General features: G+C 41.2%; 1 pseudogene across 1 annotated transcript; it reads right to left on the reverse strand.

The window, feature by feature from the left end:
- Positions 1-30,859: 30,859 nt before the first annotated feature.
- LOC147609566 (pentatricopeptide repeat-containing protein At2g27610-like) lies at positions 30,860-34,496 on the reverse strand (annotated as a pseudogene). The gene is made up of 2 exons (XR_015264235.1): positions 34,221-34,496; positions 30,860-34,139 (listed from the first exon to the last, which is right to left on the reverse strand). The product of XR_015264235.1 is annotated as a pentatricopeptide repeat-containing protein At2g27610-like (transcript).
- Positions 34,497-72,089: the final 37,593 nt, after the last annotated feature.

A 72,089-nucleotide genomic window follows, 5' to 3' on the forward strand; every position in this document is an offset into this window, starting at 1 on the left:
ACTTGGAAATAAGAAATGAAAAGATGCCATGAATGAGAAAATGGTAGCATTGGATTTAAATGCAACATGGGAGTAAGTGCCTTTGCCTAAGGAAAAGAAGGAAATTGGATGTAAGTGGGTGTATAAGGTCAAGCATAACGCTAATAGTTCAGTGAGTAGGTATAAGGCAAGATTGGTGGCCAAAGGCTATGTGCAGACTTATGGCATTGACTATGAAGAGACATTCAGCTCGGTTGTTGCAAGAATGGAAACTGTGAGAGGTGTCATTGCTATGGCTGTAGCAAAGGGTTGGTCTTTACATCATCAAATGGATGTAAAGAATGCCTTCTTGCATGGTGATTTGCAAGAAGAAGTTTACATGATGCAGCCACCAGGTTATGAGAGTGAAGCACACCCAAATTTTGTGTGTAGGTTACGCAAAGCCTTGTATGGCTTGAAGCAGGCACCCAGAGCATGGTCAAACAAGAATAGGGAGTATCTTGTTGCCGTTGGATTTTAGATATCCAATGCAGATTGTTCACTTTATGTGAAAAAGACAAATAGAGGGATCATGCTATTAGTCATCTCTATGTGGATGACTTAATTATCACTCGTGATAATGATGTTGACATACATAATGTCATGAGGCTTTTGAAGAAAAAGTTTGAGATGAAGAATTTGGGTGAGCTGTGATATTTTTTGGGCATAGAGGTGGTGAGATCACCTCATGGCATTTTGTTATTGCAGAGGCATTATGGCTTGGACATGTTTTCTAAGTATGGTATGACATGATGTATATCTATTTCAGTTCTATTGAAGTAGAACACAAAGTTTTCCGCCGCAGATACAGGGTGGCTTGATCTATATGACCATTACTAGGCCAGACTTGAGTTATGTTGTTGGACTTGTGAGTTTAGGCAGGCCCCTAGGAAGCCACACTTGGATGCGGCTAGACAGATTCTTAGGTACATAAAGTCCACAGTTGATTATGGACTTTTTCTATGAGGCTGATATAGAGATACATCTATGTGGGTACACATATGTTGATCGGGCTAGTAGCAGGAGATCTACTAGTGGTTTTATGTTCTCATTTGGGAGTGCTGTTGTGAGTTTGAGTAGTAAGAAGCAGCCAAGAGTTACCTTGTCGAGTACAGAGACAGAGTACATGGATACTCTTATGGCAGCTTGGTTTCATAAGCTACTTGGTGATATGGGTGAGCCCATGGATAGGGCAGTTGTCATTTATTGTGAAAACATGAATTGTAGCATACAGTTGGCTAGTAACCCAGTATATCATACTAGAACAAAGCACATTGAGGTGTATTATCACTTTGTGAGGGAGAAGGTTCTAGCAAGTGATGTAGATCTGGTATATGTCAGCATAGAGGATCAGGTGGCTGACATCTTCACAAAGGCAATGGGCACATAGAAGCTGCACAAGTTTAGGAGCTTACTTAGAGTGCAGTAGTGTGTGGAGTTAATCTCAAGGGGGAGTGTTGAGATATCGAGCTCAACTAGTGCTATGAAACGGACATTGATGACCTGCCTGGGTGACAGCTTCCGCACTTATGCCGCTAGCATGGTTGGTGAGATTATGGTTGATATGCCGCTAGTAAATGACAAGTTGTGTGGTGACAGCCACTTTGGAGTACTAGAGTTATGACATAGTTATAGCGCTAGCTCATATAGTCGGGTTCACACTATAGATCAACCATTTTTGTATGCTGTTGTAGGAGAGTACTTTCCCTTTATGTATGTACTCTTATCTTTTAGTTATACGGTTATAGAGAAGAGAAGAAGATAGAAGAAAATTCAGCCATCCATCTCTCTCTTGTTTCTTGCACTCTCTTCTGTTGTGTGTTTGTTTTCTTGCAAACAAGGAACTCAAGCTTTCTCTCTCTCCCCACATTCTCTTTAAGAATGCATGACACCTGTAGATGTATGAAAGGATGCAATTTGATCTTTCACTCTCTTATACTTCTCCTTTGTCAAGATCTAAGTTGTTGTGGATAAAACCACCTTTCCGTTCTCTTGAATGCTTTGCCAAGCGGTTGGAAGATGATCAATCTTGAGTCTTCCTAGACTAGAAGAGAGTCTGTCTTACCGATTTTGTGGTCCCAAATATTCGATGTCACATTTTTTATGATGTGCATTGGATCTGAAAGTGATTGATTTTTAACTTTTTCCAATATGGAAGGTGAAAGAAGATTAAGTACCTTGTCATTCCCAGCGATGGCATTTGGGATGATCCTCTCCACACCACTTTCCCATCACCTATTGTTAAGAGGATGTGGGGGAACTCCTTTGTAGATGAAACAAACTTATCATAATCATCGAGAAGAAATCAATGTGATGGTTTCCATACACAACCTTTCTTGAGATGATGATCCAACCATGATGTAAGAAGTGATAGTCCACAAATTGGACAAGCACTCACTACAACACGTCAGGAGGGGCATAACAACGTTTCAGTGCTTTTTTTTTGTCAGGATGTCGGGGATTCTACTCGCTACTGAGCATCGTTGTTAACAGCAAAATTTTGCTACTCTACAAAAAATTTTGTTGCTGAGCAGTGTCTTTAGTAGTGAAATTTTGCTGCTATACTGTGATTTCATTGCTAAACAGCAAAAATAGCAGCGAAATTACACTGCTATTTTTGCTACATAAAATTCCAGAGAGTTGTTGGATGCTGAATTCTAAAAATACGTCACATACACACAGAAAATGATATATAGTTTAAAAAACACATCCATTAAAACCCTTGGAGCCATGTTTCGAGCAAAAAAAAAAGATAGTTGAAAACTTTTGAGAAGCAAAACAATGTCAAGATCATGAATCTATTCCATCTTATAATAAATCCATATGTGTTGCTTCATCAATGTCTATATCTAATGGAAGCTCAATGAAAAGATGGGGTTCCATATTAATATCAATATCACTATCATGATCCAATGAAGCATTGTCATGATTGATAGGTGACTCATCATCTTCTTCCGATTGATGTTTTTCATGCTCGTCATCGGCCTCATCCAAAATGTTTTCTTTATTGTCTTTTTTCAATGAGCCGATTTGAGGTAGTACTTGCACCTCATCTAGAGATTCGGCCTCCACATCTTGATCTTGAAAGATATGTTTTGGAATAAGGGGAAACTTGTATAACATACCACCACTTTGGATCAATTCGATCGGCATGAAACACAATTCAATCGGCATGAAACACAACCTAATATCACAAAGCAAAGGGGTTACACTTTTATTATACTACATCAAGATTTAATTTGGGATTGGTTGGGTTACTAACCTGTTGACACTGTTGAGGTAGTATGAAGGTATCTTTCTCATCATTCCAAAACTTGGTGGAATCAATTTGAAAGAACCCATTTGGATGTTTCTTCACGGTTGCTTGAGCACCTCTATATATCACCTTGAACCATAATTTTGACATCAAAGATGAATAGACTAAATTCTCTAAATCCAACCTCAAGAATATCTTGAATAGTTCCACAATACTCAAGATTGTCCTCAATGACATTGGTATCATGTCTACTGGCTCGACTTTCTTGCTCAAAAGTTACCATCACACCACAATCAAATGTGTTTCTTTTAGAATCCACATGCTTCATGCAAAAGTGCCTTCCCTCTGACCATATTGCATTATATAGCTTGTACTAACATTAAACAAAATCATGACATTTAGTATAGTGCATTAAACAAGGTATATACGTGAGATACAGATGAAGAATGTACTTACGTGAGGGTCACATCCTCTTGCATACTCATGCTCTTCTCTTGTGATCATCTCTCCATTTCGCGATGTCATAGATATTGCCATGCGAAGGCATTCTATATTGATCACATTTGGTAGAGGTTCCAAAGCTAGGTGGGAATGGCAAGCATCTATTTGCTCTTTTGAAAGCTCTTCTCTCATCCTTTCGTCTATTGATTGCATCCTTATCTCTCCCAATCCACTTCTCCATGATGGGACTATTTAGAATGTAGAATGTATTCACCTTGTGGAATAGTGCTTTATCCATTATTTGTTGCCTTCTTTTTCCCTGAGGCACATTAGTGATTAGTCGGTCATCCTCCTCATTGCTCCACAATCGTGGGATGGAATGATCTATGCGAGATAGATGTTTCGAGATATACACAAGAGACTCTTGCATCAACCATCCCTCTGCCATGCTTGCTTCTTGCCTTGCTCTTTGTCTCACAAAGTCCTTTAAGGTTTTCATGAACCTTTCAAGAAAAAACATCCATCAAACATGAACAACACCATACAACACCACTTTATCAACCAAATGCACCACAAGATGCAATTGGATAGTGAGAATTGCTCTAGGAAAGTTTTCCTCGATCATACACATTGTCTTAATAGCATTGAGATGAGTCATCTCAATGGATGTAGGATCTATCTCCTTTAAGGATATGTACCTACATACATAGCAATTATGTGTACTATTTACCAATACATAACTTATGAGCGCATGAGAATTCTAAATAAGCAATATAACTTAGTGAATTGAAGAGAAGATTCATACCTCACCAAGCTTCCCATTTTGTAAATAGCCTCTCTCACTTTTTGTCTCCACAACCAACTATAGTAATTGGAAGAATAAACTATGCATAGAAAAAAATGGAAGTTAGTATATGAACTTACAAATTATGTACCACAAAGAGAAAATGAATAGGTGAATATTTATAAACCTGAAATATCTTGTGCCAGTCATGTGTCTTGAGGCCATATAATTGTTCCTCTCCTTTATTTTTAGTCTTTGTGAAGGCATCCTTCAATGAATACATTACTCCCGTTGGTGTACGAAAATAGGTAATCGCACTTTTCACCTTATTGTGCTCCCTCTTAGTTAATACCCCTGGTGCCTTTGGTAGGACTATTTTGCCACTCTCATTTTCAATTGGCCATGCACTTTAAAGGCATCCAATGTCTTGTAAGTCATCCCTTGCACCTTTTGTATCTCTTTTACCAATTAATTGGTCCCAAATATTTGTTGCCACATTCTTGAAGATATGCATGGGATCTAAGAGATGATTGATCTTCATGTCACACCAATATGGAAGTAAAAAAAATTGAGTGTCTAGACATCCCATTTGGTGGTGGATTGGGAGTGATTCTCCATGCCTCAAACCAATATCTACCTCCTCATCCACAAGTGGTGAGACATCATGTGGCACATACTTGGAATGTGAAGGAGGGAGAAATCGATAATGTTTGTCATACACCACCTTCTTAAGTGAAGAGGGTCTTTCCGAAAAAAGTGATGGTCCACAAATCGGACATGCATGATGTCTGGAGGTTGCTAAACCTATTTTAAAATTGAGATTATTGAGATAGAGATATAAACTTAAAGTTTAAAGGCTAAAGACTTATGCATATAAGGTTGAAGTAGGTACCTAAGCACTCCGAGAACCTGAGATAGTCATGCATCGTCCAAAGCAAAACTCCTTTCACCTCCACCTCACGCCTATTTATTGGCCTTGAAACATCATGTACTTTGATACCTCACCATAGTGTCTCAAGCTCCTCAATCAAAAGCTTGAGGTACACATCCATGTTTGCCACCTTATATTTGCCTGGTATAAGGAAATCAAGCATGATATGACCTTTCTTGATTGCCACCCATGGAGGGAGGTTGTAATTCACCAATACAATAGGCCAAGTAGACCATGATATGTGGACTTGAAGCCAAATGGGTTAACACCATCCATGCCCAAGCCATGACATAAGTGACACTTGGATCATCTTTAAACTCTAGCCATTAATGCTCCACATGTTGCCATGCCAGTGAATCAGCTATGATCCTCATGATGCCATCGGTCGAGCGATGCCACGTTATGAGTTCTACAATCCCCTTACATTTAAACATGTGTTGGATGCAAGGAATGATAGGGAAGTGTCTCAAAACCTTTTGGGGAATTTTATCTCCTTATTACAAATCATCTCTATAGCGGCTCTCCCCACATTATAGACATTGTGTTGCATCTTTATTAACCCCTCTAAATAGACATTGTGTTGCATCTTTATTAACCTCTCTAAATAGCATGCAATCATTGGCATGTATTTTTGTGTAATACATATCTAGCATAGATAGCATTTTACGACACATATCTCGTGAGTTCGGTAATAGATTTTGAGGGGGAAGAATCTTCTTGAGAAGCCTACAACATAGGGTAAGAAATCATATGTCAAAATATTAGCAAGGAGAGTATATAGAACATGAAATATTTTCTATTTGAGAGAACAAAATGAGGCGGTCTTACCAAAGAAGAATTGTGACACTTCCATCACTTCATCCATAAGTTGTTTGCAAGTTCAATACCTCCAAGTTTGCTTGCAGTGTGGAGTACGAACATCTCTCATACAAAGGGGTGCTTGCCTCTCTATGCAAGGTTTCCTCCTCTTGTGACATTGGAGCTTGCTCACTATCATCTATGACCTCCTGTCCAAAGAAGTCATTCACCATGTCGTCCATAATGAGATTATTTTCCTCTTCATGTGGCAATGGTGGAGGCACCTTATTCATTGATTGGGGAAGATGAGTCTCAGCCATGCTTTCCATATGAAGCCTTTCCACCTTCTGTACTCTACTCGATGTCACTGAATGGTGTGGCATGTTACCTAGAATGCTCCTACGGTTTTCCTCCATGTCATATCCACACTTGGTCATGCCACTACCTCATGAAGACCATATGTCCAAATATGCTCAATTGTTATATGACGTTGTCGTATATACTAGATCTTCCATCGGTCACACACACATTGAATTTTTTCTCTAAACCATGCCTCAGATCCAACTTCCGGCCCTTGATGATTATTATCAGACATCTTTAACCTGGATAAAACTGATTTAGGGTTCATCGGAAACACATAAGAACATCCAGCACTGCAAATAGAAAGTTTCGCTGCTAGACAGCGACCAACAGTAGCATTTTTTCACTGCACAGCAGAGCAAAAATATGCTACTCAGCTGGCAAACTGTGACTCCCGTCTAAATCGCCGTCGACGGGTGTCAATGCCTAGCTACTTCCCCTATCCTGCATATGCACAACCTATGTCTACAGCCCAAGTATTCCTCTCACCACAACTCATCCCTCAAGGGTTTTGCCATCAATCAAGTCTCCCTCTCCAAAGTAAGCCGTTTCTTGCTTTCTTCATGGTTTCATGGTTTTGTTCAATGTTTGACTTCTTCTAAGCTTTCATGGAAATCTTGGACATAGCTTTATGTGAACCTTTTCTCCCTTCCCCTCTCTCCTTTGAAAAGATGCAGGGGGGAAGAGAGCTTGAGCTCTTGCAAGCACACACACACACTCACAAAACCCTAATAGAGAACACACAAGGTGAGAGGCTGAAAATCTTCTTCTTCTCTACTCAACACTCAACACACCATATATAAGATAAGAGTACTCATAATATGAAAGGTACTCAACCAATACATACACGGGTTCTCTATAGTGTGAACCCGACCAAATGAGCTGGCGCTATAACTATGCCAGTCTCTAGAATGGCTGTCACACAGCCTGTCATCCCACTGGCCGCATATCACCCAAGATCTCACCAACCATGCCAGTGGTGTAAGTGTGGGGCCTATCCCCTAGGTGGGTCAGTGGCCACCGCCTCACTAGACGAGCTCGATATCTCAACACTCCCCCTCGAGCTCAACTCCATCTCATGTACACCAAGCGAAGCCCTGAATCTGCGGAGCTTCTCTGTACCCAATGCTTTGGTGAAGATGTCAGCTACCTGATCCTCTGTGCTGACATAAACAAGGTCAAGGTCTCCTGCTAAGACCTTCTCTCTGACGAAGTGGTAGTGGACCTCTATGTGCTTCGTACGAGCATGAAAGACTGGGTTCCTGGCCAACTATATACTGCTAATGTTGTCACAGAAAATGACAACTTGTCTATCCACTGATAGACCCAAATCTGCAAGTAGCTTCCTCAACCAAGATACCTCACATGCTGCCATAGCAGCTCCTCTGTACTCGGCCTCTGTGTGGATAGAGCAACCGTAGGCTGCTTCTTGCTGCTCCAAGTCACAGCAGCACTCCCCAAAGAAAACATGAATCCACTGGTAGATCTTCTATCTGAGATACTACCAGCCCAATCAGCATCTGTGTACCCATGTACACATATCTCTGTCCCAGTCTCATAGAATAGTCCACAATGCAAAGTAGACTTCACATACCTCAGTATGCGTCTCACTGCATCCAAATGCGATTTCCGTGGAACCTGCATAAACTGACTCACCAACCCAACAGCATAGCTCAAATCTGGTCTGGTGATCGTCATGTAGATCAAACCTCCTACTATGCTCCTGTACATAGTAGGATCTTCCAAGATCGCTCTTGAATCTGCACTCAACTTGCCATTCTGATCCAATGGCATAGAAATAGGCTTACACCCTGTCATACCATACTTGGACAATATGTCCAAGCCATACTGTCTCTGCAGTAATCCAATACCATGTGGTGACCTAATCACCTCAATGCCCAAGAAATATCTGAGCTCCCCCAGATCCTTCATCTCGAACTTCTGTCTAAGTAAGATCTTTACATCAAAGATCTCTGCATCATGGTCCCCCGTAATGATCAAGTCATCTACATAGATGACAACAAGCACAACTCCTCTATCACCATGTCTCACATACAGCGAGAAATCTGCATTGGCTACATGAAAGCCAATAGTGACAAGATATTCAGAAATCTTGTCAGACCATGCTCTTGGTGCTTGCTTTAAGCCATACAAGGCTTTCTTCAACCTGCAAACATGCTCAGGGTGACCCACATCCTCATAACCAGGTGGCTGCAACATATACACCTCTTCTTGCAAATCCCCATGCAAGAATGCATTCTTTACATCCATCTGATGTAAAGACCATTGCTTTGACGCAGCCACTGCTATCACAACTCTCACCGTTGCCATCTTGGCAACTGGGCTGAAAGTTTCCTCATAATCAATCCCATATGTCTGCGCATATCCTTTGGCTACCAATCTAGCCTTGTACTTGTTTATGCTTCCATCACTGTTATGTTTAACTTTGTACACCCACTTGCATCCAATGGCTTTCTTGCCTTCAGGCAATTGCACTAAATCCCAAGTTTCATTTCCATATAGTGCATCCATCTCCTCATCCATAGCTTTCTCCCAACACACATTTCCAACAGCCTCATCAATGCATGTGGGCTCAATAACCTGCACAACCTTTGCCATATATGCATAGTGATGTGCCACATAACCATCATAGGCAAATCTCTGCACAGGATTTCTACTCTCCCAGATCTTCGCAGCTTCTCATTCATAGCTTCCATAGCCTTCTTTACACCAGGTGTTCTCATAGCTGGGATCCCAAGCTCCTCATCAAGGCTCATATCTGAGCCACTAGACTCTCCATCAACATGAGAATGCCCTGCAGAAATGTCAGGCATACCAAGGGGCTCAACCACTTTCTCTTTTCCTTTACATGATGTACTAATCACATTTGCAGGACTGGTATTATGACGCAGCCTGCCACTCCATGGTCTGTCAATAGACCCACTAGATGAGGACTCTCCTGGTCCACTCAAAGACTGTGATTGCTGACCTGCATTCTGTGCAACCACACTTCCACTCACATCAGCCCCAACAGCTTCTTTTTCAGCAGCATACCAGCTGCTCATCTCATCAAAAACGACATCTCTGCTTACCCTCAACTCACGTGTAGCAGGGTTATAACATCTGTATCCCTTTTGCTCAAGGGAATATCCAATAAACACACATTTTTCAGCTTTTGGATCCAGCTTAGTTCTCAGCTCATCTGGCACATGCACATATGCAATGCATCCAAAGACTTTCAGATGAGATAAATCTCGTTTTCTGCCAGTAAACCTCTCCTCTGGAGTTACATCATGTATGGCTGCAGTTGGAGTCCTATTCATGATGTATACTGCTGTGTAGAAACAGCCTCAACCCAATAGCAATGCGGCATATTCTTCTCTTCCATCAATGCTCACGCAATCTCAGCAATGTGCCTGTTTTTCCGCTCAACAACTCCGTTTTGTTGCAGAGTGTATTTGCATGTAAACTATCTCCGAATACCATTCTTCTTCAAAAATTCAGAGAAATCATTGGAGAAGTACTCTCCCCCTCCATCTGACCTTAGGCACTTCACATATTTCCCTGTTTGCTTTTCAACCAAAACTCTGAAATTCTGAAAGTGAGTGAACACCTCACTCTTTTCCTTCATGAAATATACCCACACTTTCCTTGTGTGGTCATCAATGAAAGTCACATAGTACCTGCAGCCTCCCATAGATATGGTCTTCATAGGACCCCATACATCTAAATGCACAACATCTAGTGCATTTCTGCTCACATATCTGTTACGTGGAAACACATGCTTTGTTTGCTTCCCAAATTGGCATGCTTCACATATTTTCTGCATACCTTCCACTTTAAATTTTGGCAGCCCTGTCACAATTCCTTTTGTTTGCATAGACTTCAATCTCTGCACATTCACATGACCAATCCTTTTATGCCATATGTCTGTGTCTGCAACAACTCCTGAACCATTTGCAAACATCGCAGCACTCATTTCAGGCATGTCTACATTCAATGTAAACATTCTGCCCACTCTGTTGCCTTTTGCAACCAACCTGCACTTGTCTTTAAAATCTTCAACATAACACCCATCAGGGTTAAACCGAACTTGCAAACCCTGCTCAATCATCTGGCCAACTGAAACCAGATTCTTTGTTATGTTCGGTACATGAAGTACATCTGCAAGGTACTTCACTTTGCCATCCTGCATAGACAATGGCACATCTCCAACGTGGGCAATTGGATGAGCAGTGTCATCCCCTGTTTCCACAAAACCTGGTCTTTTCGGGTTTTTCATCTCCTTGAACCACTCCCCATGACTCGTCATGTGGTTCGAAGCGCCTGAATCCACATACCATACATTATCTTTTTGTGCTGCATTAACATTTTCAGACATGGCATTCACGACATGCTGCATAACAAACAACCTTTCATTATCCTCATTATTTCTGCTTGAGGATGCATAGTTGTTTTGCTACACTTTCCCATTTTGCATGTCAGCTTGCTTCTTATAACATTCTGACTGCACATGTCTAGGCTTACCACAATAATCGCATTCACGTGCATCATTATATTGCCTTTGCCAATTTTCACGGCCTCTTTGACTCCCCCTGCCTCTGAATTTGCCTCTTCCACCTGCGTGTTGTTGCTGTTGTTGATTCTGGGACTGTTGTTGTTGCTGCTGCTGGCCATAATTCTGATTACCTGTTCGGCCACCTCCTTGACCGCGTCCACGGCCTCCTCTACCTCGTCCTCTTTCTGAACTCATGTAGAAGGCCTGTTGCTCTGAACTATTTTTACTTTGTGAAGACTGTTGGTCTTCACCCAAGTTCTTCTCTTTGATAATCAGCATAGACACCAAATCTGTAAAGTTGGGAATGCTTTCTCGAGTCTGAATAGATGTCTTGAATGCCTTGTATTGTGGCCCGAGACCACGTAGACAGACCTCCACCTTATCATCATCATCTACTGACACACCAATAGATGCAAGGGATTCCACAATACCCTTTATCTTCAACGCATAGTCATTCACAAACATGCTCTTTTTCTCCACAGTATGAAGTTCATTCTTCAACTGTATCTTACGTGCCTTGGTATTTGTTTCATAAAGCTTTACCAAGGTGTCCCACGCCTCCTTGGGAGACTTGGCATCCTGAATGTGCCCAATCATGGTGTCCTGTATACTAATGGAGAGCCAATACATAACCTTCCTGGCTCCTTGGTTCCAGTCTCTAAACTCTTTCACATCTGCAGAAGCAGTCGGATTTATATCCGGTATCTCCGGTGCCTCTTCATGCTCACCTTCTATGTAGTCCCAATAGCCTTTTCCCATCAGGAAATTCGTCAACCTGAACCTCCAAGCATGGAAGTTATTCTTGTCAAGCTTCTCAGCCACAATCTGAGTTATCCCATCATTTGACATCTTGCCAAACACACAATTTTACCAGAAACTGCACTCTGGTTTTTTTTGCACAAACTGCTGTATTTTCTGCACAGCAGTACTGTAGTACTCTCAAATGTCACCAACAGTGACTTCAATGTGCATACATACACCCAATGGCAACTATAGACCTCTTTGCAGCACCCACAGTGTCTGCACAGTCAATCTGTCTTCCTGCAGTTCTTAAAACAGAGTTCTGCAGAGAATCGATGACTTACCCGCAGTGCTCGAAATCGCTTGCTTTCTGAAAAACGGAGGTCCAGACGCGCTCAAAACGCGTTTTCGACCCGAAAATTTCAGTCCGATAGGACTCTATAGTTGCCCTAAAGCTTTACTCCCGCGAAGAAAGCTCCTCAATCAGAGACCGTTTGCCAGTGCCTCCCGTAGAGCTCCTGACAAGGGTGTAGTCACCAATACAATAGGGAAGAGTGTTGAAATTTGAGCATAATGATGAGCTATGGTGGATCATACACTAGAATCAACATGATTAACAAAGTGATTAAGAAATGATTAAGATGTAATTAGTGAATAATTAGCAGATAGATTAATGTAGGCATGGATACTCAAAAACCAGCAAATTCTCATTAGGGCTATGCCTCAATTTATAGTGTTTACATCAAGCATCAAATCCCATTGATTTCTCCATGATTCACTCCCTGAATATCTCCACCTCTTGCCTGATTCTCTCCACCTCTTCTCTTTTCCCTGAATATCTCCCAGAATATCTCCACACTCCTAAATTCCCTCATGCTACCCATTATTCTCTCCCAGTAGATTCTTCTAACCTTTTCACAGGTTCTTTCACAATTACATCTCCTCTTTTACAGCCTCTATCCAAGAGCTTGTTCCCACACACACCCTATTCACTTGTATATTTCAACACCTCCCCTCAAGTGAATAATCCTAGAACACCTAGACCCTATACCAAGTTTGCCACCCTTTACTTGGTAGTCCGCGACCAGTGTCTATTCCTCCCCTCAAGTTATCTCAACACACCTGGACCCTGTATCAAGTTTCTCTCTTACTTGACAGTCCGCGACCAGTGCCTCAAGTCCCTAAACTCCATAGTCCTTGACACTCTCTCTCTCTATGTGTCCAAGGCTACTATAAGTGCCCGCGACCTTGACTAAAGTGCTCACACATACATCTACCACTTGGCCTACATCATCGGTGGCTCAGAGGTGGTTTTACTTTATTGGGGCAGGTTACATTGGGTTGTGGGCTCTCTCTCTCTCTCTCCCTCTCTCTCTCTCTCAGAGATTTTCACATGGCTCCTCACTCTTTGGAGCCTCACATCTTCTCTTGTCTTCAGTCTTCTTCTCGTGGCAGCATCTCTCCACGTGTCCGTCTCTTCTTTCAGTCTTCTCGGGGTAGCTTCTCTTCTTGTGGCAGCTTCTCTTCTCGTGTCCATGTCTTCCTTCAGATCTTCTTCTCGGTGTGGATCCTCTTCTTGGAAAGAGATATTCTTCTTCTTTCATGGCTGGGGCCATGAGCTCGTCCGTCAGGTCATTTTGCTCCATGTGAGCAACATGTTTCAATGTTTTGCTGACAGTTCCTTTGGGCTTTTTATGTTTATTTTGTATCATTATGCAATGCAAACCCAAATTTATGCGGGAGGTCTTACCTCTTGCCTTAATCTGGACAAGGGCAGTGTCTGTTCCCATTTTTACACTGATAAAATGTGCCCAATACATAATGCGTATAGCATTCATTCTCATGCACATTCCAAATGCAACTCTGGCTGTGAATAATCTTGTATTTGAGTGAGATTTACAGGCATTAACCAAGGGTTAAATGCAAAATGATGATTTTCACAATTTTATCAGCACAATTTTCCCAGAAATTACACTGAATTAAGGGTAACCAATTTGTACGGGATGGTTGGAGTATCAAACCAACTCCGATTTGAAATCTGAAGTTATAGGGATCTGTATCAGATATCTAATGGTTAATTTGAACCCTCAATTGCACCAAAGTATAGTGATTAGCACTGATTAATCACTGATTAGCAAATTAATGCTCTGGTTTGTGTGCAGAAAACAGAGTATGCGGGGAGCCCAGATCTGATGCCTTCCACTTCAAATGAGCTCAAATGCTTTCAAAGGCATCAATAGCAATGAGTCTAGTAGAGGATTAAGCCAAGAAACACAAGATTTGACCAAATAATGAAAGCTTAATCTCTGTTTTACCAAAGTCACCTGCAGATTTGATGAAGAGCTTTGATCTCCTTGTAGACTTGATGAAATTGATTTCTGTCTTCACCAGCTTGTAGAGCATGCTTGATTACCCTTTGTGCTAAGAGGAATTGAAGACATTTGAACTGAGCAAAGAGAAATCTTAATTCTTCTGCAGAAAAACGACGCCCAGCAATTAGCGAAAATCCGGTGCTTCCGCCGGCGGTTTGCTGCGTGGAGTGGATGGGCTGGTAGCCAAGGAGCTTAGCTAGCTTAAGCTAGAAGCACAAGACCTAATTTTAACTGTGCTAGATGCTAGAGACCCTCCACTGGTTGGGGGTGAAGGGGAAGAGTGAAAACTCACTAAAAACTGATTTTTTTTGCTAATTATCTTACTAATCCTGATTAATTCACTAATGGGCTCATAAATCTAGTTGATTCTAGGCATGGCTCTGATACCATGTTGAAATTTGATCTAATGATGAGCTATGGTGGATCATACACTAGAATCAACATGATTAACAAAGTGATTAAGAAATGATTAAGACGTAATTAGTGAATAATTAGCAGATAGATTAATGTAGGCATGGATACTCAAAAACCAGCAAATTCTCATTAGGGCTATGCCTCAATTTATAGTGTTTACATCAAGCATCAAATCCCATTGATTTCTCCATGATTCACTCCCTGAATATCTCCACCTCTTGCCTGATTCTCTCCACCTCTTCTCTTTTCCCTGAATATCTCCCAGAATATCTCCACACTCCTAAATTCCCTCATGCTACCCATTATTCTCTCCCAGTAGATTCTTCTAACCTTTTCACAGGTTCTTTCACAATTACATCTCCTCTTTTACAGCCTCTATCCAAGAGCTTGTTCCCACACACACCCTATTCACTTGTATATTTCAACAAAGAGTAGTTGAAGCTCTTACCCTCGTACCGCTTCCTGTGGTTCTCTTGCTTGTAGCTCAGCCCTTAGCACGAACCAGGCTCTGATACCATGAAAAGATGCAGGGGGGAAGAGAGCTTGAGCTCTTGCAAGCACACACACACACACTCACAAAACCCTAATAGAGAACACACAAGGTGAGAGGCTGAAAATCTTCTTCTTCTCTACTCAACACTCAACACACCATATACAAGATAAGAGTACTCATAATATGAAAGGTACTCAACCAATACATACACGGGTTCTCTATAGTGTGAACCCGACCAAATGAGCTGACGCTATAACTATGCCAGTCTCTAGAATGGCTGTCACACAGCCTGTTATCCCACTGGCCGCATATCACCCAAGATCTCACCAACCATGCCAGTGGTGTAAGTGTGGGGCCTATCCCCAGGCGGGTCATCAGGCAGTGGCCACCGCCTCACTAGACGAGCTCGATATCTCAACATCCTTTTCTCCCTTCCCCTCTCTTTCCTCTCCCTTTTCTCCCTTCCCCTCTCTTTCCTCTCCCTTTCCCTAACCCTAGCCTAATGGAGAGCTCTAATAGAGAGCTTTGATGGAGAGCTGTCCATCAAAGCTTTCTATTAAGCATTCTATGCATAGAGCTAGGATTTAGGCTTAACACATAAACTAGTTTTTCCATTCACTTATGCATTAAGAGTAGGGTTTAGGATACTCACTCTTTTTTCTCTTGTTCTTCTTGCTTACTAATGTGTTAATGAGGACTAACTTTTTTATTTATTATGTTTCTTTTTTTGTAGGATTATTTAAGTGAGCAAGGTTTTGGGCATCGCCTCTCATATGGTAAGCCCTATTTCTTCATTTTGGTTTATGCTTCTTGTATTTGTGTTTTAGGCTATGCATGGCGTATGCATAGACTATGAATAGCCTATGCATAGGCTATACATAGGCTATGAATAGCCTATGCATAGGCTATACATAGACTTAGGCATAGGCACCTCCTCGTTTACAAGAGAAGTATAGTGAGGATCGAGGGCTCCCCCTCCACTATAACCACCTACTCACGGATAACCACTCCTAACCTGACATAAGCAGCATTCTAGATAGAATATAACAATGCCCCATATCTCTTGACCTAAACCATAGCGTATGCATAGTCTAAACCATACGCCATGCATAGTCTATGCATAGCGTATGCATACCCTATGCATAGGGTATGCATACCCTATGCATAGATGGCATATAACAATGCCCCATATCTCGACCTAAACCATAGCATATGCATAGTCTAAACCATACGCCATGCATAGCCTATGCATACCCTATGCATAGGATATGCATACTCTATGCATAGGCTATGTATAGTCTAAACCATACACCATGCATAGTCTATGCATAGTGTATGCATACCCTATGCATAGGGTATGCATAGGCTATGCATGGCATATGGTTTAGACTATGCATACGCTATGGTTTAGGTCAAGAGATATGGGGCATTATTATATGCCATCTAGAATGCTGCTTATATTAGGTTAGGAGTGGTTATCCGTGTGAGTAGGTGGTTATAGTGGAGGGGGAGCCCTCGATCTTCTCACTATACTTCTCTTGTAAAAGAGGAGGTGTCCTTGGCTTTAATAGTGGGGAGCATGTGGAAAGTCCTCATCAGAAGCTATCATCCAAAAGGGGCACTGTCCACCCTGCTTGTCCAAGCAGTATTATAGGAGGTCGTAACAATGTCGTCCTAATATCACAGGTTGTATTTTTTGTCTAAGCTTGTGTTGTTGTTTTCTCTTGGTTGGCTTGACATTGTCGAGGTAAGTGGCCTTATTCATTCAACCGCATATTTATTGCACCCTTGGGTGCCGGGTTTAGGAAATGGACTTATGCATGGAGATATGGGACATTGTTATATGCCATCTAGAATGCTGCTTATATCAAGTTAGGAGTGGTTATCACACGAGTAGGTGGTCATAGTGGAGGGGGAGCCCTCGATCTTCTCACTATCCTTCTCTTGTAAAAGAGGAGTTTCCTTTGGCTTTAATATGGGGAGCATGTGGAAAGTCCTCAGAAGCTATCATCCGAAAAAAGGGACACTATCCACCCTACTTGTCTAAGCAGCATTGTAGGAGGTCTTAACAATGTTCTAATATCACATGTTGTATTCTTTGTCTAAGCTTTAAGTATGGTTTGGGTTAGAGCAATTGTGTTTTGTTGCCTATGCACGTATGTAGCAGCAATGTCGATCAACTAGTCACAAGACACCGATGTGGCCAATCTTCTATCCATTATAAATGAACAATATGGGGGGCAGCAAGCTTGGTCTCAGTTTACACAGATACAGCTACGGTTCCATCAAACCTTTTCACATACACAAAGTTAATCTTTTATGCATTCTATAAGTCTAATATTTTAATCTTATATGCAAGCGGGCTTACAGTGGACCAGTCGATGCCATTGAGGCAGACTACCCCACTTGGCCAGTTGATGCTGTGGGGAAAATCTACCCCACTTGCTCAATCAGGGCAGGCCATGCCTTTGATAGGCGCGGGGCCGAGTGGTGCAGGCTCATCACGATATGGTTGTGATGAGCCTACACCACCTTCCTCTACTAGACCCACCCCCGCTCCCTCATGTCTATCTTTACCACAACAAAGACAAAGTAGGGAGTCTGGGGGGGTAGTAGATGTGCTAAACGGGGGGGGAGTAGGCTGCTTTTTCTTTGGCAAAACTAGCACTAGGTCTCCCGATGTGTCTCCCCAAAAGGAGGGCTCTTCATCTACACATTATGAGCCAATCCCAAGAGACCCATTCCACCGTTCGATCCATGCCTCTTACCATACAACGTGGATGCAGATGGTGCCCTCGTGAATGGATGCACGAGGAAAGCAAGTCATGAACTGTATGCATGTACTTGTGAACCTGGCGTTTGTGAACTCCTTCAAAAAGTGGAAAGCACAAGATGAACTTTCTAAGCAATACGTTATCGATGTGCTTAAGTCGGAGTTCCCCTTGCCACATGCAGGTCTTTGCTTCTCTGAGGAGTGGATGAAGAGGTGGATCAAGCTATTGCTCTCTAATAGGAGAGAAAATATCAAGAGAGTAGCAAAGAATAATTTGGAGAAGCCTAGCATGTGTACGGTCGAGGAGTGGAGGCATGTACGCAGCTTTGTGAGAAAGCACCCAGCTGCTTCCCGACTACGGAAGTGAGGGGCTTCACACTTTGGCTCCGGCGGGAAATCCTCCTTTCTTGCTCATTTCGTAAGTAATCATTTCTTCTCTTCTTTCATTTTGTTTTGTACTATATTGTTTTCTTGAAATAATTGTATATTTTATTAATTATTTTTTATAGAGGGATGTTGTTGGGCAGCGTGACCAAACAAAGGAGAAGTATGACTATGGGTATAGAGCCCCCCATCCGCAATTGTGGGCGTGGATGCATACGCGAGGTGTACGCTTGGATCAGTTTATTTTGGGGACTCAAGCAGATGAGGTAAGTGAGCCTAAACCATTCTCTTTTCTACGTCCTCTTGTATTTTAATGCTCTTTCTTACCTTACACTTGATGGCATGTATGTAGGATGGAGGGGAAGAAGAAGAGGAGGATCCAGATTATCAATGTGAAGCAAGTGAAGAGGACGAGGAATCGGACGATGAAGATCACTCGGAATTTGATGAGGATTCCAATTAGACACCTCTTCATTGTATATATGGCCAAAAGCCCAACAATTTCTGAAATATAATAACTTTTTGGGCTCAATTGCATTCTCCACAATGTATGTGTTTAATATATTTGTGGTTGTATTATAAATCTGAAACCATGACTTTGTTTTAATTTTAAAAAAAGAGCTAGGGTAGACTAGGGAGTCCTGTGTGCAAACTCCCCAGTCTGCCCCATCTCTTTTTTTGCTATGCAGAGTGTTTTGCTGCTCATCAGCAGTACGAAAATAGAAGTCGTGCGTGCTAAGCAACAAAATGTTGCTGCTGAGATGAGCAGCGAACCCGTTGCAGCAAAAATATCAGTGTTTCTAGTAGAGCAAAAATGGCCCGACACCTACCTACCCTTTTAGTTATAAAAACACTGCTATTTTTGCTGGTAGACCCTCACTCTATTGTAGTGATTATGCCAAAAGTTGTGAGTTCTAATTGTTTTGTAAGAGATAATACTCTAAACATAAGATGTTTAGAGTATATAATTGATATTTGATACATCAAAGTCAAAGTCAAAAACTCTAAGTTGGTTGTTGAGGATAGATAGCGTACTGGAGAACTCTCCATATCCCAAAAAGTCATGTATTGTCCACATTTAAATTACCTTCACCTCTCCAGTACATTGTGAAAGTGGTTAGGACATATCATACACTTGGATGCCATGCCATAATGTCTCAAGCTCCTCTATATAAGGCTCAAGATACACATCTAGTACATTGTGAAAGCAGTCTAGACATATCATGCACTTGGATATGCCATGCCATAGTGTCTCAAGTTCCTTGATTCAAAGGCTCAAGGTACACATCCATGTTCTTGACCTTATACTATCTAGGCACACAAAGCATCACACGACTCTTTTTTATTGACTTCCATGGAGGGAGATTGTAGTTTACTACTACCAGTTGCCTTGAGCTCCATGATGTTGATTTGAGATGAAATGGATTAAATCCATCCATCCATCCATCCATCCATCCTCAATCCAAGTTATAAGTTACGTGGCTTCTCCTTGAATTTCCCAACCACTTCTCTTCTATGTGTTACATGCCTGGTGAATCCATGGGGATCCTCATCATTCCATCAGGGGAGCGATTATGTGTGCCATATCATGAGCTCGATAATATACTTGCTTTAGAACATGTGTTCAATGTAGGGTATGATGGGAAAATGCCTTAGTACCTTTTGATGAACCATCATACTTGCAAATCACTTTGGTAACAAGACGCACCACACTCTATACATTGGGCTGCATCTTTGTGAACACCCGTAAATAGTACACAATCATTGAAACACTCATGTATGCATTTGTAATTCATGCCAAGTGCTGTTTTCATTCTTCTAGCATGCACCATCCTTTCTAGCACCTTGTTATCCGAAGGAGGCATCTTTTTCATAAGTCTACATACACATAAGATAACATAGCTTAATTTTGGAGATTAGCAAACTATATACCTTAATTTTATAGATTAGAAAATAAGCATAGAATATATGGAAAACAAAAAAACATAGACACTTAATTTTGTTTTTAAAAAATTCCCTCCTCCACCTCCAGGTGGAAGGTAAGGGTAGGGAATTTATCCCCCTCCCCCACTTCCAAATGGCAAGCTCGCCACTTAGGGGTTGCAGAGAGGGGAATTCTCTCTCTCTCTCTCTCTCTCTCTCTCTCTCTCTCTCTCTCTCCCCTTGGGGGTGGGGGAGGGAAAAAAAAACTTCCCTCCTCACCCACCCCCTAAGTAGCGAGGATGGGGGAGGAATTTAACATGGTATTAGAGCCTAGCTTAGAATCCATCAAATTTAAGAGCCCATTATCTTGCTAATCATCTAGTTAATTAGGATTAGTAGACAATCAACTCTTTAGTCATTTTTCAAACAAGCCTTCTGTACTCACAGCTGGTGGAGGAGCTTGATCTCCCTCCAGGCCTAACAATAGGCTTCAAGCCTCTAGCCCCACATAGCCACAATCCCTATGTTCCAGCCCATCAACTCGAATCGCCAAACAGCCTTTTGGAGCTATCGATTTTTGCGAAAAAGCCAACGCCATTTTTTTGAAGTAAAATTGAGATTCTCTCTCCACCACATATAATTGGTCTAATTCCTCTTGGCCCCAGAGGTTTTCAAGGGTGCTCTACAAGCTGGTGAAGACAGTTTTTGATTTCATCAAGTCTACAGTGAGATCCAAGCTCCACATCAAATCTGCAAGGTGACTTTGGTAAAACAGGGATTAAGCATTCAATGTTTACTTAAATCTTGTGTTTCTTGGCTTAATCCTCTACTAGACTAGCTGCTATTGATGAATTTGAAAGGAGTTGAGCTCATTTGAACTCTAAGGCCCTAGATCTGGACTCCCCGCATACTTTGTTTTTTGAACTCTAAGGCCCTAGATCTGGACTCCCCGCATACTCTGTTTTTTGCACACAAAATAGAGGATTATTTTGCTAATCTCAGCACTAATCACTATATTTTGGTAAAATTGAGGGTTCAAATTAACCATTGGGTATCTGATACAGATCCCTATAACTTCAGATTGCAATTCGGAGATGGTTTGATACTCCAACCATTCAGTACAGATTTGTTACCCTTGGCTTTATGTAATTTCTAGTGAATTTATGCTGATAAATCTGTTGCAATCATCACCTAAACACGAGATTGAGTTGTAAAAACGTAGACACTGCCCTTGAATCTCGAAATTGGATCGAGGTAAGACCCCCTTCACATCATCAATGAGCACGGCATAAGAGATAGCTAGATTTAATGGGGAGCAGTTTTATACATGGCAAACAAAAACCATGTATTTCCTCATGAGGAAAAATCTGTGGGGGCTAGTTGAGGGAAGAGATGAATACCCAGAGGTGAGTGGGAAAACTGAGTGGAAGAGCAAGTGAGAAAGCATTAGGACTTATCGCACTCAGTTTAAATGATGAAATCATTCATCACATCACAGGGATACAATGGGCAAAAGATGCATGGGAAGAACTCAATAAATTATTTGGCACTCAAGTAAAAATTTCAAAGATAAATCTGTTAATGCAATTCTACAAACTGGATATGAAGGATAGTGAACCTTTAATCACACATTGAACAAATATAAAAGCATCAAGCAACAGCTAGCAGCCCCATTGGCAATAACAAGGTAGAAGATGATGAGGCACTAGCAGTGCTTCTGAAGAGTGTCTTCTAAAGAGTGTGGACAAAGGTGAATATGAAAACATTGTAGCAACCTTAAAGAATGTACCTGAATTGAAGCTGCATGAGATAGAAGGAGCTCTACTAGAGCAAGAGACCAAGGTCAAAGAGAAGAAATGGCTAGACTCAACAGATGGAGAAGAAAAAGCATTCTTCACCCGAGGAGAATTCTCTCGAGGATGAGGACAAGGAAGAGGTAGAGTAGGAGGAAGGACCTTCACTTGCCACAACTGTGGGAAGCTAGGACACATGGCAAGAGACTGCTACAGCAAACCCAGTGGAGAAGGAACGACATCGGCAAACTTCATGGAGGCTCCTAAGGAAGTGGAGTCAGATCATCTTTTCTGAGAGAGAGAGAGAGAGAGAGAGAGAGAGAGAGAGAGAAACCCCACAACCCAATGTAACCTACCCCAACAGAGTAAAACCACCTCTGAGCCACCAATGATGTAGGCCATGTGGTAGATGTATGTGGGAGCACTTTAGTCAAGGTCACGGGTACTTGTAATAGCCTTGGACACATAGAGAGAGAGAGTGTGTCAAGGACTATGAGTTTAGGGACTTGAGGCACTGGTCGTGGACTACCAAGTAAGAGGGAAACTTGGTATAGGGTCCAGGTGTGCTAGGATTATTCACTTGAGGGGAGGTGTTGAAATATACAAGTGAATAGGGTGTGTGTGGGAACAAACCCTTAGCAAGAGGCTGTAAAAGAAAATCTGTAAATGAGTGAGAAGCTGTGAAAAGATGAGAGGTATCTACTGGGAGAGTGAATAAAGGGTAGCATGAGAAGATTTAGGATGTGTGGAGATATTTTGGGAAGAGGTGGAGAGAATCAAGCAAAAGAGGTGGAGTGAATCAAGGAGAGATTAGTGGGATTGGATGCTTGGATGTAAACTCTATAAATTGAGGCATTGGCCTAATGAGAATTTACTAGTTTTTGATTATCCATGCCTAAATCATCATCTAATCTCTTTGTTAATGATGTTGATTCTAGCATTTGATCCACCATAGCTCATCACATTGCTGCAAATTTAATAGTCCTCACGTCATGCCGCCTAATTCTCTCACACGTTATGTTTCTGGGTTTGACTGTGCTACTACATGTTGAGTCATCAGATTTTTAGAGTGCTTTTCACACATCTCACTATTTATACTAAGGTTGTTTACACACTTGGGTGAAGCCCATGAAAAAGGCCCATCTCGCATTTCTTTACAAATTGTGATTACGCCCATGCATCCTCAGCGCGCTGATGTGTTTGCTGACTGGAGCCCAACAACCACCATTCCAGTTTCGGGCGGAATAGCCTGCCCACAGCTCTCAGTTTTGCAGGATGCCTTTTCCGTGGGCATGCCCGCAGTCTGTAAAGGGTATTGTTGCCCCCAGCAATTGTTTATCAAAAAGGTGCCTACCCACAGCTCTCAACCTTTTTCGTGGGAAAGCCCATAGTTTGTAAACACCCTTAAAATGTCGTGTTGTTTCTAGTATACACACATCAAGAACTTCCAATCAACTCATGCCTTCATTAAATCACTGCAGCACATATAGAATAGTCACACTTATTGTTATGCATTAATTAATGCCACTGACGTGGTAGTGGCATTAATTAATGCAAATACATTAAGGTGAATAGTTATGCTTTCCCACACGTTTCTAAAAGGAGCTCACCAAAAATGACAAATGCAAATAATAGAGAGCGTGCATGAGCAATGTATTTTTATTGACTAGAATTATGAAAAAACGACTAAGATTTTTCATTGCCCTTATTTGAAGGATTTGTTTATTGTATATTTTAGTTATAAAACCAACATGTAGTATATATTTTGGAACTAAAATTGGGTAAATTGAGAAGTTGTTCTTATTTTGATTGGTTGAAAAAAATGTTTTTATCAAGCATTTTGCATGTGTGTGTGTGTGTGTGTGTGTGTGTGTGTGTGTGTGTGAGAGAGAGAGAGAGAGAGAGAGAGAGAGAGAGAGAGAGAGAGACCGTGACATGCCAACAAGCTCTAATCCAAGTGGCATTAGCCAAAATTTGGACTAAAAAGGGACCCTCTAAGGAGAGCCATGTCATCACTTTGCTAGAAAAAGGAGGCCGTGGTGAACCTTATGAATCTTACGTTAAAACCCTCACATGTGACATACCCTTGGAGAGCCCTTGGAAAGTAGATTCTAAATCTACTACCTTCAAGAAATCTGGAGTTGATATGGTCAAGTTATGTCTTCCCTACTAAAAGGTAGATTCCAATGATTGGGACATCCATGGCTACGAAAAATTTGGAGTTGATATGGTCAAGTTATGTCTTTCCTACTAAAAGGTAGTTTCCAGTAGTTGTGACATCCAATCCTTCACAATCATCATATGTCTTGATACGAGAATTTTCATAATCATCATTTGTCTCGATGTGAGAATTCATGTGTCTCAAGGTATTAGAAGAGCTGGAACCAAATAAGGATGAAACATATTTCATCTTATAGTTGGACTTACCCTCATTTTGTTTTAAAGTCTTCCAAGAGAAGGAACCGAATAGGTTTTGACCCATTTTGACCTCACAGCTAGATTCCCTCTCATTTTGACCTCACAACTAGATTCCCTCTCATTTTGTTTTGCAATGTAATAATGATGTAGTGTTCAGCTAGAGAACCTCAAATCAATTTGGTAAACAATAGGGTTTCGAACAGGATGGATGTCACAATCCGTTGAAATCTACCTTTTAGTGGAGAAGGCATAACTTGACCATATCAACTTGTTAATCCAATTCTAGGATTAACAAGAGCTACCTCCATTATCTTACATCAAGGAGTCACGATAGATACACCAAAGGGCCATACATTCAAGATATCAAGTAATAGTGTCCAAAGCTACAACTTGGACGCGCGCCCGTAATGGTGTGACAGAGTATTTATGGCAATTCTCGCTTCAAGAGCGTGTGGTTAGCAAGATAGGATGAAGTCCTAATAAGTAATGTACTTCATGGATATATTATGAGAGTATTCAATGTAATAGCATTAGGCCTCTTATGAGCCTAAAGTGCCCGGCCGGCCATAGTTTAAGTGAGTGTGAATACTTATGGCCATGTATATAAGTGAATTTCTCTCATAATACAGCATACTCTCCCATTGTATAATTGAGTCTTGCTCTTGCTACTCCTCTTGCTAATCTCTCTCCCTAATGCATGCTAGTGAGTGTGTGTGAGCGAAGTGAGGTGAGAGGAGGGACGAGGACCCGTAGTGCAACGCAGCGGTGTGACAATGCTCGTGGGAGTCGTGGCGGTGGGATTGCTTCTCAAGGAGTTGTAGAGCTTGGAGACCTCGAGGGTTACGAGCTCAACCATTGGAAAGATCCTCACGAACAGTTGCAGTTCACCAGGTAAGCTCTTTTTGGATGTGTTTCAAGGAGGGTTAGGGTGAGCCTTAACACAACTTCAAATTTTTTGGATGTGTTTCAAGGAGGGTTAGGGTGAGCCTTAACACAACTTCAAATTTTTTGGAGGCATAGATGTCACAATTGTTGGAATCTACCTTTTAGTGGGGAAGACAACACTTGACCATATTAACTCTAAATTTTTCGGGGGTGGATGTCACAATCGTTGGAATCTACCTTTTAGTGGGGAAGGCATAACTTGACCATATCAACTCCAAATTTTTCGGAGGTGATATTTTGCCTAATGTAACACTCTTACCTCCCAATGTGCAGGTCCAAGGTTCTAACCTTGGCATGTACAGTCATTATTCTCTTAACGAAAAATCTCATGCTTTTTTTTCCTCTTTTTTGACAGTCTTCCTTTTTGGTGTTTTACATTACTTTTTGGAGTCTAAACTCATCTGAATCAAGCAAGAATGGAATGAAAAAATCTTCTCTTACATATCTAATTCCATTTCCATGTTGCTAGTACTAATGCACTCATTTTGGGTGAATTAGGCCAAGTCATGTATATTGAGATGGGGACACATGGAGCAAGATCAGGTGGACCAAAGAGCCAGAAATGTGTGCAATCAAGGAGAAGTAGGTTGGGAAAACTTCCTCTTAGGAGTCTTGGCTAAGTTCTTAACGTTCAACAGCTCTGACAGCCAAGTTTGGCACCTCACAAAGGACATCAAAATGGCTAAACAGCACCTAGGCTACTTATGGAGGATGACTACAAAGGTTTTTATTCATTTTTGAACAAATACCTACAACATTGCTCTCTATATATATTTTATATCTATATATAAGAGCAATGTTGTATCTTTCTTTCAGAATCCTTGAGAGGAATTTTAAGGGTTTTTAAAGAAAAAACCATACTCCAGGAAAGGGAAACCATTTAGCTGATGTCATCAACTATCGGGGAGCTCTGCCTATCTTGGAAACCCAACCTCTCATGCAAGGATTGTCCAATATAAAAGCAAAAACGCTATCAAGCTCATTGTATGGTGCGACCCCTTGGGTAGATGTTAGCTATATGCCACCGCCACCACCACCACCTGCAAGTCATGCAAGGTAAATACATCCATCTCTAAGTCCACGTGGTCAAGGTAAATAGAGTTGTGGTGCCTGATAGCTAGGAATCTTTGAGAGAGAGGTATGAATCATGATATCCACTAGGTACAAGGATTTACCATATCCTAGATATTTGTGTATGAGTGACATAAGAAGTGATGTTGAGAGGCAACATTTGTGACCTATAAAGGTACTTGTACTTTCATTGAAATCATCAAGAAATTATCACATCATTTAGTCGTGTAATACATTCTCTCTCTTGAGCATTGTCTTCTCTCTAACTCTCTCTCTCTCTCTCTCTTCGACTGTTTGCTACTCCATAGCCATGGCCTTGCTCACCTTTGAGCCTCCATAGCCTTAGCTAAACCAACATTTGGTATCGAAGCTGCAACACGATCAGGCCTCTCATCTTGGCCATCAGCAACACCATAACTGCACCAACTCTGCACAATTGTTTTGCTTTGTGGAAACCTTGCTCGCATCAGTAGCATTCTCCTTGTCAATTGCACCAACTCCAACACTCTGTCTTCTCCGGTGTGCACTCACTCAGTCTGACCCTACTACCTATTGCCATGCTACGACTGCGCTCCCAACTTTTCCAAGGAAGCTTATGAGATGCTGGACAAGCTCTTCGGAGCTCAAGGGAAGAACTCCAAGGTTTCCTTGTGCAGCTTAAGTTCTATGGACTCATGATGCAATCACATGAGAGCTTCGACGCTCATGTGAATAAAATGAAGTCTCTAATGAATCAACTTTTGCAGCACTTGAAGCAAATGTACAGGAAGATGTACTTATCAAATCCATGCCAGATGATATCCATGATAACCTCATCACCACACTCAAAGAAAATGTGGAGAAAGATGTAGCCATAGTTATAGCTTATCAAATCGATGCCAGATGATATCTATGGTAACCTCGTCACCACACTCAAAAATCTCCCAAACCTCACCCTAGAAGGAGTCATCAACTCTTTCAAAGAAGAAGAGAAGAAGCTCAAGAACAAGGCAATAGGGGGAACAATTCCTTCTTCATCAAAAAGAACAATAAAGCAATAACAGTTCCCTGTGTGGAAGGAACAACCATGCTGAAAAGGACTATTACTCGAAAAAGCTATGCAGACATTATGGTAAAACAACCACAATGAAAAGTATTGCTACCACAAAAAAGCAAATGCCAACATCATTGAGGACAACGAACTTCCCACACAAGAAGCAAATTATTGTAATAATAAATGGGCTTATCAAAGTCTTACCTATGCATGTGAACAACCTCTTAGAGGGGTCACTTATTGTGTTTGTGTTTGTGTTTGTGTGTGTGAACCACCTCTTAGAGAGGTCACAATAAAATCTAGATATTTGTGTATGAATGACATAAGCAATTATGTCAGGAGACAACCTTTGTAACCTATAAAGGTACTTGTACTTTCATTGTATTCATCAAGCAACTATCACATCATTTAGGCTTGCAATACATTCTCTCTCTTAAGCATTGTCTTCTCTCTAACTCTCTCTTTACCATTGTGCTCCATAGCCATGGCCTTGCTCACCTTTGGGCCTCCATAGCTTAGCTAAACCAACAATCCAATCCTGAGAAAAGCCCATGCGACAAAGTGTAACCTCCAAGAAATCCCAATCCACTCTAGCATAGGCTTTCTCAAAATCAAGAAATAGTATGGCCAGGGGCTGATTACTCGCCTTGGCCTAGTCTTCCGCCTCCCAAAAGGAACAAAGTTGTCAAAAATACTCCTCCCTTTGAGAAATCCATTATATGTATCATGAACGGCCATTTGTAACACTGGTTGTAGTCTTATGATCATTGTCTTAGCAAGGATTGTATAAGCAATATTAAGCAATGTGAACGGCTTCCATTGTGCAATGTTAGTCTTATCACCACCTTTCAAGAGAAGAAGAGTGAATATGGCTTCCCATTTTCTAACCAACAATCCGTACCATGAAAAGAAATAATAAATCTTTCCCAGGATGCCCTTTTGAGTGGGTGAATGATGCCTTCATGTCCCCCCTTCTTATCCGCGGGTCGCTCAACCACGTTGAAGTCACCTCCAACAATCCGATGATCTGCCTGATGGAGAGACCATGATGGCATTCCAAAAGAGAATTTTCTCCTCTAAGGTTAGGAGCATACACATTCAACACACCAATTTTCAATCCATCTTGCATAAGCCTAATCTATTGTGCTCTTGCTCGGATAATAGTTCAATGACCAAATATACAATGCATAAATGTGACTATCACTGAAATACATCCTCCACCTCTAGTACCATGTGCAGCAGACCAAAAGGTGTGCCCAGATAAAAGCTTTCCAGTTCTAGTGCATTGGTTGGCATCAAGCTTATGCTCATGTAGAAGCAAAATATCCATGGAATCATCTGTAACTACAGGTGAAGTGGGTTCCTAATGACCTGCTTCTGTGGCAGTGAGGGAAGACACCACCAAGGCCTTGCACATTCCATGAGACAACTCTCATGGTAAAGAGGCAGAAAACTTGGTGCCAAATCTAGTTTAGCACCTCTCATAGGTCTGCATTGCCTCAAGGGATGGAAAGTTCTCAGGCATGATGGCAATCGAGGAGCATAAGACACTGTCAACATGGACATCATCACCAAGATGTTGCAAGGCGTGTATATCTGACTCATCTTCTTGCACACTCTATTGTGCATCACCATGCAATACATCCTCATACAAAAGATTCCCATTTAATACATCCTGTTGTGGAGGTGATGCATCAACATCTGCAGCTGTCCCACGCTATGATGGGATCTCATGTGATCAGGGGGATCAGGAGTGGGTGCATGTCTGTCAACCCGTCTATAAACCCAAACAAGCCGAGGCTTGGGGACAGTGGAGGGTGGAGGGACCGCGAGTTGTGTCGCATGGGGGTGCATTTGCGCCATCTCCTAGTGTGACCCCTGGCTCTAGGACAGTCACTAGCAATGTAGCCCACTTGTCGGCACAACACGGCACTAGTAGTGCCATCCGGTCCTGGCAACATCACATGATCATCTGTAAGGCAGAGGTCACTAACGATTACCATGACTCATGGTAGCCCGTCAATGTTGGTTGTGATAGCCGAGATGGAGGAGCAGACTTCCAAAAGTTGGGTTCCCTTCAAATTCTAGGCCTGATAGGCTGACCCAATGGATGCCAATAACTTCCTATAGATCGGTGGAAGCCCAGGAAACCTCATGAAGATCGGACAAAAGTTGCAGGGGAATGGCAGGCAGAGGAGGAGGATGGCAGGCAGGAGGAGAAGGCGGCGCAGAGGAGGGGAAAGGCGGGCAGGTGCTGTGCAGAAACGGGGCAGGAGGAGAGGTGCAGAAATAGGCAGGAGAAGAAGTTGCGGGCAGCAGTTCCTACTTCGAAATTGAGGGTTTCACCATGCCTTCTGCTGCCCTTTAGGGCTTGTGCACCATCTTTCCTCAGGCAAAACCCTAAAACGGAGAAAAACGAACCTTGCTCCTGCTCTTTGATTAAGGCTTGGGTGGCATTGAGGTCAAACTCCTCCCCCATAATCATATCTTGACAAGTTCTAAAAATGCTTCCCTCCTATGTCACACTAGAATCGTGTGATACTATTTAGTGCTAGTCCAGAGGCCTGTCCTAATCATGATTTTTCTTCTTGACTTCTTCATCCATATTGTACCTTTGCAAATGTACTCTAGATGGTTGCTAAGACCTCTTTGAGGCCATCAAAAAAGCAAATTTTAATGGTCCAGAGCTAATTAAAGCTTGAGAGAGCTATAAAATATAGCGTTGTGTATGTGTGTGGATGGATGGTTGGACAAATCCACTGCGGTTGGAGCTCAAGTGGTTGGTGGGTGAGTGGTCCAAACAACAGCATGGATAGGACGATTATCCGTCGTGCATGCATGCTGCAAGACGCAACTGAACCTTGAGTGCGCACAAACTTCCATGGCAGCAATGGGTGCAGCCATGCAAGCTTGCCCGCCAGGCTGGCCTTCGCATGGCTTCCACGGCGAAGCTTGCATGCACAGGCTTCCATGGCAGGCAATGGGCACCTCGCAATGTGCCAGCCAGGCTGGCCTTTGCGTGGCTTCCACGGCGAAGCTTGCACGCAAAGGCGTTCCCATTTGGCAGGTACACCAGAATTCGAATCCAATTGAAGTGTTGTGATTGTGAGATCGAGCTCTGGGATCTGAAGAGAAAATTCTATTCCTCAAATGATATTCAAAATGGGTGTGAATATTTCATCTCTGCAAAAAAAAGATACCAAACTGGTTTGAGCTGACATGATACCAAACTGGTTTGATCTGACCACCCGAGGAAGTATGGACTTCTACATTGATGATTAAAAGGCTACTTAATTCAAACAAACAATACAGCAAAATAAAGAGGGTCAAAAACAGTTGTTGCACAGCTGTTATCATTTCAAGTGGAATAAAAGTCTATTGCAGTTGCACTAACATCACCAATAGTCCCCACAAGAACACTTCCCATCCTCGAAAATGTGAAAGCAGTTCGCGTCTCTAACCAGAATTTTGCGCTTTTCTATTTTTGATACAAGTGACGTAAAAGAATGACAGTTACTACAAATCTGCATGTTATTCACAACACGTATAAGTGCCCCTTCTGGTGTATTTATGAGGGCACATGCAATGGCCAACTCCTCAGCATGCCCACATAAGCACCTCTTTCTTTGCATCATTAAAAATGTCTTGTGACACCCAAATCAAATCTGGGCAATACCCTTCTTGTGATATTTTATGAGCAATATCTTCTAGCTTTGCATAGATATTTTCGCTTTGTGAATGCCCTTTATTCCCAACACAAAATGAATGGACATTCCCACTAGCGTCAGTCCACCAACGACGTCCTGGCTTTTCCCATACTTCATTTTTCATTCTCATAGCTTCAATCTTGTCCGCATCCTTCTGCATGCCAGCTGCTGCATAAATATTACTCATATAGACATAAGCCACAGCAGACTTTTCATCCGATTGTACTGCATGTTCAAAGGCCAATCTTCCAAGCTTCACATTTCCCCATTTTCGACAAGCACCCAATAGAGCAAACCATGCCGGAAGATAATCAGAAGATGGCATCTTCTTGATCACTGCCATTGCCTTGTCGAAGTGCCCTGCACGGCCAAAAAGATCCACCATGCAAGTGTGATGCTCTAAAGTCGGGATGATTCCATAGCTTGTGCTCATAGTCTTGAAGTACATTCGGCCCTCATCCACTAAACCTGAGTAACTGCATGCATTAAGCACAACAATGAATGTGACCAGATTTGGCTCTGTACCTTCTCCTATCATTTTGTTGAATGAGTCGAAAACAATGTCATGCTTTCCAAGTTGGGCATATCCTGCGATTAGCGCAGTCCAGGAGACTACATCCCGAACAGGAAGCTTGTCAAACACTTGTTGTGCCTTTGCAAGTGCACCACATTTGGCATACATATCCACCAATGCACTCCCAAGCACTCTATCTTTTCCCAGCAACCCCTCTCTGACAATCTCTGCATGAATTTCTTCGCCCTTCTCAGCTGCTCCTATGCTGCCACAAGCTTTCAAGATGCAAGCAAAGGTGACTGCATCCGGAGAGAGGCCCTCGCATTGCATTCGTTGAAAACAGTTGAGTGCTTCCTCACCATGCCCGTGTTGGCAATATCCTGCAATTAGTGCAGTCCAGGAGACTTTATCCCGAACTGGAAGCTCGTCAAACACTTGTTGTGCCTTTGCAAGTGCGCCACATTTTGCATACATATCCACCAATGCAGTGCCAAGCACACTGTCTTTTCCCAGCAACCTCTCTGTGACAATCTCAGCATGCATTTCTTTGCCCTTCTCAACTGCTCCTATGCTGCCACAGGCTTTCAAGATGCAAGCAAAGGTCGTTGCATTGGGAGAGAGGCCCTCGTGTTGCATCCGTTCAAAACAGTTGAGTGCTTCCTCACCGTGACCGTGTTGGCAATATCCTGCGATTAGCGCATTCCAGGAGGCTACATCCCGAACTGGAAGCTCGTCAAACACCAGTTGTGCCTTTGCAAGTGCACCACATTTGGCATACATATCCACCAACGCATTCCCAAGCACAATATCTTTTCCCAACAACCCCTCTCTGATGATCTCAGCATGTATTTCTTGTCCCTTCTCAGCTGCTCCTATGCTGCCGCAGGCTTGCAAGATGCAAAGAAAGGTCACTGTGTCCAGAGACAGACACTCACCTTGCATCCGTTCAAAACAGTTCAGTGCTTCCTCAGCACGCCCGTGTTGGCAATATCCTGAGATTAGCACATTCCAGGAGACTACATTCCGAACTGCTAGCTCATCAAACACTTGTTGTGCCTTTGCAAGTGCACCACATTTGGCATACATATCCACCAATGCATTCCCAAGCACACTATCGCTTCTGAGCAACCCCTCTCTGATGATCTCAGCATGTATTTCTTTGCCCTTCTCAGCTGCCCCTATTCTGCCACAGGCTTTCAAGATGCAAGCAAAGGTCATTGCATTGGGAGAGAGCCCCTCGCGTTGCATCTGTTCAAAACAGTTGAGTGCTTCCTCACCATGCCCGTGTTGGCAATATCCTGTGATTAACGCAGTCCAGGAGACTACATTCCGAACTGGAAGCTTGTCAAACACTTGTTGTGCCTTTGCAAGTGCACCACATTTGGCATACATATCCACCAATGCAGTGCCAAGCACAATATCTTTTCCCAGTAACCCCTCTCTGACGATCTCAGCATGTATTTCCTTGCCCTTCTCAGCTGCTCCTATGCTGCCACAGGCTTGCAAGATGCAAGCAAAGGTTACTGCATTGGGGGAGAGGCCCTCATGCTGCATCCGTTCAAAAGAGTTGAGTGCTTCCTCACCATGCCCGTGTTGAGCATATCCTGCGATTAGCGCAGTCCAGGAGACTACATCCCGAACTGGAAGCTCGTCAAACACTTGTTGTGCCTTTGCAAGTGTACCACATTTGGCATACATATCCACCAATGCAGTGCCAAGCACAATATTTTTTCTCAGAAACCCCCCTCTGACAATCTCAGCATGTATTTCTTTGCCCTTCTCAGCTGCTCCTATGCTGCCACAGGCTTTCAAGATGCAAGCAAAGGTCACTGCATTGGGAGAAAGGCCCTCATGTTGCATCCGTTCAAAACAGTTGAGTGCTTCCTCACCATGCCCATGCTGGGCATATCCTGCAATTAGCGCAGTCCAGGAGACTACATCCCGAATTGCAAGCTTGTCAAACACTTGTTGTGCCTTTGCAAGTGCACCACATTTGGCATACATATTGACTAAGGTGCTGCCTATGAAAACGTTCTTTTGCAACCCCCTTTTGAGAATATCAGCATGTATTCTGCTGCCTTTATACAGATCCTTTTGTTTGGCACAAACCTTCAGTAGGGCCACAAGAGCGGTATCCTCTTGAAATTTTTGGTGGTTGCCATTGCTAACAATTGACGCCTCGGCCTCCTCCTCCTGTTCTTGTTGTAATTTGTGATGGATTCCCTTTGCATTCGACGTCTTCGTTTCCTTTCCCACACAGACCTCTCCATGTTTCACTTCTATCGATCTTACCAGCGGTTGCAGTCCTCTTCTTCTCAGCTCTTCTTGAACCCAAGGTGGATTGTACCAGCCATGAATCCAAAGGGACTCCTTGGTGATTTTGTGCTTAAAGTCTGGGTATCTTGGGTTGGTCTGTGATGTAAAACAATACTCTGTCACAAGGAGGAAAGCCAAATGGGTCTTGCACTCTCAAACTTGTAAAGTAGTACTTACCTTGTTCAGATTGTCCCACCACTGGGAAGGATCCCTGAAGTACTCCTTCCATAAGAGGTCCATGTCTTCTGAGGAGCTCTCTGTGGTGAGGCTGCGGAGTACTACCGTGTGCCTGTGGTGCCGTTGAGGATGAAGCACTGATTTTACCATTTTCAAAGTACTCCTTGCATAAGTCAGAGCCTGAGAGGTGAGGTCTGCAGAGGCCAGAGGTAGAGGGGAGGTGGCGGAAGCTTGAATCAAAAAAATTTGTAGTCATATCGATTTGCAGCAATAGAAAAATTTACGATGTCCTCTCTGCATATACCCCCCCCCCCCCCCCTCCCGTTTTTGTCTCTCCGCCCCACCTGGTCCCTCCTCTCTTCTCTCTTCTCGTTTGCAGGGTTCCTTTCTTCTCGACCATCGCGAACACATAGACATGCACGAACGAAAGAGAGAGAGAGAGCGCCTAGAAATCATGGGAAGTGTTGTGAAGAGTTTTCGCTACGTACATACATAGACACACACACACAGAGAGAGAGAGAGAGAGAGAGAGAGGAGCAGTTGTGCTGGACCATTTGCAATGTGTAAACTAGAGTGGATTTAAAAACATTGCTGCCTAGGCATTGAGTGCTTGGTGGGCCAACTGTTTTTTTGGTATGAGAACAATCAAAGCCAAATAGAAGTGCATGATAAGAATCAAAGCGAAGTAAACCAAAATAGAAGTGCAGTGCATCGTTTTAATCTCTTACTTGGGACTTGCCACATGGCAGGCGGGAGTGCCTTCCACATGGTGGACATTCCAGCCATAAGGTGGCATGCGGAACACATGGCAAGTGAGGCAGAGTCTCTTCTCTCAGTGCATCCATTAGTAGCTCTGGAGGTTTGGACATAAGTTTCAAACACATGTCCAAAACTTGTTGAGTTGAGACACTCTCAATAAGTAATAGTTGACCGCCGATCCTATTGTCGTTATATGCATTTCCCATGGATGATGGCATGGTGATTCTTTATGTCATAGAGGTGGAATTCTGTTTGGCTACTGGCGGTTGTGGTGCCAGGGCATTTGCATCATGTCCCTAGAGCCACGTGCATAATGCGCTTTGACGTAGGAGGAGGCCCAGCGCCAACAAAAGAGCAGGCGACAGTCACGAGTGGTGCTGATGGATCAGTATGATGAGGCAAACAATTCTCAAATTCGTTCCGAAGGATACTCTGGCACAATTAGTGTGCAACTAGCTCGACAAAATCTCTTGATGGTGGAAGTCAATCTTCAAATGATGGGCCAAACAACAACATTCTGCCCATGGATCCTAGTGTTATCGTCGCTGCCAATACGAGGGGCCCCGTGACCACCTCCATCGAATCAAGTTTTGGGATTCTCATGGAACCTCTCCGAATGTTCGAATGGCACAATACAATGAGAAAATGAAGTACCCCATTTTCAAAGGGAAGTATTCAGAGAATCTTGATACTCATGTTAGTACTTTTGAAACACTACCCCATTTTCAAAGGAAAGCATTCAGAGAATCTTGATACTCATGTTAGTACTTTTGAAAGTCAATGGCAATCGAAATCAACTAGATGATTTAAAACAGAATGTTTTCTCATCCACCTTGGAGTCCAAAGCTGGTGGATGAAAAGCACATTATGTTGATATGCAATTTACCAATTAGGCAGCATTACGTTTCTTCAACAGTATCACACTACCAAGATGCTGGATAAGCTTCAATCACTTAGGCAGAATAAGCTATCGATGGAGAAAAATGCAACAAAATTCCGCACTCTCCACAGACTGGTGGATGTGGCCAATCATCCATCCAATGAAATCATCGACGGTTGGTTCATCCAGGGCTAACAACCAAAGCTACGTCAAGCATTGGCTTCGACGAATCTAGCTCACATTGGTTTTGATGTGTTGGTGGATGCAATTGTACGATCAGAAAGGGCACACACACAACAAAGAAACAAAAAAGCAAGAAGAAGGCACAAGAGTCAAATTCCACAACGTCCGACAATGGGGTGGATTCTACATCTAACAACGATTCGGAGGACTCATCAGACGAAGATGAGAAGCACAAGCAACGGAGGAGACGGAAAGCTAGCAAGGTAGAACGGCCGATAGCAGCTTTGACCAAAGTTATCAAGAGCAGTGTGAGAACATTTGGATCTAGAGGTCGACTTGAAGTGTGGTGTGGGAAATGTTCCAACCCCAAACATTTGAAGGAAGACTACACATCAACTCGCTATTGTGCCATCTGTAATCTGACCAATCATTCCACTAAGTAGCGCTATTATAATAGCCGTTATGGATGGCAACCCCCAAACCACATGGACGCTCAAAAATAGAATGTGGTGCCAGTCCAGACTGTTATGCCTCAACCAATTACTCCGGTACAACAGTCCATCCCGTCATGATAGCGGTGGGCCAATAGCCCCAGCTTCCTACCGAGCTTTTGGCCGTGGGTAGGGAAAATCCATTGTCACAAGGATACCAATGTTTTTTGTCATAAGACCTCATATACTTCTTGAAGAATTAATCAAACTCACATACACATCAAGGAACAAAACATAGACTTACATCACATTGACAAGATTTAAGCATAACATAAAAATATGAGAACATCATCATCAACACACTATTGGGTGCAATCTCCCGCCTCATACGTGCAAATCCCTTTCATGACATGAGTATTTTGAGAATTGTATTCAATACATAGCCCAAGGAGCCAATAATAGTTATGTGTACAAAGATAGGGCTTGTTGTTCGACTTTTACAAAAATAACTCAAGTACTAAAGCTTATTCACACTAAGTATAAAATAACCAAAACTTCTCGAACACACGTGCTAGTAATATAGCAACGCCACACACAAGCATGTATAAATAATATGTACAATGATTTGGCACATGGCCAAAAAAATAACTCATACGAAATAATAATAATCCGAGATGATATAGCAACACATGCACTGCTCATCACCTATCTCACAAACGTAAACACATTACTTGTTCCAATTAAATGCTATCATAACAATTAATCCCAATATCAAATGTTGATAGGCACAAACACAACATACACTCACCACTGCGAAGAGTGTCATTATACACATCATCTAGCATACCACTGGTTACACTTCGATGAGCATATCACTATACACATCATCTAGAATGGCATGTCATTTGCATAAACCAATTGTTACACTTCGATCATGGTGCAGATGTCTAGTATAGTCCACTTGTTTCACTTTGACAACACACAATTGTCAAGCATGGTACTACTTGTTACACTTCAACAACATACACCCGTCAAGCATGGTCTCAAGCTATACCAATAACACTAGCTAACTAGTTTTTAATGTGGAGTCATCCATGATAACAATTTACTAGCATGGCACACTGACATTCAGGTGTCCCCATTTAGCCAAAGGGTGGACATTATGGAACATCCCTCCTATTTGGATAAGCAACTGACCTCAGTTACATGTTTGCTTCTTTCAAGCAAAGGAGATAAAGTTCTTACAGTAAAGAAATTATAGTATCTTCTCTAATTATGACAAATAGACATTCTATCAAAGAATTCTATATGTAATAAATTATAGTGTCCCATACCACCAAAAATTATTCCACATAAATCTAGAGATAAGTATGCATTGAGATCCTTCATACAAGATTAATCTTTGTGTCCCATAATAGACGACTAATACGTTACAAGATTAATCTTTGTATCCCATACTAGAAGACGAATAAAAGTAGTGAGAATTCATAAAGCAGAGTTCAAGATGAAAGGGCAAGTTCCTCCAAGAAGTTCTATTTTTGATGCATAAAAACTCTCCTTGAAATTTACAAAAAAACTCTTAAATAAAATTTATTGTACAATTTGTTAAAAGAAATGTGTATGTTACCTTAGAAATCAGAATATTTGTTGTGGTAAGAGTATTCATCTTTGTCATCCATCGATCACATTTATCCCAAGTGAAATATTCTGACTTCCATGGGTAATTGAATACGATATATCCAATCTCGTTGCAACTGAAACACTTTTTTGAATCATCTTTATTAGCTCGTTGTTGAGAATTCATCAATCAATACCTGTGTTATTATCTTTGAGGGGTTTATCGAATGACATTGAAAAGGTTTTAGGCTTCAAGAACTTTGATGTCGAGGTTTGAGGTGTCATGGAATGCCATTTTTATTTTCACAATTCAAGGCTAAGGAAATAGTGGAGCTAAGAGAGTGCGGTCGAAACACATGTTCACTTCTAATCAAATTGTGGGTTTCAAACTTGCTATGAACTTCTTTCTTTGATCGTTGGTGCAAACTTTCTAAATTACCTATATTTTTAACAAGGTTTGCCAAAATCTATTCACATAAGTGAATATATTATCTTTCTCAAGTTGTCTAAAATGGACTATCGTTGTCTAGCCGTATTGTGAGAGTAAGAATTCTTTCTTAATGAACTTCTTAAATCTCTTCCAAGATTTAGGTTTGTGCTTAAGTAATCATCAAGCTGACTAAGCTAGGCAAGTATTGTGCAAGCATCCTTCTTGCCATTAGAATCTTGAAAGATAAAAGCTTTGTGGCTAATTTTCTTCTCCTTTCTAGACTCGTCATCTCTAAGACTAGCTTGCACGATTCTTTGAATTTGGTGACCATCAGAGTTTGAAGATGCATCACTAGTACCTCTATGCCTCTTCTTGCAAGATAAATTATTTTCTAGATCCATTCTTGGCTCCTTCTCAACTAGAATCTAGTTTTAGAGTGACTAAATTTTCTCTTGAATGGTTGGGGGTAGAGGGTTCATGATGATGAAAGAGAGATATGGAAAGATAAAAGGTGTAGATTTAAATGTAGAAATGAAAATTGCTGAAATAATAATAATACTTAGCCTTACATAGTGCGTGGTTGAGTAATAAGATGTGTTTTAAAGAGTATTAGCTTTTATAAACTTTTACTAATAATAAGCTTATAAAGCTTAGTCATTAAGCTTTTGAAAACAAGCTTCTACGCCCATGGCAACCCGACTGTGAGGAAGAAGCCCCGACAGCACAACGTAGAGAGAGAAAAACCTGCCTACGCCATGCCTGGTTTTCGCCACCGTTGCCCCGCTGAATTGTTGGAGAGAGGAGAGAAGAAAAATTTGTGGCTTTAATTCTCTTCTTGAAAACTTGAAATTTTCAATCTTTAATCCAATGATTAATGGACTATGAGAAACAAAAAATGATTTCTCTTTTTTTCACCCTTCATTTGCTTAAGAGCCCACCATAGCCATCCATTATAGAAATCTGTCATAGGCAAGGGTTTAGCAATCCAAAAGTGGAGCCTAATCCTCCTTAGTATGCCGATTTCATATGTACAAACGGATCAACAAGAGGTTAAGAGATGAGAAAAACCATTTTTCATCAAGAAGGATGGTTTTTGGCTTCACAGAAGTGGTTTTGGGAGTAAAGGGGACATGAATTGCTAGCCTTTGATCTAGTTCTTCATCCAAAAATCCAAAAAATTCACATAACCCATTCAACATTTGTCCAAGAATCCTTAAGCTTTTTCTCTCTTTATCCTTTGGATTTTTGTGAGCTTCTCCCTTTTCTTCAAGTGCAAGTACCCATAGCTCTGATACCAGTGTCACGGGACCTCATGTACTTCTTAAAGAATTAATCAAACTCTCATACACATCAAGGAACAAAGCATAGATTTGCATTAAATGGAAAAAATTTAAGCATATCATAAAAATATGTGATAGAGTAAACATCACCATCAACACACTATTCAATGTAATCTCCCCCCTCATGCATGTAACTCCCTTTCACGACATGGGTATTTTGAGAATTGTATTCAAATTGAATAATAGTTATGAGGACAAAAATAGGGCTTTCTTTGCCACTTTTACAAAAATAACTCAAGCACTAAAGCTTATTCACACACTAAGTGTAAAATGACCAAAACGTCTCTAACACACGTGCTAGTAATATAGCAATGCCATGGACAAGCACTAAATCTTATTCACACACTAAGTGTAAAATGACCAAAACTTCTCTAACACACATTGCTAGTAATATAGCAACGCCATGCACAAGCGTGCATAAATAATATGTACAATCATTTGGCACATGGCCAACAAAATAACTCAAATGAAAGAATGATAATCCGAGATGATATAGGTCTACAACACACACATACTCACTGCTCATCACCTATCTCACAAATATAAACACATTAGTTGTTCTAATTAATTGCTATCACAACAATTAATCCCAATATAAAACATTAATAGGCACAAATGCAACATATACTCACCACTTATTACACTTCGATGAGAGTATCATTATACACATCATCTAGCATGGCGTGTCTTACCACTTATTACACTTCGATGAGAGTATCATTATACACATCATCTAGCATGGCGTGTCTTACCACTTGTTACACTTTGATGAGCATATTATTATACACATAATCTAGCATGGCGTGTCTTACCACTCGTTACACTTCGATGAGCATATCATTATACACATCATTTAGCACATGGCATGGCATTTGCATAAACCACTTGTTACATTTCAACTGTGTCACGTGTGCAATTGTCTAGCATAGTGCACTTGTTTCACTTTGACAACACAAAGTCATCAAGAATGGCACTACTTGTTACACTTCAACAACATACACTTATCAAGCATAGTCTCAAGCTATACCAATAACATTAGGTAACTAGTATTTAACGTGGGGTCACCCACGATACCAATTTACTAGCATGGCATACTAGCGTCTAAGCATCCCCATTAGCTAAAGGGTGGACATTATGTAACATTTTTATTGTCGACGGCGGTTGGGCCACCGCAAGACAGAGTGCCCTATATGGATTAAACATTAGCAAGAAATCCAAACTCAACAACCAACACCAGATAATAGTGCCCAGTCTCTGCAGCTATTATGGTGCTTCTCGAGATTTCACCAACGCGATAAAGAAGAACTAGCGGCCTTGGTGGTGACATAATCCCAGAAGCAACAGTAGTTCATGAAGCTTGGGGAAATCCCCCAATCGAAAGAAAAATTACATGCATGGCAAGGCCACTAGAAAATATGGGAGCAAGTGACTCGGATGGTCGGGGTGGCCTAGAAAGGGGATCCAATCCCACCTTGTCTGGTTAGTGCTGAGCGGAGGTTACAACAGAGATGATTTCAGAGGTAACCAATTAGAAGGCTAGGCAAATGGTGCGAAAAGCACACACAATATGATTTGTGGGAAGATTTAAAGCCCATGAAGATCAGTATGGCACTAGACCAACCTTGTACGAATTATCAAAAGGAGCTCTTGGGTAAGCTAGTTGATCGTGGTACATACAGATAAGGTGGATGCAGACCCTACAACTGCCACAATGACGGTTGAACAACATTGGGATATAACAATACCCAAAGTAATAGTGATAGTAAAGACACGATATATTCCTAGAGTTTCGCTGGATGGCAAGGTCTGGCGTAAACATAACTTTAGATACCATGAGGAAGGAATTGGGAATTCTTGAATTAGAACTTGTTCGTTTCTTAATTATAATGGTATATCAAAGGCGCGTCAAGCCCTTGGGGGCTGATACATGGAGTACAAATCCAGATTGTTGATTGTGATTACTCTTTAGTATTTGAAGTTATAAAGATGGAGGAAATAGCTATGTGTGTGTGTGTGTATGCATGTATGTATGTATATATGTATATATAAATATATGCATATATACACATGTATATATAAACATATTTATATATACACACACATAAATATATATGAATATATACATATGCGTGTGTGCGTGGATGTGTGTGTTATGTATATTATAGATGAATAAAAGTAAATAATATATGTGTGTGTGTGTGTGTGTGTGTGTGTGTGTTTTAAAGAGCATAATGTGTGTGCATAAAAAAATAAAAAAGAGTTTATGTGTATCTTACATGTGTGTGTGTGTTATATGTTCATGTATTTGTTTATGTATGTGAATAAATAAAAATAAATATATATATATATATATATATATAATTTTATGTATTTAAATAAAACAAAATAAATATTTACTTTTTGTATATAAAGAGATCTCTCTTTCATGTATAAATATTTATAATTTTTTCATTTACATGTGCAAAATGTGTGTTTGTGTATTTCACATAATCTCTCTCTCTCTCTCTCTCTCTCTCTCTCTCTCTCTCTCTCTCTCACACACACACACACACACACATAGATTTATGCATATCTTATCATATATATATATAAGACAAGATTTATATATATGTATGTGTGTGTTTTTTATGTATCTAGGTAAATGAAATATGTGGGTGTGTGTGTGGGGGGGGGGGGGGGTGTGCATGTTGAAGAAGAAGAAAAAATCATTTAAAATTACAAATGACTATAAAATTGTAAAGTGAGGAGCTCCGAAGTGAAGGATTTATGCTATGGGCTATCGACAACAAAGAGAGAATGAAGCATCACCATAAAATCTACCTTCAACAAAAATCTCCACCTCAACTTCAACATAGAAATTCGAGTCAAACGAGGAGCAACAAAGGTACATCCTATTTTTGCATTTTCCTTAATTACCCATAATCTATTTATTTATTTCTCACAAATGGGTAGGAGGCCTGCACCACCCACAATTTGTTAGTACTACAAAATCAAAATGTTATAGAAAGAGAGAGTAGGCTTAATTTAGAGCATAAGATCTCAACACATAAATAGATACAAGATTCTTCCAAGTCTAGTGATGACGAGGGAGATAATTGTATTCAACATATTGCTGAAAAGTAATTCTCTATGCCTAGAATTTTAAAAAGAATGTAAAAATAAGCCAAAAGGATTTCTCCTTTCGGGAGAAAAAATGATCGGGTTATAATCGCTTGCCTTAGCCACCTAGATGACTACTCTCAAGGAATATTTTTTTGAGAAGGACAAAATAAAGTGTGCAAGCAACCACTTGTGGAGGCCACCACAAAGGTTTTCAAGCAAGTTCCAAAAGTTAGTGAAGAAAGATCCTAAAAGTTAGTCAATAAAAAATTATTGCCTTCTCATTTCAAGGCCAAATCAAGGTAGCAATCAGATACCTTGTGTTAGTAAGTAGAGAAAGAAAACATGACCGCTTATGTAGACAAACTTTAGCAATGGTCACTTGGGATCTTTTGTTGACCATTTTGACATATACGTTGTTATCTTTCTTGGAGCTTATGGCCCAAGCTTTCATGGTTGTGTCATGGTAGTCTTCCCATGTCTAGTAGGTGCTACTCCCTATGATGAGTGGATCTATGGTGGTATGCCCTTCATGAGTGCAAACATTATGGGTGATGATATGCCTATGCCTACTTACCTTCCTAGGAATCATTTGGATGATATTCCTATGCCGATGCCTACTTACCTTCCTAGGAATCATTTGGATACATTAGATGGTCATGAGGGTTTATTAAGCATTCGATTGATGATGTATTGGATTCCCATGAGTATGTGATTAGTGTGCATCCATTGTTACACATGGGATTGGTGATACTTCACATGTGGATTTATGGGATACCTATGAGCATATGATGGATCATGAAGAGCATAGGCCTGAGTTTCTTGTGCTAGATGTGTCATAAGGAAACCTTTGGACATCTTTTGGGCCCTTTGCTAAAGACCATCATTAGCAATGGACCAATATAGGAAGAGAGGAGTGTGCATATTTGGTCTCCTCCAAAAGTAGAGGGCAACTAGGCTTGTCTCCCTCATTACTGCATTTTTGGGGTTCAAAGTAGGGAGTGGCCTTCATAAATTAGGGAGGTGGAGTGCAAAAAGTAGGAGGGTGCCATACAGCAAGGGGGTAGCTTCTAAAAAGTAGAGGGCTCCACCAATTTCAGCCCCATCAATCTCGTGGGTCAAAAAACCCAAAAAATAGGATTTTTTAAAAAATAAATAAATCAAAAGTGCATTTTTCCTCTCAAAACCCAACCCAAAGCATATTATATGAAAAAACTTCTTTTTTCACCTCAGATTTCTCTCCCTACACATTATTCTTCTCTTCAACATCATCCTCTTCACCCCAAACCTCAAATCTCCATAGCTCATTCTCTCTCTACTATTCAACCTTCTCTCTCTCTCTCTCTCTCTCTCTCTCTCTCTCTCTCTCTCTCTCTCTCTCTCTCTCTCTCTCTCTCTCCCCTTCCTTTTCTCTACTGTGCTCAGATTTGTAGCCTTCTCTATCTCTATCACATGCGTGTGCATACATTCGAATCTCCTCACACCCACATCTACCTCTCTCTCCCCAACAACCTCTAATCCGTACTGTGCAACCTTCTTTCTTTCTCTCTCCCCCCTAAAACCTTTCTCTAGCAAAACACACTATGGAGGTAGTGCATCTTTGTCGAGGAGAAGGCTAAGAGACGAGGTTGGGGCTCTTCTCATGCACAGTACCAGGGATGAACATGGTGCTTGGGTTGAAAAACAATTTCAAAAGTAAGATTGGGTGTATTTATAGCGCAATGCCACTGAACCGCATCGATATGTGGTTGAGCACCATTGGAAGGGGCGTTTTGTTGAAATATACAAGTTAATAGGGTGTGTGCGGGAACAAGCCCTTAGCAAGAGGCTGTAAAAGAGAATCTGTAAATGTGAGAGAAGCTGTGAAAAGGTGAGAAGTATCTATTGGGAGAGAATAAAGGGTAGCATGAGAAGATTTAGAAGGTGTGGAGATATTCTGGGAAGAGGTGGAGAGAATCAAGCAAAAGAGGTGGAGTGAATCAGGGAGAGATTAGTGGGATTAGATGCTTGGATGTAAACTCTATAAATCGAGGCATTGGCATAATGAGAATTTGTTGGTTTTTGATTACCCATGCCTACATTAAGCTATCAGTTAATTGCTCACTAATCACATCTTAATTATCATCTAATCTCTTTGTTAATGATGATTCTTCTATCATTTGATCCACCATAGCTCATCACATTACTGAAAATTTAACATGGTATCAGAGCCTAGCCTAGAATCCATCAATTTGTGAGCCCATTATCTTGCTAATCACCTGGCTAATTAGAATTAGTAGATAATTAAGATTTTTAGCTCTTTTCAACTAGCTCTCTACACCCCCAGCCAGTGGAGGGGCTTGATCTCCCTCCAGAAGAAACATTAGGGCAAAAGCTTTTAGACAAGCAATTAGTCTAGTAGAGGATTAAACCAAGAAACACAGGCTCCGTTTTTCTGAGAGAAAAATGAAATATCTTCTTCTCCAGATCAAATTGCTCTAATTCCTCTTGGCTCTAGGGGTTTTCAAGGGTCCTCTACAAGCTGGTGAAGACAGATTTGGATTTGATCAAGTCTACAGTGAGATCCAAGCTCTTCATCAAATCTACAACAGTAGGTGACTTTGGTAAAACAGAAATTACGCATTCAATGTTTGGTCAAATCTTGTGTTTCTTGGCTTAATCCTCTACTAGACTATTTGCTATTGATGGCCTTGAAAGGATTTGAGCTCATTTGAACTCTAAGGCCTCGGATCTGGACTCCCCGCATACTCTGTTTTTTGCACATAAAATAGAGGATTAATTCACTAATCAGTGATTAATCAACACTAATCACTATTTTTTGGTGCAATTGAGGGTTCAAATTAACCATTAGGTATCTGATACAGATCCCTATAACTTCAGATTGCAATTTAGAGATGGTTTGACACTCCAACCATTCCGTACAGATTTATTACCCTTGGTTTAGTGTAATTTCTGGTAAAATTATGCTGATAAATTTATGGTAATCATCATCTTGCATTTAACCCACACACAAATTCAAGTTATTCACAGCCAGAGTTGCATTTGGGAATGTCCATGAGAATGAATGCTATATGCATTATGTATTGTGCACATTACATCATTGTAAAAATGGGATCAGACACTACCCTTGTCTAGAATAAGGCAAGAGGCAAGACCTCCCACATAGATTTGGGTTTGCATTGCATAATGACAAGATAAACATCAAAAGCCCAAAAGAACTATCAACAATACATTAAAACATGTTGCTCATCACATGGAGCAAGAACTGACGGTCAAGCTCATGGCCCCAGCCATGAAAGAAGAAGAACATCTCTTTCCAAGAGGAAGATCAACACCGAGAAGAAGAGCTAGATGAAGCATTGAAGGAAGACATGGACGCGTGAAGAGAAGCTGCCCACGACAAGAAGGCTAAAGACAAGTGTAACGCCTCCGCTACGGCTGCGTCTTCCTCAAGCCGCCATAGCCTAGGCGTGGAGAAGAAGAGAGGGTGGAAGTCGGTTCACCTCCCAACCACATAATGACGAGTTAGGGTTTCTCGTTGGGTTTTATACCAAAACCCTGGCCTGTGTCCACACCTCCTAGCCCGGCCGCCCATCTTACTTAAGAGCCGTGCTAACTTAGATGTGTACACACATCGACCAAACCCTAACGCCCATTAACCCCTGAACCCCGCTAGCACTAATAATACTCTCGAGACTCCGAAAGCTATTAACTTATGCTAGGGTTCGACTTCCGTAGGACCATAGTCCTGACATTACTCCCCCCTTCGAAAAGAGTTTTCGTCCTCGAAAACAAAAGTGGGGAAACGTTTCCTCATCACACTAATGTTTTCCCAAGTGGAGCCTTCCTCTGGACGGTCCTTCCACTTGATAAGAGCTTGTTTCCGAACTTGGTGGCGAGTACGTAACATGTGATAATCCAATACTCTTTCTGGTTCATGAGGCAGTATTGGGGGTTCCACATATTCTACCAAGAAAGAATCATCCACTGGGCTTTCATGACCCATAAGGCGTTTCCTCAAACGGCTTATGTGAAAGATGGGATGAACCTTGGAATGTGCTGGTAACTCAAGTTTATAGGCTACTGGGCCCACCTTCTTGAGTATCTTAAATGGTCCACAAAATCGGGGCGACAATTTTGGTACGGGACCCGTTTTTAAACTGGTGGAGTTTTCTGGTACCTTCAGAAACACCCAATCACCTTCTTGAAAGTGAAGTGGCCTACGTTTCTGGTCCGCAAACTTCTTGTAACGATCTTGTGCTTGACGAACATTTAATCGTGCAAGGCGCAACATATCCATATGGTCTTGGATAAAATCCTTAACCTGACTGATTTTCTCATTCGCCAGTCCCACCGACACTGGTGAACGTGGCTGAAAACCATACATCAACATGAAAGGGCTAAAGCCTGTCGAGACATGCTTTGCACTATTGTAAGCAAACTCAAGAATAGGCAAATAAGACTCCCAATCAGATTGTTTTTTGCTGACATATGCCCGAAGCATATCTTCCAGCACTTGATTAACCCGTTCAGTCTGACCATCTGTCTGCGGATGATCGGCTGTACTAAGGTTCAACATAGTACCCAACTTACTGAATACTGCTCGCCAAAAATGGCTGTTAAACTTGCGATCGCGATCACTGACAATATTGGATGGTAAGCCATAAAGTCGGTAAACATTCTCCACGAAAAGGCGTCCCAATTCTGGAGTTGTAACTGTTTTCTTAGTAGGCACAAACCGACAAAGCTTGGTTAATCGATCCACGATTACCCAAATGGCATCATGTCCACGATTCGTTGTGGGCAAGCCCGTTATAAAATCCATAGATATACTTTCCCACTTGCCGTCAGGAATCTCTAATGGATGCAGTAACCCGCCAGCTTTAAGACGTTCTGCTTTGTTCACTTGACACTTCTGACACTGCAGAACATAGTCAGTAACATCCTTGTGAAGTCCAGGCCAATAGAAATGCTTTCTTACGAGAGCATACGTTTTGCGAATGCCCGCATGACCTGCACTTGGACTATCATGACACTCAAAAAGAATTTGGCGCCTAGTGTCTAAGTCCAATGGAACACAAACTCTCCCCTTGTGGAGTAAGTATCCATCATCGATGGAAAAGTTTTTCCATCGCTATAGTTCATCTTGTGATAAAGAAGAACCATGTGTGGAAGAACTGGAAACACTACCGTTTGAGTGAGAGGGACCCCTCATTTGAACATGATTCCACACCTTTGAGTATGTTGAATCCTGCTTGCATTTGCCTCGTAAAGATTCTAACAATTCGCTTATCAACTCTGTGAATAGCAGCGAATTAATCTCCGGCATACGACTCAAAGCATCAGCTACAATATTGTAACGTCCTTTGCGATAGCGTAGCTTGCAATCATACTCCTGAAGGATCTCAGCCCATCTGGCCTTTCGACCCTGCAAATCTATTTGGTTCATAAACCACTTTATGCTTTCGTGATCAAAAACAAGCTCGAATTGCGCACCATATAAGTAATGTCGCCATTTTCGTAAGGCATATATGATGGCAAAGAGCTCACGCTCATAAGCTGAGTAGTTTTGTTGAGCACGATTGAGCTTCTTGCTCTCATAGGCAACAGGATGACCATCTTGAATGAGAACCGCACCCACTGCCTTAGCACTGGCATCCGTTTCAATCACAAATGGTTTTTGAGGATCCACAATTGCCAAGATGGGAGCTGTAGCCAAAGCAACTTTAAGCTTATCAAAGCTACGTTGTTGCTCCTCACGCCATTGAAAGGTAATTGCCGCACCTTTCAATTGATCAGTCATGGGAGCGGCAATCTTTGCATAACCGTTCACATATTTGCGATAAAATCCTGCCATTCCCAAGAAGATTTGAAGTTCTTCCTTACTTCGAGGTGTTGGCCATCGCATAATAGCATCAACCTTACTAGCATCCATAGCAATTCCGTCTGCAGAAATTACATGACCTAGGTATTGTATGCTATCCTTGAGAAATTCACACTTACTTTCTTTCGCGTAAAGTGCATTCTCGCGTAGTAACTGAAAAACTTTTCGTAAGTGTTCCAAATGCTCTTCTAAAGTCGAACTATAGACCAAAATGTCATCAAGAAAGACAATGACAAATTTGCCTAAGTACGGCCTTAGTACGCTATCCATAAGCGTCATAAACGTTGCCGGGGCATTAGTAAGGCCAAACGGCATAACCAAAAACTCATAGTGTCCAAAGCGAGTTCGGAACGCAGTCTTGGTTATATCATCAGCGTTAATACGCACTTGATGATATCCTGAACGTAAATCAATTTTAGAAAAATACTTCGCACCGTTGAGTTGATCAAACAACTCATCTATCTTAGGTAGCGGGTATTTGTTCTTAATGGTTACCGCATTCAAGGAGCGATAATCCACACACATACGCATGGATCCATCCTTTTTCTTCACCAAAAGAATGGGCGATGCCCATGGTGAAGCACTATGGCGAATGAAGCCCTTACTAAGGTAGTCAGCAAGCTGACGTTCCACCTCAGCTGCTTCAGTCGCACTAAGCCTGTACGACGGCTTACTAATTGGTTTGGTGCCCGGAACGACATCAATGCGATGAGGCAAAGCTCGTTCGGGTGGCAAACCCTCTGGTAATTCATTAGGAAAAATATCTTTAAATTCTTGTAACAGTTGTTGCAAAGACAAAGCATTAACTGGTTGCTTAAGATTATTTAAAGAGATTTTAGAAGAAGGTAAAGAGAAAGAAGGCATCGCTGAGGAAGATTCATTTGAAGAAGAAACATCATGCACATCAAACCCACTAGTTTGAGACACACAATAACAAAAATAGACTTCTTCTATTTGATTACTATGCTCCAAAAAAGAGAGTTCGGCATTACATATGAGTGGTGTTGGGGGTACATCACGTTCCCCAATAAGTAAAACATGCTTACCATTGGCCTCAAACGTAAACGTATTATGTTCATAACTCCTTTTGAGGGATGACCCTAACCCATACAACCACTCCCGTCCTAAGATGACATCCGCACGAGACATATTCATCACTTGGAAGTCAAGAACCATAGTGTGTTCTTGCACAAACACAGGCACTTGCCGTACTAGAGTATCCCACACATCGTGATCATCCCCCTGAATGGTGGACACCACATAACGATGAGAACTCTTTGTCTCCGGCAACTTTAATTTCTTAACTAATGCATAGTTCAAGAAATTGTGCGTGGCACCATCATCAATGAGAATACGTACTCGATGACCATAAATGGAGCCATGCATACGGACCAAATCATGTGGTCCAACTGTCTCTTGCCACATAGATGCAGTGAGATTACACTCATGCATCTCGGCAGTGTGCGAAACCTCTACCGCAGAATACTTAGGATCAGCATCCAAGGGAAGTGTTTGCACCATGTGTACAGCCTTCTCCTTGACCTTCTCCTTATCCTTATTCTTGCGAGGCAACTGTGGACAATTTTTCTTCTCATGATCACTACCTAAGCAATGATAACATAGTTTCTCCTTCTTGGCCCGTTCAAAATCTTGTGGAGACAACGGACCACTTGACCCTTTAGACTTCTTTGTGTTTTCAGTAGAATTGCTGGCAAGTTTACGCTTATTAGCATTAAATTGCGAGCCATTGAATTTGGCCGGTCTATCCATGCCCTTCTTATCCATAGTGTCATCAAAGATAAGGGCACTTTGGATAGCCGCTTCCAAAGTTTTAGGATATTGGGTTTTAACCTTTGCCTGATATTCTTTATCAAGGCCTCTAACAAACCCACGAACCTTTTGAAAGTCGTCCAAACCATCTAGCTTGAGAATGACTTCACGGTATTTGGACACATACTGATTAAGTGTAAGACCTTCCATCTTGCACTTGTCCCAGGCTGTCCAACTCCGATCTTTCTCGTTTTGCGGTAAGAACTCCTTTTTAAATGCTGCCGCAAACTCCTCCCAAGTCTTAGGGCAAGTTTCAATAGGTAGACTCATCCACCACTTGTAGGCTTTACCTTCAAGTGTGAGACTCGTCTCAGTGACCATAACAGCAGCGGGAGTGCGGCGTAAGCGATGCAAGTCCGTCCACTTGTGTAAAAATGTATGGACCGCATCCTTGTTACGATCGCGCTCCTCTCCCTTAAACACAGGCGGCTTCACGTTTTTCAACATAGCCCCTTCTTGCGTTGCAGATGGTGCAATAGATTCTACTATAGGATTTGGAACAAGAGGAGGCATAACTATCGGAATAGGCCCTCCACTTGTCGCCGATCCACTTGCAAAACGTGCCATAAATTCAGTAAAAAGCGTGCTCATGTTTGTGAGATTGGTATTGACATTTGTTATAGTGCGCTCAAGTGCAACTACCCTTGAAGTGAGACGCCCAAACTCTACCGTGTCTACCAAACCATAATCATCTATTGGACTCGCACCCCCTTCGGCATCGGTCATGTTGTCATCCCGATCAGGCGCAACGGCCTGTCGCGAATCACCCACACCACCACCCAAAGGGTGTGCCTCACTAACATCATGCATATCATTCTCAAAATCGAAGTGAACATGAGACGGTTCCGCTGAGGCCATGGTATGCACGTGTTTACAAATAGAGAACGGATTACCTTCAAAAGCAAACTCCAATTGAAGCGTCGTAGAAGAATTCCTCTTGCATGCACGGAAATCGAGAAGAAATCACCACTTGAGTCTTCAATCAACACATGCATGCAAAAAAGTGTGTTGCATGTAGCATGTCGTTGAAGATCCGTCCACCAAAAACTTCCAAACTTGGAGCATAGAAAACTCCTCTCACAAATTGAAAGAAGGAAAGTTGAAGGTGAAAAGGTCACTTTCCTTGTAGTTTGTGTCACTTTCCTTGTAGTTTGTGTCCTCCCTTGAAAGAATAAGTAGAGCTCTTTTGAAGAGAAGAACAACACAAGTGAAAAGGTGAAGTGGCTAGCACACTTGCCTTGGAGCTTGAGGTTGTGGGTTCAAAACCCCACTCCTTGGATGGTGAAGCCTCCCCCTTGTGCCACTCAAGTAAGGGAGAATTCTCGCGCGCTCGCCAACGGCGCGCCAACGATCGCTCACCGATCGCCTTCGAGGACTGCCGGTCTGCCTTGGTCGCCGCCTTGGGCATCCGCTGTGGTGGGCGGCGGGTGGGCGCTGTGGGCTGTTCACGTGGACGGTCGCGTGTAGGCTGCGCTCGTGCAGATCACCGTGCGGGCGGCGTCACCGTGCGGGCGGCGGCGCTCGTTTCTTTTGCTGCAGCGTCGAGCTCTTTTTCTCGTGCAGGTCACGCCGGTCGCCGCTAGCTCTGATACCAGTGTAACGCCTCCGCTACGGCTGCGTCTTCCTCAAGCCGCCATAGCCTAGGCGTGGAGAAGAAGAGAGGGTGGAAGTCGGTTCACCTCCCAACCACATAATGACGAGTTAGGGTTTCTCGTTGGGTTTTATACCAAAACCCTGGCCTGTGTCCACACCTCCTAGCCCGGCCGCCCATCTTACTTAAGAGCCGTGCTAACTTAGATGTGTACACACATCGACCAAACCCTAACGCCCATTAACCCCTGAACCCCGCTAGCACTAATAATACTCTCGAGACTCCGAAAGCTATTAACTTATGCTAGGGTTCGACTTCCGTAGGACCATAGTCCTGACAACAAGAGAAGATGTGAGGCTTGAAGAAGTGAGGAGCCATGTGAAAAGCTCTGAGAGAGAGAGAGAGAGAGAGAGAGAGAGAGAGAGAGAGAAAACCCACAACCTAATGTAACTTGCCCCAACAGAGTAAAACCACCTCTGAGCCACCGATGATGTAGGCCATGTGGTAGATGTATATGTGAGCACTTTAGTCAAGGTCACGGGCACTTGTAGTAGCCTTGGACACATAGAGAGAGAGAGTGTCAAGGACTATGAGTTTAGGGACTTGAGGCACTGGTCGCGGACTATCAAGTAAGAGGGAAACTTGGTATAGGTTCCAGGTGTGCTAGGAGTATTCACTTGAGGGGAGGTGTTGAAATATATAAGTGAATAGGGTTGTTACCATATTATAGTAGTGATGTGTGTGAACACACTTAGGACCGCCGGGGCACTTTTTCCCTCACTAGGAGGTTTTTTCCCCCGTGCATTGTATATACGCCCATTATCTTCTAGGGCTTGTTATCTTTCATTTTTGGCACTCATAATACACTACTGTGTTGTGCTCAAGCTTCCTCATCTTCTTGAAGTTGTGTGTGCATTCCTGCAACCCTAATTCCAACAATTGGTATCATAGCAGGCTTCCTCCTCCCGGGCAGCATCACCGGCACCTGCCGCTTCATCTCCTCCGATTGCAACGAGGTTTCACGAGCGTCTGCAGGTTAGTATATGCCGTGGGAGAGCCCGTAGGGCTTGGTCGTTTCAGAATTTTGATCTGAAGTCATTTCGCCCTCCGTTTTTGCATTCCAAGTACTGCGCAGGCAAAATCGTCCTACTGTGCAGATTTTCTGTCAAGATTAAAATCTGCAGGACAGGTGCCCATTCGTCTGTTTTGGGCTGTGCTATATAGCACAGGTCGATTTTATACAGGTTTACCTCTTGCAGACAGCATTTACATCTAGTAGTACAGTCATTGGCCATGGCTGACAACAATGATGTATTCCGCATGTTGGCTGCTGAGGATAAGTTGGATGGCACCAACTATCCATTGTGGGCATATATGATGCGACATGTATTGGTAGCAAAGGGGTTATGGAATATTGTGCAGGGTATTGATGCACGTCCTATTGTGGCTGGGAATGCTGCAAACACATCAGAAACAGGTACTGTTGATGATGGTGCAGGCACAAGTGCTGTAGCAGCTGTTCGAGAACCACCACTTTCAGCAGAGCAGATTCGTTGGGATGGTAGAGATGCGCAGGCTCATGCCTTGATTGCGCTGTCTGTCAAACGTACCATTATCCCACATATTCGCTCCTGCAGGACTTCTAAGGATGCTTGGGATGTACTTGCCACATTGTATCAGGCAAGAAATGAGGCTCGTGTTGCTTATCTCCGAAAACAGTTGGAGAATGAGCATATGAACGAAGGTGATTCTATGGATAGCTTTTTGACAAAGATCAAGGATTTCAAAGAGCAGCTCATTTCTGCAGATGAAATCCTGTCAGACAGTTCACTTGTGCAGACTGTTTTGAATGGTCTACCAGATTCTTATCAGGGTCTTGCTTCCACTCTTCGCTTGATGATGAAAGGCAATCCCAATGCCTTATCATTTGAGGAGTTAGTTTCTGTTTTGCTGCAAGAAGACCAGTCAAGGCAAAACAGGAATATTATGCGTGTCGCAGATCAAGCTTTCGTTGCTAGTCAGAGAAGCGGGAAAGGTAAAGCTGGCTTTTCTTCTAGTAAGCAGAAATCTGCAAATGCTGCGCAACCAAAGAAGGAAGACAAAGATGAGAAGAAGGGTGACAAACAGAAGACATTTTGCAAGTACTGTAAGGGAAATGATCATGTCATCAAAGCGTGTCCTAAGCTGGCTGCGAAAGAGGCTAAGAAGAAAGAGGCTGGTATGGCTGTTGCAGATGCCTCTCCTTCTAACAATGAATCTGCTAATGTTGTGCTAGATACAGAATGGGCATTCAATGCGCAGTGCAGTTATGACCCATCTTTGCATGACACATGTATGTCTGCAGTAGATTCAGATGTATGGTACTTTGACAGTGGTGCCACTAAGCATATCACCTCGCAGCGCAGTTTATTCACTTTCCTTGAGTCTGCTCCCACAGGGAATACTGTCACTTGTGCCAATAACTCCTCTTATCCCGTTAAAGGAGTTGGACAGATTGTGCTGAATGTTGCAAATGGCAACACCTTTACACTTTTTGATGCATTGTATGTGCCAGGGATCAAAAAGAATCTGCTGTCAGTCTCCGCATTTGCCAAAACAGGTTTGGTTGTAAAATTTGTGGATGACAGATGTACTGTTCATGATCTCTCTTGTGGTGACATCATTGTAGCATCTGGTTCACTATGTCGAGGGCTGTATAAGCTCAATATGGATGGCAAATGTGTAGAGGATTCAGCATGTGCTATTATGGATACGCAGGCTATTTCAAATGCAAAACTGTGGCATGCACGTTTTGGTCATCTGAATTTTGCAAGTTTGCTGCGCCTGCAGAAATCTGAAATGGTGTCTTCTTTGCCTAAGCTTGAGGCACCTGTCAAGCATGTTTGTGAGGGCTGCATATTGGGTAAAATGCAGCGTGCTTCCTTTCCCAAAGATGGATCAGTGAGAGCTGAACGCAGATTGCAGCTTGTTCACAGTGATGTTTGTGGTCCCATGCAAACTCCATCATTTGGAAACTACCTTTACTTCGTGACTTTCATTGATGATTTTACCAGGCATGCATGGGTATATCCTTTGAAGGCAAAGTCCGAAGTGTTTTTGTGCTTCAAACAGTTTTTGGTTATGGCTGAAAATGTGTCAGAAAGTAAGATGGGCACCCTCCGTTCAGATCGAGGGGGGGAGTATATGTCTTCAGAATTTAATGCATTTCTGGCTGAGCGTGGGATAAAACACCAATGTACAGTGCCGTATACACCACAGCAAAATGGTGTGGCTGAGAGAAAAAACAGGTCTCTCATGGAAATGGCAAGATGTATGGTTAAGAGTCAAAGTCTACCACATGGTTTTTGGCTTGAGGCTGTCATGTGTGCCACTTATGTACTAAACAGGTGTCCCACCAAAGCATTACAGGTTGTCACTCCATATGAGGCTTGGCATGGCCGCAAGCCATCTGTTGGCCATTTACGTGTTTTTGGTTGCCTGGCATATGCATTAGTGCCTGTGCAACATCGCAGAAAATTGGATGACAAAGCTGTCAAATGTATTTTTGTTGGATATAGTGCTGAGAGCAAAGGCTATCGTTTGTATCATCCACAGACAAAGCGCATTTTGGTTAGCCGTGATGTTGTATTTGTGGAAGATGCAGTTCAGCCCTTGGTTTCATGTACTAAGGAGACAGATATCAGCTCACGTGATGTCTATGATACATTGTTGCCTCTTTTCAGTGGTGCACAGTCAAGTGCAATACCTCATGAGGCAGTTTTTCAGCCTATGCAGGTTTTAAATGATGGCACAGATCAGCCTATATCTGATGCAGATGTGCATGATGCACTTGAGGATGAGAGACAAGAGATTGAGGGCTCTAGGAATATGCCTAGATGGCTGGTGCAGACTTTGCGTGACAGCAAGTTGGATGCCCCTTTGTCTAGTCGCACTCGTTCTGGCTCTCATGGTGCCTCTTATGCGTCAGATTGTTATACATTGGCTGTTTCTAGTATGTGCGATGAAAGTGAGCCTGTTTCATTTGATGAGGCACAAAGTTCAGAAAATTGGATGGCTGCTATGCAAGCAGAATACGATGCTATTATGAAGAATGGTACATGGTCTTTATGTGACTTGCCCCCTGGCAAGAAGGCCATTGGCACTAAGTGGGTATACAAATTGAAGCGTAAGCCTGATGGCACAGTGGATCGCCATAAGGCTAGGCTTGTTGCAAAAGGTTATGCTCAAGAGAAGGGCATTGATTTTGATGAGACTTTTGCTCCCACATGTCGTATGACCACTGTTCGTAGCATCTGTGCATTAGCAGCTCATAATGGTTGGAATGTACATCAGCTGGACATAAAGACTGCGTTCTTAAATGGAGATTTGCATGAGGAGGTGTATGTATCGCAGCCTCGTGGTTTTGTTCAAAGAGGGCAGGAAAACAAAGTGTGCAGGTTAAAAAAGGCTTTATATGGTTTAAAGCAAGCTCCACGAGCTTGGTATGAAAAAATACATGCATATTTGACTGCACATGGGTTTCAGAATAGTCCAACAGAAAGCACTTTGTATGTTAAACGTGTGGATGGTGTACATCTAATCATTGCTCTCTATGTCGATGACATGCTGCTCACAGGACCAAATAAGAGTCATATTGCTGATTTTAAGGCTGATTTGAATGCCTCTTTTGAGATGTCAGATTTGGGGCATTTGCATCATTATTTGGGGATACAATTTAAGCAGTGTGATGGAGGTATTGCTTTGTGTCAGACAAAGTATATTGAAACATTGTTGCGGAGATTTGGCCTTGAAGACTGCAAGCCTATTGCTACTCCAATGGAGACAGGTTTGAAGTTGAGTCTTCATGATGCTGGAGATCACTTTGATGTCACACTCTATCAGACAGCTGTTGGTTGCCTCATTTATGTATGCATTACGAGGCCAGACATTCAGTTTGCAGTCTCACAGGTGAGCAGATTTATGCATAGCCCAGGCATTAAGCATTGGCAGGCAGTGAAGCGTATCTTTCGCTATTTGAGTGGTACTCGGCATCTTGGGTTGTTTTATCCCAAGGGGGGATCATTGCCGCCAGATTTACATGCTTTTTCAGATTCTGACTGGGCTGGTTGTTATGACACACGCGTGTCCACGAGTGGTTTTTGCTTCATGCTTGGAAGCTCATGCATATCATGGTTGAGCAAGAAGCAGCCTACTGTGGCCACTTCTAGTTGTGAAGCTGAGTACAGGGCAGCTTTCACAGCTACGGTTGAGTGTGTGTGGCTCAGACGCCTTATGGCTGATTTGGGTGTTGGGCAGCCATCTGCCACCACCATCTTCACTGACAGTCAGAGCGCATTGGCAGTTGCGCGGAACCCAGTGTTCCATGCTCGTACGAAGCACATTGAGGTGCACTACCATTATGTCAGGGAGAGACTCTCTGCAGGAGAGATCAGTTTGGCTTATGTGCCAACACAGGATAACCTTGCAGACCTTTTCACAAAGGCTCTGCCTCGTGAGAAGTTCGAAGCTTTTCGCAAAGCTTTGGGCTTACTCCCTTTTGTGGATTCGTCCACATAGCTAGACACTTCCCTATACATGAGTGCTAGCTCTTGTTCACCGCATCACTCCAGGGGGGATTTGTTACCATATTATAGTAGTGATGTGTGTGAACACACTTAGGACCGCCGGGGCACTTTTTCCCTCACTAGGAGGTTTTTTCCCCCGTGCATTGTATATACGCCCATTATCTTCTAGGGCTTGTTATCTTTCATTTTTGGCACTCATAATACACTACTGTGTTGTGCTCAAGCTTCCTCATCTTCTTGAAGTTGTGTGTGCATTCCTGCAACCCTAATTCCAACAAGGGTGTGTGCGGGAACAAGCCCTTAGCAAAAGGTTGTAAAAGAGAATCTGTAAATGTGAGAGAAGCTATGAAAAGGTGAGAAATATCTACTGGGAGAGAATAAAGGGTAGCATGAGAAGATTTAGGAGGTGTGGAGATATTCTGGGAGAAGAGGAGAGAATCAAGAAAAAGAGGTGGAGTGAATCAGGGAGAGATTAGTGGGATTAGATGCTTAGATGTAAACTCTATAAATTGAGGCATTGGCCTATAGAGAGATATATAGGCTCTACAACCTCCTCTTAAGCTTGTAAGAGGTGGAGTGAATCAAGCATTGGCCTAATTTGTTGGTTTTTGATTACCCATGCCTACATTAAGCTATCAGTTAATTGCTCACTAATCACATCTTAATTATCATCTAATCTCTTTGTTAATGATGTTGATTCTAGCATTTGATCCACCATAGCTCATCACATTGCTAAAAATTTAACACGTTTACTAGGATTCAAGCAAATAAGGCATAATGGATTGGTGGCCCTAGTGCAACGTGTGTACTCGGCATCAGAAATTTCTGTGAGCCCACATCGTCATAGTCCTCATTTCCCTTGCAACTATATGCTTTCACTTTAGTATGTTAGTGTACATGGTATTTGAACTATTCTTTTCAACTTTATTTGACAGTTTTCTCATTTCTAAATATTTTCGTTCCAACATCATTGAGGAGTAGCCCATAAGGAGCCTAACAGGAACGTTCTATGCCGTACACGTACATATTGGGGATGGTGTATTCTTTGACAGTGCCCCTTCTAACCTTGCTAGTCGAAAGATTTTCTTCTACACCCATAAATATGTAGTCTTGACACAGGTCAATGGGTTTGGTAAGCTTAAAGAAGTCCTCTCTCCTTCCCTCTCTAGTGCTGAATGGCCAATGCCTAACGTTTGGATTATTGTTGCTCTTAAAGCAAAGATGGCCAATGATATACATTCTCTTTGAAGTACGCAAAGGCCTCAAGATCGGTTGGTCTTAGTTGGGCATGCCCTGTGCATGTGTTTGCCCACATGTTTCAGGCCATTACTTGCACACGAACGCCAATAATGTACATGTGCAAGGTGGTAGGATATGACGAGATTGCCAATTTGCTTGGCCATGGGTGGGATATTGTGGAGGAAAGCACAAAGGAGAGAATTTCAGGTGCAATGTAGTGCATTCAAGTGTCTCCTTTCAATTCTTGCGAGCTCATACCACTTTGTGTACTCGTTTTTGTTACGAGCGGGGGATGAGGAAGAAGCGTGCATGGATACCCTTACAAGCTTAAGAGGAGGTTGTAGAGCCTATATATCTCTCTATAGGCCTACCTAATACGGGGGTAGAGATTGTCCAAGCAAGAAAGCATTAGAGCCTTTTGAACATCCGTGATCACCTACACATTTTGGGATTTGAGGGAATCAATAATGCTTGCTTCAATGTGTAGGGTAGGAAGGTAAGAATTGTTTTACATTTAAACCTCTGTATTTCCTCACCCCTTTATGGAGTCACTTACTGTGTTTGGTGTTTGGATAGATTGGAAGGAGGATGGAAGCAAACACCAAGGTTTCCTTGGATTGGGGGACGGATAATGTCACCTTGGTTCAAAGAATCTAAGCTATATGATTATCCACACTGGAGCAATTTTGTAATATCCCTCCACCGGAGTTTTGTATAAAAAAATATTTTTTGAGATGCTTCGGTGTCTAAAATATGTTGTCTAGTTTCTTGAAGAGGTGGTTTCGTCTTTTAAAAAATCAACATTTTTTTTGGTCCACTGTGAAATGGCGGCTATCTTGTATAAATAGTACTTTGAAGGCCTTATGTGTCATTTTTCACTCATTCTCAAGAGCACATGGCTGCCTATGAACGCTTCATGTATAAATAGTACTTTGAAGGCCTTATGTGTCATTTTTCACTCATTCTCAAGAGCACATCCACACTCGAGCTTTAGAGCACATGGCTGCCTATGAACGCTTCATGGACTCCCTCCATGAGAGCGAGTTTCTAGAGACTACACACTTGTACATAATGTTCACTCGTGAGATCGACACACTCCGCCTCCATGAAGAATTATTTGTGGACATATTATCTTACATGGGAGTTGTTGCAAGATCAGGGTGTCCAGTTTTATCCAGTTTATGCTGGACTGGGACAATGCTTGGAGAGCAAGTTTTGAGGGGCAAGGTACTTAAAATGAGATCAAACAAATAATAGAAAATACGCTTGCCCTTAAATTAACCCAATATAACTTAAATTAATATAAATTAGTCTAATTAATCAAAATTAATCAAAAATATGATGAAATGATAAAAAAATGATCTTTCCATACTTAGAGTGATCCAATTTATTTTTCCATAGATGCACCATTACAAGCACACTAGTCCCTATAGGTTTTATATGATTCACATCAAAAATGTAATTTTACTAATTAGATTATTAATATTTGCAGGCCTTCTGATAGTCTGGAAGAATTTTGAAAAAGAGATCATTAAAAATCCAACCATTGGATTTGCAATTTTTACTAACCACCACATTCTTCTAATGTCTTAGTATCTACCCACTCTTTTTATCTACAAGATTGAGGATTTTAAGTGGTAGTTATTGTGGGTACAAAAAGTGGCGTATATTATAACATTTTAAAGACCTTGAAATATTTAAAGAAAATAGACAAATATCTTAAAATTTTCTCAAAAAATCAAGTTAAGCTCCATATTATATGAAGATCTAAGGTACAAAGTGGGAATCTCATATGAGTTTATATGTAAAAGATATTAGCATTTTATGGAATCAGTTCAAATTTGGGACAGGGTGTATACATTGAACCCAAGAAAATGAGGACTTTTGACTATCTAATGCTTAATCAAATTATGCAACTATATTTCCAACTTTGAATATGATGTTCCAACAAAAGAACTTGAAACAAAATTCCTATTTAATCCATTTTTGAATTAGTAGTTTTACATAATTTTTAAAATTTTTTGTTGATTTTATTTTAAGTGGATTAGCAATGAAATTAGTGATAATCATTTTAGATATATATTAATAACAATTTTTAAAAACCCTAATTCTTGCACAGATTTGAGAGAATCTGATTTTCTTGATTTTCGAGTTCAATTTTACAATCATTTTCAAAATGAATTTTTTTGAAACCTGTTGCCAAACCATCTTGATTAGAGCTTTTCTTCAATAAACCTACACATAAATCCTAGTTTCCTTCATCATTTGCCTATATTTAGAGAATCTTGGTAGTTTGGAAAAATATGTTGGTTGATATGCAAAATCTTAGTGCAATTTTCAAGAAAGTGTACAGAATTATTGATGCAAAGTGTTACAGCTTGCAGTTTTAAGAAGAGTTTGCAAACAGAGTTGTGCAAAGTTTTCAATTACTATACTGAGTTTCAGATTGTTGGGTAGATTTTAGATTGTTGTGCAGAATTTCAGATCGTTGTGCAAATTTTCACATTGTTGTGTAAAATTTTGTGGGGCAATTTTGAATAAGTTCTTGGTGCAAAACTATGCAAAGTTTTAATAGTAAGAGCTAATTACCCTGATCTCGGTTCATTTTGCATTTCCTTGAGTATTATGGAAGAACCTTGCCCAGCAAGCAAGATTGAAAAAGAAAGTGCAAAGAATCCTTGAGAAGAGTGCAATCTGATGCATTCTTGGTGAAGTTTGGAAAGAGAACTAGAATACTATTCAAAAAACACTGTTTGCAAGAATACACAGTGAATAGCAATGTCTTTGATGCATTTCCATCAAGAAAATGTATTCAAGACAGTTCTATTATAGATCTATGCATAGTGTTATGTAAAGGACATCTAGATGAATTCTTGGTGCAAAAGTGTGCAATCTTCACAATTTTGTGTGCAAAATAGAAAAACATTTGAAGCAAAAACCAAGTTGAAACCAAGTTCAAGCTTAGGTTGATTTGCAAAACCCTACTAGGAATTAAACCCACTCTATAGGTGTAGGCCTGTGTGCACCATACACCATAGGGTTCCTAACCTGCATTCAGATTGAGGACATGGAAATCTAGCACAGACACCAATTGTCTGCAGGTTAGTTTTCACAACCAAATCATAGAGGAATCCAACCTTACGTCTCTAACCCCGGCGCTCGAAAAACAAAACAAAAATCCAACCTTACAACCTTAGAATTTTGGGGAGACAACCACCACAAATGCCTACATGACTTTTATCAGTATTAAAAGACAAGGATGGCAAAACAAAGACAAGATTCAAAAACACTGTAGTTCAAAGGAAGGCTTGATATTCATCTTTAGGTTTCTATGGGGATCCTGGTGCACAAGTACTTTGTGTAATGTTAGCCTCATATAGCCATCTATAAACAAGATTCATCACCTTGGTCATTCAAGGTTCAGCTCAGTTTGTCAAGGTCAAGTGCATTATAGGAAGATTAAGGAGCCGTGATCATGGACTCATGACAAAGCGATTAAGGGACTCTGAGACGGATCTTTTACCACAACATGTTTACTCTCTCCAAGCTTTAAGCACAAATCCACAATGGACTTTCACTATGCCCCACATGTTCAAAGTGTTTAGATTGATCTAAGCAACAAACTCCTTTAGCTTATGACCCTGGATAGAACTGCTCAACCTTTCCTTTTCTCACATGCATCACACTCACCCCACAGGACATCATTGATCGTGCTAAGTTTCAGCTTGTACATCATGGAGCTTAACCAATTGTATGCATCATGGGTTCAAGCAGGTAAAGAGAGCAAGTAGGCCACCATAGTGAAGTCACCCAATGACAATAAGAATATAAAGAAGAGGGAGTTGCATTGATGAAAAGTGGAGGGGGATAATTTTGACGTTAGTAAAAAAAACTAGGGTTTCACTCCTTTCACGTTAGTAAAAAAAACTAGGGTTTCACTCCTTTCACTTTACCCACTCTTTAAGTGTGTCTTGAGCTTTTTTTAAATACTTGTTCACATGCCACATGTGCATTGAGGTATAGATTTGGAGTCTTGAGTTGGTGTTCACACGATTTATGCATTATTGAGCTTATCCACATGCCTACATGCATTTTCATGTTCGTTCACATGCTTGAGGTTCCTTGGTGATTTTTCACATGTGCGAGGTGTGTTACACATGTTCACATATTCTTTGGGCTTGTTCACATGCATAACACATTGAGGGTTTGTTTCCCATACTTTTGGGTTTTATAGACCTTGTTTGCACACTTTGAGCATTGTTGGGTGGTATTCACGTGTAGCCATGGTTATTTACTATATTACACTTCTGTTACTCACCATGGTCCTTTCTTTCTTCGGGCGACAACATCATTTTGTAACTCTTGATGATTGGGAATGCATGTGTGATGCTATATTTTTAGTGGGAATTCTTTGTACACATGTAGGCTGAAAACCTTTAAGCATGCAAATTAAATTAATGTGCAAAGGTATGGTTATATAAGGACTAAAATAAATTATTTGATTATTTAAATTATACATGAAAAGAGAATGTGGGGAACTCCAATTAGTTGAACCATACATGGGTGAGAATTGCTCTAGTTAACTTGGGGAAAGCATTAGTTCAACTAAAGCACACAAACTGCATGCAAATACATGCATATTTTTATGCAAAAAGAGGAATTCCCATGAATTTGAGATCCAAGCAATTAAATGGTAAAAGAGAAATTTTTGGCATAATTCAAATTATGAGTATTTATCAAAAGTGAAATTTTGAGCATTATTAATTTTATTGGGAAATATGGGTAGAATTGATTTTTGTAAATCCTATGAATCTTTTACTCAAAAGAAGAATATTGAATATAATTCACTTGAGAAATATGAGAAAGAATATGAAAATATCCATCGAGAAAAAGTACCTTTAACTAGGCCACATCCACTTTTAGTACCGTTTTCTACTTTTGATACTGATAGGACTTTTCTAAGTTTTTGCCTTAATCCTCTTTCTCCAGGCTGCTGAGATTATAAAAATCTAAGGAGGGTATTTATTATCATTTAATGCTTTGTAAATGCCACTTTCTCTCCAAGTGCAATATGGGTAAATCCAGTATCATAAGGGTTTGTGAAGAAGACACCTTTGACATATCTAGATGGGGAAGACAAATTATAAATAAGGGAATCGTTTTTATACATCTAGGATGAATTAGAGTGAGCCACTACAAAGAAAGAGGAGGAGCTGAGGAATGGAACAACACTTTTTTTGCCCTTTTATTGTAGGGTTTTAGTTAATTAAATGCATTTTGTAGGCTTACATCCAATTTTACACCCCCTTTCAAAAGATATCACTAGTTGCAAATCCTTGGGCCTATTAAAGCCTTAAGAGATAAAATAAAATAACATAAAACACAAGGAGCACACAAGAATAGGTACAATCCCCCCCCCCCCAATGTCTATGGTCTTCTCTAATGCATTGGTATTTATATATTATTGAATCCAAGCCACTTAAGGCTAAGATTGTACATTTATTTTACAAAGGTAACATGTGGTCCAATTTTGATGCATAAATATGAGGCTTTCATGCCTTTTTTTACACATTCAAGCATGGCTCCGACTTTCCAAAAAAAAGGTAACTATAACTTATTTTTTAGACTTGGAATTCAGCATTATATGTACAAGGGTATTAGTCAAAAGTGAAAGTCTAGATTTTCAGTTTTAGACTTGGAATTTAGCCTTATATGTACAAAGGTATTATTCAAAAATAAAAGTTTGCTCTAGAGTTCCATTTTTAAACTTGGAATTTATCCTTGTATGTACAAAGGTATTCATCAAAATGAAAGTCTACTCTAGAGTTTCATTTTTAAACTTGGAATTTAGCCTTGTATGTACGAAGGTATTCATAAAAATAAAAGTCTACTCTAGAGTTCCATTTTTAGACTTGGAATTTAGCCTTATATGTACAAAGGTATTATTTAGAAATGAAATATATGTACAAAGGTATCATTTAAAAATGAAAGTCTACTATAGACTAAGTTAATTCTCTAATGTGCACATTTGCTTATTATGATGCCTTGAAATTTGATTCATGCACAAGTGCTACTTCAATCACATTCCTCTTCACCTATCTCACAAATATAAATGTTAGTTTGCCAATTAACCAATTCAATCAATCCTAGCAAATGTTCGTTTGCCAATTAATTGAGGAATTCAATCAATCCTAGCAAATGTATTAATGGGCATAAACTATACATGAGTCAATAATTACCCTCTCATATAGACTAATATACTAATTTATCAAAGCCCCAAGCATACAACACTATGGTCACTAAAAGTGTTTAAAAGCTACATCTGACATCACCCATGATATTATTTTTTCAGCATGGCGCAAAGATAAGAATCCCTAATATATCTGAGAGGGCAATCACATGACATCCCTCTTGCTTGACTTAGTAACTAAGCTTAATTTTAAAATTTTTTATGGGTCAATAACTATAAGATAGGCACATAAAAATCACTCATGCAACCATCAAGCAACTTATTTTGGATGACTTTTGAACAAACACTTGACATAGGTATTACCAATGGTGGGTTGAAGTTATTTATTGGTCATGGCTTTAGGTTAAATTGAGAACTTCTTCTTCTCCTTCGATAAGTGGTGCTTCTTCATATACATGATGAGAAGGAACCTTTGAAAGGTTTCAAAAGATGGACATAAAAAGAGTTGTGTATATTCTAGTGGAAAGGTAATTCCAACCTATAGGTAACATCATTAAATTTTTGGATTACCTTAAAGGGTCCATAAAATCTAGGTGCCAACTTAAACATGGGATACTTTTCAACACTTTCCAATCTACACTTCTCAATGCAAAGAAGTACATGATCACTTTCTTTGAATAAAGCATTTTATGTTTTTGGTTTGATTTCTTTACACATCTCTCTTATGCTTTTGTGATAGCACTAGGCACCTCAGAGAGAATATGGCTAAAGTCTACATTGAATTTGACAATAGTTTCAATTTTATGGGAAATCCTTATAGTTGGAATTGGCAAGGCTTTACCATAAATAATCTTAAAAGGTGCATAACCAGTAGCCATGTGAGAAGTATTGTTATAAGAAAACTATGGAAGATGAATGTACAAGAAAAAGGTTACACATAAGCTCTAAGTAGGTCTAAGATAGTAGTATTTGTTACTTTAGTTTATCCATTCAATTTTGGATGGAAGGCAGTGGAAAAATCTAACTTGGTGCCTAAGTTAGAGAACAGTGTCATGAAAAGGTACTGTAGAACTTTGAATATCCAGATGAAACAATGACCTTAGGTAATTCATGATACACAAAAATATCTTTGACAAACAAGTGCACCATTTGATGGGAAGTCAGAGGTTTCTTGCATGGAAAGGAATAAGTTTGTTTGGAATTTTTTATCTTCACTCTCTACAAATTGAATCTTTCTCGTCAGTTTGAAATCTCCTTTCTCATTAACTCCCACCATATCTCCCTTCCACATCAACAAAACATTCTCATATTTAGGTGGGTCCCAAAAAGCAAAAATTTTTTATTTTTTATTTTTTTACATTTTGAGGTGGAAAAAACACCACCCAACCAATATGTATGATGAAAATAAAATTTTCCCTCCAAAAAGCTTATAATTCAAGGGTCACATTAGAAGCCTGTCAGGAGCCAGTACATCTATAACTAACTGTCAGGTCCCCACAATCCCATAAACATAACTAACTGTCAGGAACCATTGCATCCATGAGATCCCGAAATTGTGGGAACCCCAAAAATTATTATTTTTTAAATTTTCTCATAAATGTAATTTATTGATGAGAAACTCCATGTTAGTATATTTGTATATCAAAAATATCATTTTCTACTTAGAAAAACGGATTTGTGTTAAACTTCCAACAGCAAAGTTTTAACAGTCTCTCTCTCTCTCTCTCTCTCTCTCTCTCTCTCTCTCTCTCTCTCTCTCGTCTCTCTGCTTTAGCTTCTTCCTCTGCTTAGCTATGGAGCCTTTGCAAGCTGTGTGTGTAGCCCCTTGTGAAGCTAGAAAATGGAAGGTTGATTTACACATTCATATTCCAGAAGAGTATGGCAGCTCTAAAAAACCCCATCCTACTGATGCACAATCTGTCCAAGCTCACAGGATAGCTAAGGAGAAAAATGTAGATCTTTGGGTTGATGGGCATCTCTACCCAAGTGACCCTCTATTAAGAGCAAACCCTCCTTTCTGCGATTTATCATCTTTTATGCAATTTGTTGGTGAAGGAGAGCTTGGCTTGTTAGGATACTGCAGAAGATTGACTACAAGTGGAGCTTGGCAAACCCATACTCTCCAATCTCAATTGCAAGCATCACAATAAATCAAGAAATCAAGTTTTATCAGAGGAACACTAAGTTGCTAATAAGAAGAGCCCCTTTCGCTCGCACAGTGAAGGAGATTCTCCAATGATATAGAACAGAGTTCCGTGTGTAGGGGATTGCCCTTGAAGCATTGCAAGAAGCCTCCGAGGCTTACCTTGTTGGGCTTTTTGAAGACACCAACCTCCTTGCAATACATGCAAAGAGGATTACCATATCTGCCAAGGACATGTAACTAGCTTGACGCATTCGAGATGAGCGAGATACGATCTAGAGATCTTAGATGTTAACCTTCTTTTTGAAGCAACTCTTTTGTTTCAAACCCCCCTTTGTAACAAGCCTATCTGGCTTTCATTTGTAACCTTTTGATAGTTAAAATTTTAAGTTTCTCTTACAATGTCTCGGTGTCATCATGTTTGTTTAACATGAGTGTCTATCATGTGCCAGTTTGTCACCCAAGGCATCAGAAATGCTCCTGGAGGACAGAGGAAGATGTGCCAGAACAGTGTGAATTTGACCTCTGCAACGACGATGTAGGCTCAAAATTTGCACTGTTCTGGCACTTCTCCCCTAGCCACTCAGGATCATTTCTGATGAATTTATAATGAAGTTGAGCACACTAATTGTGAGAAACAGTAGTTTACAAGATAAAAACACCTTTAATCATGTGTGAAAATACAGTGTTTATCATCCAATGCATCAAAATTGCTCCTAGAGGACTGGGAAAGCTATGCCAGAACAGTGCGAATTTAGGCTTTGCAGTGGGGATGCAGGCTCAAAATTTGCACTGTTTTGGCACTATTCCCCTAGCCACTCAGGATCATTTCTGATGCATTTATAATGAAGTTGAGTACACTAATTGTGAGAAACAATAGTTTATAAGATGAAAACAGCTTTACTCATGTGTAAAATTACATTATTTGTCATCCAATGCATCAGAATTGCTCCTGGAGGACTAGAAAGCTATGCCAGAACAATGCAAATTTAGGCTTTGTAGTGGCGCTGTAAGCTCAAAATTTGCACTGTTCTAGCACTGCTCTCCCAACCACTCAGGATCATTTTTGATGCATTTATAATGAATTTGAGTACATTAATTATAAAAAATAGTAATTTATAAGATAAAAATACCTTTGATCATGTGTAAAAATATATTATTTGTCATCCAATGCATCAGAATTGCTCCTGGAGGAGCTATGCCAGAATAGTGCGAATTTGGGCTCAACAGCGGTGCAGGCTCAAAATTCGCATTGTTCTGGCACTGCTCCCTCAGCCACTCAAAATCATTTCTGATGCATTTATAATGAAGTTGAGTACACTAATTGAGAAACAATAGTTTATAAGATAAAAATAGCTTTAATCATGTGTAAAATTACATTATTTGTCGTCCAATGCATCAGAATTGCTCCTGGAGGGCTGGGGAAGCTATGCCAAAACAGTGCAAATTTAGGCTCTGCGGCGGCGCTGCAGGCTCAAAATTTGCATTGTTCTAGCACTGCTTCCCCATCCACTCAGGATCATTTCTGATGCATTTATAATGAATTTGAGTACATTAATGATAAAAAACAGTAATTTATAAGATAAAAATACCTTTAATCATGTGTAAAAATACATTATTTGTCATCTAATGCATCAAAATTGCTCCTGGAGGGCTAGGGAAGCTATGCCAGAATAGTGCGAATTTGGGCTCTATAGCAGCGGGGTGCATGCTCAAAATTCGCACTATTCTGGCGCACTGCTCCCCCAGCCACTCAGAATCATTTATGATGCATTTATAATGAAGTTGAGTACATTGATTATGAAAAACAGTAATTTATAAGATAAAAATACCTTTAATCATATGTAAAAATACATTATTTGTCATCCAATGCATCAGAATTGCTCTTGAAGGGCCGAGGAAGCTGTGCCAAAATAGTGCAAATTTGGGCTCTACAGCAATGGTGCAGGCTCAAAATTCGCACTGTTCTAGCACTCTCCCCTAGGCTCCCAGGGTCATTTCTGATGCATTCACAAAAACATTGATGGTACAAACTAGAAAAAACAATGATATACTTGATGAAAATAAGTTTGCAAAAACTGTATTATATTCATAATAAGAAGTGATACATCATCTTTACAAAAGCTTTCTTACAATATTGAGCTTCCTTCTCTTGTTATTGGGCAGAGTGTGCTCAAGGAGTGATTGGGCTATTTCTTGAGGATTCTCTACGCCTATGCTTTTGGCTGTACCTATACAAGCAAGAAGCTTGCCCCTAAATCCAGAACCAAAAACATCGAAGGCAAGGGATTTTTTAATCAAAACTATACATTTGGTGCTCTGTGCCATTAGAGGCTACACAGAGCACCTTAGAGAGGGGCTTTCAAAAAGAAGAGAGTGAAGGCAGATTGAGGGGTGTAGTCCCTGTGGATAATGGTGATGCCATCCACAAGAAGCTGACCAAGATAGTGTGCCAACACAGCATCATGTCCATGGACCTTGGCCTGGTCTATGCTGCTGCCACCTTTCCCTGCAAATGCGTTAATTTCAACCACCCTCTGCAATCAAAGAAAAAATCAAAATATTTTCCTATACATAATTCCCATGGTTGTCCCCTCCTTATGCTTCCCAATCTGTAAAAATATAGAAAGTGACACAATAACCAGAAAGTGTAAGGGTTAATTCTAGACATGTAGTGGAATCAGATATACCTTTCTTCTCATCAACTTGAAACTTGACTCTTCCATATTGTCAAAGCCCATGATGCTAAAGTGTTGACGTAGGTCTGTTAGGCTCCAATGCTTGCTTGCTCAATCCATCCATTTTGCATCATCACAGCTACCTCAATAAGCATAATTTCTTCTTCTGAGGCTTGAAGTGGGATCCATGTCCCGTGCTTTTGCATCCATCTTTGGTAGTGCAGACGTATGTACGAAATAGAGCGTGCCTTCAAGAACCTGCAAGACACTGTAGAATCTACTCCATTGCACTTGTACACATCACCTTGATGTGACCCCTCATTAACCTCCCAACCCTCTCCTAGTAATCCTTGAATTTGGTCAGACCTACCTCCTTACAAATATACATTGTTTTTGTTTGGTGCATTGGCATGGAATTGAACATGTGCACAAAAACATGTAAAGGACAAAACCAATTTAGCCCTACTGACCTAGATGCCTTTGAAAACTTGAGTGGTCTTGACCATCTTAAACTTTAAGCATAAAATGGTCCAAGCATCTGGTTTGGGCCATTCGGGATTGTTAAGAGAGGAGTTGGGGATCTCTTCTAGCTTGCCAAATAAACCTGGTTTTTTATCTACAAAATATGAGTGAGAAAAGAAAAAGATATTGTTCTGTACAAGATCATTTGGGCTTTGAGATACAAACATTGCCTCTCCAATGGATGCATGCATAGCATAGAAAACTCCAGTGAGGCTTTGGAGTGGGTGTTCCTCAACATAATTAGAGGAGAAAGTATCTGCAGAGAGACATAAGAAAATGGAAGATCATAAGAAAATTTGAAATAAAAAATCCAATATTAGCATGTTGTTAAAGCTGTGTTTATGTTACACTGACAATTTGAAGGAAACCTTGGGCGTTGGCCTTGAATGTATGTCTCCAAGGGTATACACATGTTGCACTATGGCAAACTAGTCCTTCCTTCTTAGTATGCTTGAAGCCTTGTAGCCACCCCTTCCAACAATGATGTAGCATATTCCCCAATTGACGCACTTGATGTGGTCCCTAAGAGCTTGGCTGCATGTAGACCCAAGCCCCAACCGTGAATCTTGTTGGAGCCCAAACTCCATTCTCATCTCTTGTGTTATGCAGCACAAGCTCTTCCACCTTCTCCCTAGGTCTTCTCACATTACTGGAAGAAGCCATGGTGGTAAGAAAAGAGAAGAAGGAAAAAGAAAAGCTTGTTTTACAACAGAGGAGTGGAGAGGAGAGAAAGTTCAGGGTTTTCAGTGCAGCAATGGAAAGCTTAAAAGAGGGCAAGAGTTTGAGAATAGGCTTCCTGAACCTAGAGTAAACTAAAGAGGGGTAGAGTTTCTGCAGCAATGGAGAGGGAGGAAGCTTGAGAGAGAGAGAGAGAGAGAGAGAGAGAGAGAGAGAGAGGGAGGGAGATTGAGAAGGAGGGAGAGCTTGAGAGGGATGGAGTTTCTACAGCAATGGAGAGCTTAGAAAAGGAAGAAAGAGGGAGAGGGAGCTTGAGACTGAGGAAGCTTGACAAGGAGGGAGAGCTTGAGAGGTATGGAGTTTTTGCAGCAATGGAGAGCTTAGAAGAGGAAGAAAGAGGTTCAAAATGAGCTTTCCAACCCTAGAGTATGTTGGGGGGAAGTTTGAGAGGAAAAACACACTTTTGGGAAAAAATTAAAACCTTTTAAATTTTTAGGGTTTTTAATATGCACGATTCTAGGTGGGGGGACCTCTAAGCTTGGGCCCAGGAGGTAGGGGGACAAGAGTAGTAATTAGGTCCCATTAGCAAACCAAAGCCTAGGCCCAATAAAAAATTTCCTCGATTTTTAGTCTCTAGTGAACGCTTATTTGAATGATGCCCCATGCAGCTCGACATATATTTAGCATGCATACAATTTGTTTGCACGCGTGAGTGACCTCTTAAAATTAGGGCTATTGAAATGATTGCATTTTCTTGTATAAATAAAGGACTTAAAAGCAACTTTCAACATTGTATTGATATAAAAGTTTA

The sequence above is a fragment of the Cibotium barometz genome, chromosome 51, assembly GCF_041138505.1.
Source record: "Cibotium barometz isolate CiBa-2024 chromosome 51, ASM4113850v1, whole genome shotgun sequence".
Lineage (NCBI taxonomy): Eukaryota > Viridiplantae > Streptophyta > Polypodiopsida > Cyatheales > Cibotiaceae > Cibotium > Cibotium barometz.